The sequence below is a fragment of the Cornus florida genome, unplaced genomic scaffold (assembly GCF_030987335.1).
Source record: "Cornus florida cultivar Cherokee Brave unplaced genomic scaffold, ASM3098733v1 CherokeeBrave_3.0.0_Hap2_Chr08, whole genome shotgun sequence".
In the NCBI taxonomy this organism is placed as follows: domain Eukaryota; kingdom Viridiplantae; phylum Streptophyta; class Magnoliopsida; order Cornales; family Cornaceae; genus Cornus; species Cornus florida.
Genome location: NW_026775578.1, coordinates 36,732,465 through 36,798,589, shown reverse-complemented (window position 1 = coordinate 36,798,589; position 66,125 = coordinate 36,732,465). Strand labels below are relative to the sequence as shown.

Below are 66,125 nucleotides of genomic sequence, written 5' to 3'. Positions count from 1 at the left end.
TTGAAATGTAAGGGTGATCATTTTAGCATTTTTCAGTTTTTCGGGTCTGACGGTCCCGTGTGGGACCCGCTACCGGAATTGTTACTTGCGGGAATTTTAGTTGGGTCCATTTGCATACATGTATTTAATTTAATGTGGTACATGTGACTATTTTATAGTTAGTGCAATTATATGTATTTTTGGTAAGGAATTAAGAGAAAAGAAAAAGGAAAAAGAAAAATGAATTGGCGGGACCCACCCTTTGACCATTTAAGGTCATGAGACCATAATTTGGTCACATTCTCTCATTTCTCTCTCACTATTCTGCAGGTTCTCTCTCTCTCATTTGCTTTTCTTTTTCTTTTTCTTTTTCCTTCAAATCTTTGAAGTTAGATATCTCTCTCATTTCTTAGAGTTTTTAGATGCCGTTTGCAGTAAATTGAAGCCCATGATGAGGTCTACGAATTGATCAGAGCCAATCTTCATTTGGCCACCATTTGAAGGATCTCTAATTCTAAGGTTTGTGAGAAAATTTGGGGTTTTTCATCCAATTAGAGGTAGGAGTCTCTAATACTCAATTTTCTTGCTCCCTTGTGAGTTTTCCTACTTTAATTACTGTTAAGCATGATTAATTTGAATTAAATGTTTCTTAAATGACTTATTTATATATATGAATCATGCAATATGTGTATTTTGTTAAATTGTATGAAGAGCATGCTTTATTTAAATTGATTGCCTTGTATATGATATAATTGTTGTAATTGGAATCCTTGCCATAGTGTTTGTTATTTTCCTAGAAACAACTATGAAGAAAAATGTTGAGCTGTGATATGTAAATTTTCCTCATTTTTATACCATTGGAATAATACGTGGCATTCATCCATGGCATTGGGCTTAAAAGAAAAGGGAAAGTGTTTTGAAATGAAATTGAAAAGGGGATTTTGGGGAGAAATTTTGAGAAAATGGTTTGAGAAAAACCCGGTCGCCGCGGGGTCACCAAAGGGCCGGAGTGTTAATATAGCCTAGAGGGAACTAGGGAGATTGCCCTAGTGTGATTGAGTTAGCTGGGCCCAAAATGACGCCGCAGGGGTACCAAGGGTCAGGGACACTAGCCAATCCTTCTCTCGTGTCGCTGCGGGGTCACCAAATGGTGGATTATATTAACAGTTGTGAAAGCGATGGATTTTCCTGAAAATGGGGAGCGACATGCATTATATTGCATTCATGGCACAACATTAATGTGTTTTGAACTGGAAATGTATATTGTATTTTCCCCGGCTTAGAATGACCCCGTTCCCTGTTGATCTATTCATTGTTTGGATTCACGGGGTAACAAAAGGTGCGTTTTAAGTACCACCTACTGAGCTTTATGCTTACCCTATCTTATTTAATATTTTTCAGGACCTGGAAATGGAATAGGAGACGCAGACGCTTCAGAAGCATGACAAAGACTATGATTATACTTTGTTTTCTTTTGTGTATCCACTAACCTTTTGTAAAGTCTCAGAACTGTAATAAAGTACATTCATTTTGCAAACCTTGACTATGTATTGTAATTATAATTTTCAATGAAATTTTGATGTAACTTGAGACTATGTAACATTTCCTTACGAATGGGTTAAGAAATTATATTTTTGATCTATAGTGGATGCCATCCAATTGTGTAATGTCATGAGTGGTTGCCATGAATTCGGGAGTTTCTGTAAACAGGTCTAGTGTGGGTTTGGATTTCATTAAACACAAGCAGTGGCCATTCCAATGGGTTTTCAGAGTTAGGGCCTTGTCTCGGCCGGCTAATCCTCCTTATAAGCCGACCGAAACCCCAAGTTCGGCGGACCGAACCCCCTCCATCGCTGACCGAAACGCCTATAGTGAAAGTCCCGAGAGCCTTTTTTCTTCACCACCGTTTCGGCCGACCGACCCTGCCTTGTCAGTCGATCAATCCTGCCTTGTGAACCGGCCGACCGTGGGCCATTAGCCGGCTAACAGCCCCTCTTTGACCTGTATTATTTGGACCTCATTGTAAGCTTGACTTGGGACATTTTTGGACCTTGGATTACCTTGTATAGAGGACTCAAGAAAATTGATGGTGTGACCTAGTTGACCTCGGGTTCAGGTAAGGACCCGGGTAACGATCCGGATCCACAGATTCGGGTCGTTACAATAAGAGTTGATGAAATATGGAATTAGATTGTAACTACATGTTTGGATATATATGACTCCGAATCCTTATTTGGTTGTTCATCCTCTACGTGTATGTGTGTGAAAACATATGATACTTCATTGTTGAAATTTTGAAATAAAAAATGAAAAAAAATAAAGGTTCTGGTGAGTTGGGTTGTGTAATAAGGGTCATTTGTCCTACATCGGATCTGGATGGGAAAGTGATTGGGTATAAATGGGTGGCTATGCAGCACTACCCAACAATTTGAGTTTTTGGATAAATAGGTAAGTGCTCACCTGTTATAGTTGGTATCAGAGGCAGACCCAATCCTTGATCGGGTGTCATGCAAAACGCCCCGCCTGGAAGGCGTCTGGGTGAGCCACCCCGGATAGACAGGGTAGGCCGACCGCAACGAGGGCGTTGTGAGTTTGGGTGGCGGAGAATGTTACAAGGGCCATTTATCCAACATCGGATCCAAATGGAAAAGTGATTGGGTATAAATGGGTGGACATGCAGCACTACCTAACAGCTTGAGCTTTTGGGTAAATGGGTAAGCTCCCACCCGTTACAGGTTGTTTCCCTTATGAGGTGTTGGTTCAGATAATATGTATGCAAATTATGAGATTTATATACGGCTTGCTTGGTTTTTAACTATAAAAACAGTTTTATATTATCATAAAACAGAAGACAGTACAAACAATATTATTGGCCAAAAGACATACAACCTCGATTTGGCATGAAATTTTGGAGTCAATGGATGAATAAAAAACTGATAGTTGTTTTGTCCTTCGAAAGGATAAATTTTTTATTGCGCCCCCATTTATGGTGAAATGTAGGCCTGATCGCGGTTCGGATCGGTTCGATTTAGGGATAAAGATTAAGCCGAACCGGTCCCCACGGATTGGTGAAAAATGAAACCGAACCGATCTGTGGGGGCCTTCAATCCGAACCAAACCGATCCGTGAAGTAACGGATCGGATCGGATCGGATCATTTTTCACGGATTATGGCCCATTAACAGCCTGATACAACTACATTTGGCTTCTTTTAAGTCAGCATTCTGAAATATAGATTTCTGAATTTAAATAATGCAATACATAAGAATGTAATTGGTATTGTTTTTTTTAGGTAAAATGTAATTGGTATTGTTCATCTTTCCTTCTCTTCAATTTTCGCAGCAACCAAACAGAAAGTTGAGGAAATTCAAGCATACAGGCAATATAGTTGCAGATCTACACCAAATTCACCAATAGCAAATAAAATTCAACATATGTAACATACACACATATTTATATCTGTAACATATATATATGTATCTACAGATATAAATAAATGTATAAATATTACTTGATATATGAACGGCCATCATGATTTGATGATGGGATCGAATTGTCGGTGAGAGGAACAGCGGTGAGAGAAACAACGATGCCTTCAATGCCGCCGGAGAGAAAGAAAGCATTGCCGACTTCTGTAAAAGAATCTTGGTCGTAGATGTGGACAAAGGCATGAGCTAATCCATTGGCTGATATTAAGAGGGCAGCACTGATAGTGAAGAGAGTTGGAATAGCTGTGAAACCCATGTCCTAGATCTAGAGAGAGAAAGTAGAAAGAGAGGGGATCGACGAATTTGATGGAGTTTTTACAGGAGTGGGAAAGCGAGCTCCGAGGTAAATGCCAGTGAGAGAGGTCATGGACTTGAAGTATGTAACGCCAGGAAGAGAGAAGAGGCTAAGGGAGGTGCGGCTGTAATGGAATGAGATGGGAGCTAGGGTTATTTGGGAGATAAGTAAGTAATAAGTATATTTAATATTATATATATATATATATATATATATATATATATTACTAACGGTTCGGATCGATTCGGTTAATGGTTCGGATCAATTTTTTCAGAGTCCAATCCGTTAACCGAATCGCGAATACCGGATTGTAAATTTTTCAAACGATCACCGAACCATGAGATCTAAAAACCGAACCAAACCACACGGATCGGATTGGTTCGGACCGGATTGACGGATTATTTGCTCACCCCTAGTGAAACGAGTACATATAACTATTCATGTATTCATCACAAGTGGGCATATATAGGGCTGCAAATGAGCCGAGCCGAGTCGAGCTTTAGGCTGTTCGGGCTCGGCTCATTTGTTTATGGGATCAGCTCGGGCTCGGGCTCGGCTTGGCTCGTGACGAGCTCAAAAATTTGAGCTCGGGCTCGGGCTCGTCTTAATTTTAAAAGCTCAGGCTCGGCTCGGGCTCGGCTCGTTTAACAAAAAAAATTAATTAAAATTCAAAATTAATTAGTATTCTACAGGCCACATACACACTATCATGCAGAAAAAACACAACAATAACAACAAATTGCTATATTTGTGTCATTACAATATTCATTGTGTTTGCCATAGAGGTCTCAAGAAACCTACAGAGTACAAACTAGAAACAAGCTAGTAAAGTAAAATTTCATCCAAATTGAGAACCCAACCACTAGAAACATCATAAAGAAAACTGAAAACTAATATTCTAGGCATACATAAAAACTCATAGCCACCCAATTGTCTATCAGAAAGGAAACATCAACTTCTCTTAAGCCTTCTTCTTGTCTTTTAATTGCCCTCTTGGAATCTTATCACAACTTTGGCATCAAAAACTGCATACTATTACTTGATTTCAATATTTGCCTTTTCTGCAAAGTGATCAACTTGGTCCTCAATACTCTGTATGCACCGTATGAAGCAATACGAAAGCTGTTTCATTGAAAATTATGATCATCAAAAAATAATACAACATTTATAATAAATATTTATGTATTCAATGTAAGAAAAAAAAATTTGCAAAGCAGTTGCACCAATTCCCCCGATTGACAGAACCCACAAAATGAAAAATATGTACATCATAACTCATAAGTCAATCCAGCACCCCCTAAAGAACATTCTCCTTGATAATGCCAAGTTAGCCATACAAGGCAATACAAAGAAACCTCCTACAGGAAATCCAATACAAAGGCAATACAAGGAAATATAGTACAGCTTTAGTTTGCAACATTGACTGGTAATCACTAGACACAGATTCAAGGATTACATTAAAGTTACATTCTCCTTGGTCTTTCATTTGGAAGGAGAACGACATGCCACTTGACTAAGCCCATGGTGGTCACAGGTCACTAGACACAAATTCAAGGATTACATTCAAGCAAATGATCAATAGTATGTAATGCTAGTTACATAAATTAGTTTGCAACATTGAATGGTGAACACTCATGTTTGTATGTATAGTTTGCAGCTTGCAGAAGTCAGCGAAATAAATGCTTTTCAACTTTCAGAAAGAGAATTCAGTGGGTCGCAATTTTGCTGATTGCACTTATCAAAAATAAAATAAAATAAATTTTCTAATTGCATGAATGAAATCATGTCACAGAATTATTAAAGGACCTGTGTGGTTCCATGTGGCAAACAACAAAACACAGCATACACATTAGAAAAATCTGCATCCTTGATAGCAACCATATAGGAAGTCAAACATTGAACTTTCATCTCAAAGCTATAAAAATAGTACTAACTGTTCTAAGAATAAGCACAATTGAAACATTTCAAAAAGGCAAAAATAAATAAATAAATAAATAAATGTTTACAGAACTGCAATGCCAGAAAAAGAAAAAGAATATATAAAACAAAAATGACTCCATGGTTTTCCACATATGCAAAACCATATAAAATCCCCATTAAGTTATAGTATTTTGACCAGTACTGCACACTAACAAGATCTTCATTGGAAGAAATTTGTTAATATTTCTTCATCTACAAAAGTTCAGCTCCTTCTCATATCCAAGACACCATCAAGAATATATATATACTTGATTTTCTTTCTGATTTTCCTAAACAAAGCACCATCCTTGCAAATAGCAATGCCCTTTTGCAAACACTCCTTAGTTACCTGCCATAAAAGGAAACAAAGACATAAAATGTACGTTTAACAGATAGCCATAATATAAACAATTTCTAAATTTATCTGTGGAAGAAGTTAATATTTCACAACTCAAGAAGAATATTACAACATTCATAATCTTTTTTTTCAAAGATTTATTACTATCATGAATTACTTTTTTAGGTATATTTTTTTGCGGAAGAATCATTGCAGATTAACTGAAGAAGAATAACCACTGCAACAATTATGTAGCCTACCAATGCACGATGACTAGTAAAGGGGAAAAAAGATATTAAAAATAAAAAAGTAAATACCAGCAACATACAGATAGAAACTTCTTCAAATTTCTTTCAGATGCAATGTCAAGCAACACAGAAAAAGCTCAGCTAATTTCAATTCTCAAGGAAAAGGCAACCTGGAGGAATGGGTTCTTTAGAAGATAAACTTTAGGAATATGTGGAAGAGACATATAAAGAATTTAGAAAGCCTATGAATTCAGAATAACAATAAATGAAACATACAACTCAGCAGCACTAGAAAAGTAATAGAAACTTACTTCTTATAACAATATTATGTAGGTTTTCTCTTTTCCAAAATCAAAATCACCAAATCACCAAAAAGCTCCAACCTATACATAAATGAAATAAAATAAGATTAAGAATTAGAATATAATTAAGTATGTTAGTAATCTACACAAATAGAAAAAAAATTAATTACCAAAAGAAATAGTTTCCAGCGAAGGGACTGCCCAAAGTGGATCATATAACAACAGGTTTTCTCTTTTCCAAAATCAAAGCACCAAAAAGCTCCAAACTACACATAAATGAAATAAAATAAAATAAGATAAGAATTAGAATTTAGTTAAGTATGTTAGTAGTCTACACAAATGAAAAAAAAAAAATTACTTACCAAAAGAAATAGTTTCCAGACTGCCCAAAATGGATCATGTAACTATATTATGCAGGTTTTTTCTTTTCCAAAATCAAAATCACCAAAAAGCTCCAACTTATCCATAAATGAAATAAAATAAGATTAAGAATTAGAATATAATTAAGTATGTTAGTAATCTATACAAATAGAAAAAAAAAATTACTTACCAAAAGAAATAGTTTCCAGCGAAGGGACTGCCCAAAATGGATCATACAACAACAGGTTTTCTCTTTTCCAAAATCAAAGCACCAAAAAGCTCCAAACTACACATAAATGAAATAAAATAAAATAAGATAAGAATTAGAATTTAGTTAAGTATGTTAGTATTCTACACAAATGAAAAAAAAAAATTACTTACCAAAAGAAATAGCTTCCAGACTGCCCAAAATGGATCATGTAACTATATTATGCAGGTTTTCTCTTTTCCAAAATCAAAATCACCAAAAAGCTCCAACTTATCCATAAATGAAATAAAATAAGATTAAGAATTAGAATATAATTAAGTATGTTAGTAATCTACACAAATAGAAAAAAAAATTAATTACCAAAAGAAATAGTTTCCAGCGAAGGGACTGCCCAAAATGGATCATACAATAACAGGTTTTCTCTTTTCCAAAATCAAAGCACCAAAAAGCTCCAACCTACACATAAATGAAATAAAATAAAATAAGATAAGAATTCGAATTTAGTTAAGTATGTTAGTAGTCTACACAAATGAAAAAAAAAAAAATTTACTTACCAAAAGAAATAGTTTCCAGACTGCCCAAATTGGATCATGTAACTATATTATGCAGGTTTTCTCTTTTCCAAAATCAAAATCACCAAAAAACTCCAACTTATCCGTAAATGAAATAAAATAAGATTAAGAATTAGAATTTAGTTAAGTATGTCAGGAATCTATACAAATGAGAAAAAAACCTACTTGCCAAAAGAAATAGTTTCTAGTCAAGGGACTGCCCAAAATGGATCATGTAACAATATTATGCAGGTTTTCTCTTTTCCAAAATTAAAATCACCAAAAAGCTCCAACTTACCCATAAATGAAATAAAATAAGATTAATAATTAGAATTTAGTTAAGTATGTTAGTAATCTATACTAATGGAAAAAAAAAAAAAAAAAAAAATTACTTACCAAAAGAAATAGTTTCTAGTCAAGGGACTGCCCAAAATGGATCATATAACAATATTATGCAGGTTTTTTGTTTTCCAAAATCAAAATCACCAAAAAGTTCCAACCTACACATAAATGAAATAAAATAAGATCAAGAATTATAATTTAGTTAAGTATGTTAGTAATCTATACAAATGGGAAAAAAATTACTTACCATTCGTGGGATGATTAAGGTAGTTTTATCTCCTTCATATCTTCCGTTGTTCTCTACAAAAATTGAAAAATAAAAAATAAAAATAAAAATCATTTCAATTTAATTTCAAATATAAGAGAATGGAAGTTATATTAGAAAGTTCAAAAATACTTACATTTAATACTTTTTTTACTCCATGAATAGAACGTACCCAGTCGCCAGCACAAATAAAAGCTTCCACCGTTTTTGTAGATAATGATGCACGATATGGATCTATAGTTTTGCCTCCAGTGCTAAAAGCAGCCTCAGAAGCAACAGTAGTGATAGGAATTGACAAAATATCAACTGCCATTTTGGATAGAATGCGAAATTTGAGATTATTGACTTTCCACCATTCTATTGTATCAAAAGAGTGATTCATCTCACCATGACAAATAAAAACACCTTCTTCTAAATATATGTCTAATTCAGATTTTGAAGGCTGAACACATTCATTTTTTCTAACAAAAAGATCAAATTCAAGCCTTCCTTTACTTTTGAACTTAGAAGTGTGACTAGACTCACAATCAATAGCTGAAATTGTTAAATTCACTTCTTGCTCCAAGTTGGTGGAAGTATAAGTTTCTACATACTCTTTAAATAAATCATATAATGCCTTACGCACTATGTCAATGTTTTTTGATGCTTCTAGCTCGGAATATATTTTGGGAAAACAAAACTTAATAAGCACCATTTTGTACCTTGGATCCAAAATTGCACCTATAGCCATCAAAAGATTGCATTCACCCCAATACTTGTCAAACTTTTCTTTCATTTTGTTGGCCATTGATCGCATATAAATATTTTCATCCAATGAATTTTCACTTAAGGCTTCTTTTATCTTCCACACTTCAGGCAAAAACATGTTTAAAGTTGGGTACACACTTCCAGATATAGTGTTTGTCACTTCCTGAAAAACTTTTAAAAATTGACACACCTCCTCTACTCTACTCCAATCCTCTAAACTAAGCAACAATCTATAATTGGGATCTCTATCTTGATATATTGGAAACACCTCCTTGAATTTTATTGCCGCTTCCAACATAGCATATGTTGCGTTCCAACGTGTGGGAATATCTAAAATTAACTTCCTTGAAGGTAATTGCAACTGTTTCACAATCTCACTGAATTTGAGAAGCCGTGCCTCTGATGCCTTTAAGTACTTAACACTCTCACGAACATTTTCAATCACATTCTGGATTTTACTAAGCCCATCTTGCACCATGAGGTTTAAAATATGTGCACAACATCGTACATGAAAGATCTTCCCACTAAAAAACAGTTTACTTTTAATGGTGAAGTTATCTCTCAAAATCCTGATAGCTGCATCATTATTACTTGCATTGTCAAAAGTAACAGTTGATACTTTATTTTCAATGCCCCCATCAATTAGACATTGAAAAATAGTATCAGCTATGACAACGCCAGTATGAGGAGGTGGCACATCACAGAAATTCAAGATCCTCTTCTGTAATTTCCATTCAGAATCGATAAAATGTCCTGTAAGGCACATATAACCGATCTGCTGACCAGACTTCTAGAAATCTGATGTGATACTAACTTTGTTAACACTTTTAAATGTTGTTTTCAACCTTTTCTTCTCCATCTCATAAACTGCCACACAATCATTCTTCGCCGTAGTACGCGATATCTTTTGATAATGCGGGGTGGCCGTATTCATGAACCGATTGAAAAATTCATGCTCCATCATGTTAAATGAATATTCATGTACGAGTATCATGTGAGCAGCAACTTCTCTGACCTTTGCATGATCATACTTGAAATTTGCAATATTTGGTTCACTTCCCAGCCCTCCTTTTCCTACACTTAGAACATTTTGTTTTTTATCAACTAGGAGACGACGTGGACACGAGTTCAAGTGCCTAATAAGATGAGTTGTAAGACCCCCTACCTTAGTAGCAAGCTTTGTCTTGCAAAATTTGCATTTTGCTTTTTTACTGCCATCCGGCTCTGTAACTATCTCAAAGTCATTCCAGACATGAGATGTTTTTTTTTCTTTTCTTTGTTTGAAATGGGCTTTCTTTACTGACCTCAACATCAATCACTTCATTAACCTCATCAATTGGCCTTTTGGCATTTTCATTTTTACTATCCATTACTATCCATTTCTAAACTCTCTGAATCTGATGTTGAAGAATTCAAAGAGAAATCTGGATTTTCATTTGACATAGCTATATATAAAAAATTAAAAAAAAAAACTACTACAGTATCAAAAAAAAGAAAATGATAGAGTAAAACTTAAATCCAAAGAGTTGCTAAATAAGATATATTGGCAAAATCTGTAAAAGGGTTGGAAGAAGATATTTAACAGGAGAGAGAACATCCAAACATATAATATAATTAAAGGTCCGTACTGTGACTGCAAACTTTAGTTATAATTTAGTCTTTGCAAGTGTGAAGAGTGAAGACCTACAAGTGTTTGTGCTGGGACCTGTTGAATGTCTCCAGCTCAATTGACATGGCAACAAGAAACATCACTAAAACACAGCCCACGTATACCTTGTGCGATGACATGACATTGCAAACACATGGAATCAAATTCATCAATTACTAAACACCTACCACTGTATCAAATTAATGTCCAGTTTGAGTTCAATTTTTTTTTACATAATTTAGCACATCATAATATCTAAAAAAAAATGTCGGATCTAATTGTTCAGATATAATATAATAAATGTAAAATGTTATGTGTAATTATCCATATATAATATAATAACAAGAAATCATTGCGAATTCGGGAAGTAAAAAATTGAATCAATAAATTAGGAAAAAATTCTCTCTCACAGTTCGCAGTTGGAGGGTGAAAAATTGAAATAGATATTTCCCCACTAATCTGTAAAGAACTAATTCACGAGACAAAACAGAATGGTTGAATTTCCAAATAAAGAATAATAAAACAAATAAATTAGGATTTCTTACCAAAGGCAAAGATTCAGCCTCAATTTCCTCTGATGTCTGAAACACCAAGAGATTAGCTTCTTTGATCTGTTCCAAAATTCCCTGTAACTTATCTTGCGGCAGTCTAGATCAAGACGAGATTGTCAACCTTCAGGCAAGGTAACTGGTTAGCCCCAAAGAACTTTCGAAGAAGAGGCCTCACAATTCGCTCACTCCAAAGTCTAGAAGACGGAACTGGGGAACTGAAGATCAAGCCTCACAAGTCACAATAATTCAATAAATCGTCTTCGTTGGAGAATGAATAAGGGAAGATGCCAGATGGAGATAAAATTAACCTGGTCAAGAGATTCGTGAGATTTCTCAACAGTAACAGATAAGATTTGAGATTTCAAAGAGATAAGGTAAGTTTTAATCAATTGACAGGTGTGCAATAGTTTATAATTTAATCTATTTTCTTTTGGGTACTTATGTTATAAATTATAATAAAATCATATATATATATAATACATATTACGTATATAAATATAACGAGCCTTATACGAGCTTTATTCACGAACATTAACGAGCCTAAACTAGCTCATGTTTACGAGCCTAAGCGAGCCGAGCCCAGCGTTGCTCAAACTCGGCTCGTTTACTAAACGAGCCTAAATATTGGGCTCGAACTCGGCTCGTTTGCTTAATGAACGAGCCCGAGCCGAGCCCTTAACGAGCCGAGCCCGAGCTGTTCATGAACAGCTCGGCTCATTTGCAGCCCTAGGCATATATTACACGAACGGTTCGTAAGCTTACACGGGCACAATAAAAATTTTTCCTTGGAGGGTAAAAATGACAAACAAAATATAATTTTGTTGTGTGCTAAATTATGCTTGAAGCGGTTTATGAAAAAAAAAAAAATCATAAATGTGTAATTTTTAAAATTTTTTTGGGAAGTAAAAACAGAAGTGGTGGGCCCATCAAGTGCTTTGTTCGGAACTCCAAAACTAGTTTGATATGCGAACACGACACAACCAGCTAAAGCCCGTTTCCAACTCCGAACTCTCTCTCTCTCTCTCAGCGACCATGAGACCCCAAAACAAAGTACTTTCTCTCTCTAACTTCTTCGTCTTCTCGTGCTTATGCTTCCTTCTCCTGGTTTCGCCGCCGTTGTTGGCTTTCCAATCCGACGAGCTTCTCGTAGACGACGAAGAGTTTGGCCTCGAAGGGGGTCGTTCCCCTGATCTCGATCTCACAATCACCCGATCTTCTCCTAACCCTCCACAGCCCACAATTCGGACCCAATCGACCCGGAAGAGGTCGTCGGATACGGACTCGGACTCGAAGATCCAGTTCTCGCTCGAGCACGCCTTCGGAGACTCCGATTTCTCCTCCGCCGGCACATTCTCCGCTCGCCTCAAGACATGGTCTCATGGTGGCCAGGTTTGCCCTCTGTGTTCTCTCTCCTGTTTGGTTGAAATTTCTTTTCATTAAATAAAAGTTGAATTTTTTAAAATACTCTTGTTTTAACCTTTTCTTTTTATTTGTTTTTCAATTTATTTTGGTGTAATATATATGATTTTGGTGTTGATGTTAGTTTGGTTAATGAGAGAGAACAAAGGAGATGAAGAGAAATTGAATCATGAATTTTGTGCCGTCTAAAAAGTGGGAAAAAAACCCATATACATGTAATTGTAACATATATATGTAAGTTTTGGAACCTGTTTAATACTTTAGATAACTTGTAATTTCATATAGTAATGAAAATACGTATTTTATGGTCTCATAATTGTTTTAGTATTTTTCTGTTAGTGTGATAAAAATGATTGAAATTGTTGTGATATTTTGATTATTTGGAATTTGAAATGTTTTAGTTTATAAGAAGACTTCTTGAATCTTATTGTAATTGTTTTTTATTTTTTATTTTATTTTATTTATTTACTTTTTGATTATTGTTCTGGATTTTGCCTTTGGTTATTTTTGAATTCATCAATCTTTGATTGATTGTTGCCTTTTCTGCTGGGTTGACACGACAATTTAACTGTAACAGACTCTCACGAAACTTAGGTTTTCAAGGAATGGTCTTACAGAAACAGAGAAGGAAAAGTTCAAGGTAATTCAGCATCAACAGTCCACCTTTCCGTCTTCTTTTTATTTTGATTTTATTTTAAGAACTAAGCTAAACATTCTGCAATATTAATGCAACAATCATGCAGAATCTATTGGAAGATGATGACTTCTATAGGATAAGAGTAGCATCCAACGTGGTGAGCTCTCCTGAGAGGGAGTACATAATTTCATCAGTGAAAGCAGTAAGTTTCCAATTAACCTTGTTATATACTGGATTGTATTAATTTTTGACAAAAAATATAAGCTTGAAAAAAAAAATGTGCACAGACTCACTTTTGCTTGTTATTCAGACACACACATAGAGTTATGGTTTTAACTCATGAAATAATCAAAGAAATTGTACAAGTCAGTTGACTGCCAGAGACAGGTTTTTGAACCCATGAGCATTAAAATATAGCTTCCTATGAAGGCACATTGAATGCAAGATTTCCTGTATAATTTGCTCCAAGACAAGTTGAATAACAATGTATAACCTTTATAATTTTATAAGGCTTTCCGCATATTTTCTTTTTAAAAGACAGGTTGATTTATGATAAATCTATCTTTAAAACTTTATTACACATGAATTGAAATGACATCACAGTATTATCTTTCCTGCTTCTTACTTTCTCTGTATGTAAGAATTGTGCCAATGTATCCTTAAAGGCTTATTTTTAATTGCCTAAATAGTAATTTTTCTGGTGATATGGAACCTTGAACCCATGACCGTAAAGTGCTGAGGTGACATATCTCCATCACAAAGGGTATGAGCAGAATTTGGTTCTATACGTTAGATTCAAGACCTATTGCCAAAGTTTTGTTTCTGTGCCATGAAGTTGTCTGGCATTTCTAAAAAGGCTACTTATTCAAAGATAATCTGAAAATTTGCATATCTATATTTATTAAAGAGATTGCTTAATGATAAGCAGAAAAATAACTTTTCGGTAGTTCCAGATAAATTTCAGACAATTTTGTGAGGAAGTGGTGGCTAAATAGTAGTTTTTGTGACTTATTCCTTCTGTCCTTTTCTCTCTCTCTATCTCTCTATATTTGGTATTTCTATGAGTATGAGTCCCCATTCTTATTGGATTTCCATTAAAAAATTTAGTGAAATTTATTTATTTTGTCTCAGGAGTGTACAAGAAACTCCTTTACCACCAATTTATATACTTGCATGTTGTGTCATTTTTGTATATCTGTATATTACCAAATTAATTGGTTGAAAATCAATTTATATTCCATTTACTTATAATTATGTGGATCCTAGCTGCAGCCTGCAGTAAAAAGTTTTTTTCTTTCCTTCTCTTGGGCTTCGCTCCCCTTTTGAGTGCTTTTATGCAATTGTACTTATAAAAAAAAAATGTTTTTTCTTTCCTACCTTTGTATGTTAGGTATGAAATTGAGTTTTTCTGATATTCTGACGGCCTTTTTTGTTTACCTCCAGAGATGTCTTCCACGGGATGGTTTGGACGAGCATTTTGTTATACATATGGTAATATTTGACTCTGCAAATAAGCAATTTTATGCATAGGAAATACTGTCTGTCTTACACTCTAGTGGGTATATTTGTTTTACAATCTGCTACTTTACTTAAATTGGTTAAACCACCATTCACTTAAGTTGGGGGTTAGGCTGTTAGGGCTGTCTTTACTTTCCTCACAGGCATGCATACTATGACCTGCAGGACTCTTCTTTGCATATTAGGCATTTTGACATGATATTGCATTAATTATTTTGTGAGACTTGTTTGAGGCCTAAAGTTTTAAAGGAGCCATTTTACTTAAAAGCAATGTTTAAAAGTCTGGTCTGTATCCGGCCCTTTCAAATGAATAAGGCGACTGTCCAAATGGATTTGGATCAATGTTGATTGCGTGCTGATGTCACATACTTCTATTGACTAGTATACAAATAATTTACTTTCAAATGAATAAGGTGACTGTCCAAATGGATTTGGATCAATGATGATTGCGTGCTGATGTCACATACTTATATTTATTAGTATGCAAATAATTTACCTTTTCTTACAGGTGCATCCATGGGTCCTTGTTATATATGACCATGCCACCTAAGTTTACTATCTCTTAGTTTATCACTAATGGGTGCTATTAATATTTTTCCCTCACATATTGATTATTAATCCTATTTTTCCTAATTACTCCTGCTATCTATCTTAACACACTCATTTGAGTTACATGAATGCATTGTTCTTGTTTCTTATTTAATGCCCAAAATTTTGCACCCTATAATATAGCTAGCTCAATAACCATCGATAGAAATTTTCTTTTAACTTGTTTGGTGTTTGTTTGTCACATAGAATACCAGTAGCTTATCTCTATTTTGTCCACCTTGTTCCAATCCCTACTCACTACACCATCATCTATCTCTTCGTATTGTTGTATATGGACCCGAATGATAAAAAAACGTCTATTTTGAATAATCATCTGGTCTTGAGTTGTGACGGATATACTGTCTTCCTCTAATATTTTATTAAAATTACACGACCATGTATTCTATTTTAGTCATACTAACTTTTAGGCCTTTTTCTTCAAGGCATTTCTCCATGTTTTATCCAATAAGGTTATGTCAGCAAAAAACATGCACCATGAAATGTCGTCTTGGAAATCTTTCGTTATTTCATCTAAAATTATTGTAGATATATATGGACTTAACACTAAACTTTGGTGTAATCCTACTATTATAGAAAAATAAGTAGTCTCTCTGCATGTAGTATACTAGTACGGACTTTAGTCCTTGTCTCTCACTTATATATATTCTTATTCTGAATAAGATTTGTAAGTTTTATAAGGAATTGTTTTCTTCGTAGAGCCCACTAAATTACATCTCTTGGCGCTCTATCATATGTCTTCTCTAAGTCTATGAAAGCAGCGTAGATATTTTGATATTTTGTTTACTTCTACACTCTTCTGTTAATTGTCTTATTAAATAGATGGTCTCTATAGTGGATACACATCACATAAATTCAAAATGATTATCGGATATTGAAGTTTCTTTTCTTAAATCTTTGTTCGATTATTCTTTTTCATAATTTCATTGTACCACTCTTTAATTCCATACCTTTATAAGTATATGTTATCAGGTCTTACTGTTTTATTTTTACCCATCTTCTTAAGTCCTTCCTCTACTTTCTTTGTAGTAATTTCATTTATCATTCTTAGGTAATATTCCTTGCTTATAAGGTTTTCACTTGTATATTCCTTATTTAGTAATTGTTGAAACTATTTTTTTTCATCTTTATAATATGCCATTCTCTTTACTACTATTGTTGTATCTATATCTTTAATACACCTAACTTTGTCCATATCTCTTGGTTATCATTTTTCTACTTTTTGCTAACTTCTAAATATCCTATTCACCCTCTTTTGTACCTAATTCTTTTTTTTTTTTTTTTCCTAATTGGTACTCACACACTCATGCCTCCACTGAGGCTCGAACCTCTGACCTCCCGTTGGGAAGTAGGAGTTTGGTACCCGCTAGGCCACTGGCCTGTTGGTTCTTTTGTACCTAATTCTCATGTAACTCATTTATCCATTTTGTTTAGCTTTAGTTACCATCTTTTTAACTTTGAGATTAAGTTTTTTGTATTCTCTTAGATCTTTCTTTTCTTTTCTTCTTCTTCTTTTTTTTTTTTAATTTTTAATTTTTATTTTTTTATATATAAAAAATTAAAATAAAAACTATCATTCTTTAAAAGTAAAACTCATTCTGTTGTTTTACACAGCCTGTTGTATTTTAAAAAATAAAAAATAATAAAAACTATCATTCCTAAAAAGTTAAAACTCATTCTTTTGTTTTACATAGCCTGTTGTATTTCTACAGTCCATCACCATGTTGTTTTCTTTATAAATTTCTTACCTTTGGTTTCTCCCAAAGTTGCCTTAGCCACTGGCTTTATACAATTTACTGTTTTTATGAGAATATTCCGTGGATCTGCTATCTATGAAAATGAATTTGGGAATCTCTGGTTGACAGAAAATGGAAGTATCAGGCAAATAATTATTTTTAGGAGGTGATGAAATTAACCATTTGAGTTCTATAATATGTTCTGCTATTCCTCCCAGACTCCACAGTGGTGAGAGCCTCGTGCACTGGGCTAGGTGGATCTGCTATCTAAATTATTCTTGTCATTATGTACTTTTAGGATATATATATATATTCTATATTTTTTACGATGCGAAAAACTCCTTCTCTCGTGTATTTACTTTTCTAATATATTCTTATTTCAGGAAGGTGTTAACATCTTGGCCATTAATTATGGCTCTCCTGGAGCATGCCCATATCCTCGGCAATTGAAACTTGTAAGTCTTAGCCGGTCTCTTATTGTTACCCTCTATTTGTTTATAATTTTTACGATGTTTTTTTGTTAATTGAGAACGCTGTCTTCTTCCTCTTATCTCTTGTTAATATTACTGAAATTATAACATTGCAAAAGAGAAGAGGCTAAGCTAATGGCTATTCTTCTCTTGATTGTTAAGATTTTTATAACATGGGTTGTTTTAATATATTTCCTGTTTGCCGTGTAACAAAGCCCTAAGAACATTCTTCAGGAGGAGGAATTATCTGAAAATGCCTTTTTTTTTTTTTGGTGTTGGTGTTGGTGTTTTTTTTTTTTTTTTGGGGGGGGGGGGGTGGTTGGGGTGGGGGTTGGGTTCAATGTGATTAATATTAGACATCCAAGGCAAGGAGAGACTACAATCATTATAGTTGATGTCAATGGCAATGATATGAGAAAATATATTAGGATTAAGATTTATATCTGTCCCCAGATAGAGCTATATGTAAAAAAGATGGTTTCAGGCTTTATTTTACATGGTTACTTAAGGGCATAAATCAGCAAGGCTGGGTAACACATGCTCTTCCCCACTGGTCACCCTGGCACAGACATGGGTCTATTCTCCAGGAGTCACCCTACTAACAACGGCTAGTCCTAAGGTTTAATCATAACTTACGTGGTATTTCCTAATGGGCGATCACACAATGACTAGGTCACTTCCCATGGGTTAGCTTTGCTGGATACTTCCTTAATGGAGTTGCAAACACCTGGCTATATTCCCTCTAAGATCACAGTGGCACCAAGTTCATGAGATCTTCACAAACACACACATAATCTCCACAAGTCTATTCTATTTCTCACAAATTATTCCTGACAACTAGTGTATGAGATCTTCTCAGAGGTCAGTCCTGACACAGTCTGCATGCAAGGTTGGCTTTAGTTCAAGTTAAGACACTTTTAGGGTCCCGACTAAATTTTCATTAAATTTCTAAGATCCGATGAGATTTCTAGCAAAACAACCTGAATATTAAGAACTTGTGACAAACAATGTATTTTCCATGCTTTTAAAGTTTTCAGTTAAAAAACTCTCTTTGTCAGGGATGAAGTCATAGCATTGTTATTGGCCAATTATTTTTCATTCATAGGTAAATTTTAATTTTTTTGGTTGGGCTTTCATAATTTTGAGAAAATTTCAAATGCAAAACTTCACATGATGTATAATTTGAGGAATGAGAGATTAGGGTTCCGATAACAATCACACGAATGAGAAATTTAGAAGAAAAAGGAAAGTTCATAACTAGTCATGAAAGTTTGAGAAAAGAGATGCAACGGAAGTTGATGATTAGTCAATTCAATTAAAGAATTGGAAAAAGTTATTCTTCAAATTCAAGATTTTATGGTCCATGTTGGGGATCGGTATATAATAAATTACAAATAAAACCTACAACAGGAGCAATAAAAAATCTGATTGGCTTTTTCCACTGGGTGCCCTAGGCAATGCCTAGAGATTGAGCCACCCTGTGTGCATGAGTTCTTCCCGAATGTCATTCACCCGACTCACATTTAGGTTCTGTTTTTTCTAACTGGTCACCCTGGCACAGACATGGGTCTATTCTCCAGGAGTCACCCTACAAACAACGGCTATTCCTAAGGTTTAAGCATAACTTTTGAGATATTTCCTAATGAGTGACCGCACAATGACTAGGTTACTTCCCATGGGGTAGCTTTTGCAGGATACTTCCTTAATGGAGTCGCAAACACCGGGCAATATTCCCTCTAAGATCACAGTGGGACCAAGTTTATGAGATCTTCACAAACACACACGGTCTCCACAAGTCCATCCTGTTTATGAGATATTTCTCACAAATCACTCCTCACAGCTAGTGTACGATATTTTCTCAGAGGTCAGCCCTGACACAGTCTGTGTGCATGGTTGGGTCCTTTTATGAGGTGAACTTGTCTGCATTCCCCCCTCTCCTCCCAAACAGTGGCCTATAGTCTTAGCTGCTGAATTTACTGCTAGATCCCTCTTCCTCTCAGACCACAAACAGAAACTTGAGTTTGGTTGGTGAGGACAGAAAGAAAGGATGATGTAGTGTCAAACAAGATGTATTAGTTGCGTTACTTGACCACTGATGCAATTTGTTGTCCTTTTATTTCAGCCTGCAAAGTGGTTCTTTAACTCACACACAGTCTTGAAGAACAGCGAGGTGGCACCAAGGTACCAACTTATCCTTTTTCTGTTTTCCATCCTGTAACTTTGTTCATGAAGGGTTTAATTATATCAACTATAAACTTTGACAAGACGTAGCGTAATTTGAAAATTATCGAACTTAATTTTCCTGTCCTGAGAAGTATGTGTAGCTGGTTAAGTGGTGTGATGAATTTGGTGCCGCCATGCCCCTTCACCCCATAATTGCCATGTCTGATGATTTAATACACCTGAAGCTCCCCAAATCCGACAAGTCTTAACTTCTTTCGGTTGATTTTATATCGTTTCGTACCAGTCAAGAAGAAATGTTAAAGATAAGATATTCATCGACTGAAAGGCCCATCTGTTGTCAATCAGATATATCTATATTTCTCGCTTGACCATTTAAATAACTATGATATTTATTTTGCATTGTTGGTTACTATATTGAGATTATTGTAAATAGGACTCCATCATTTGCTGAAGAAATCCTCGTTGGTGAGGATGGAGAGGGTGAAGGTGTAAAGCCACTAGAAAGGTCCTTTTGGGCTAAATATGTGAGTACTTGTTCTTTTTTTATTTTTTCCTTTCCTCGACTTTTACAAAAGTACAAGTTTCTAAAGCTGCCTTTTTTTTTGTTTGTGGCCCAGTGGATGTATTTAATCCCTCTTGGACTAATTATCATGAATGCTATCACGCAAGCCATGAACATGCCAGAGGAACAGGCTACTGGCCAACCAGCAACCCAAGCACCACAGCCGGCTGCAGCAATACGGGGGCAAAGCTCTACTGTGCGAAGAAGATGACTGGTTAGTTCATTATTTTGAAATTCTTGACAATACATCTTGGGTGGTTTGGGTTTGATTTTCATAAATTGATACATGTTTGCATTTATAACTATCTGTATATATATAGTTTTTTATGAGAGTAATCACATGAAGATATTGTTTGTAATTTTTGGAATGTTCGGTTATCTGTTTCTGATTGCAACGAGGCATCATTTTGGAGAGAGCATATACTATGCATGCCACCGCATGAATGAGCCAATGGCCCAAAATTTACTAAACCTACACAATTGTCAATGGATTACTTTCAGCGTACAATTACATTATACTGTGTGACACGCAAAATTAATCTGTTTGTGTACGGTCAGGATTATCCAGTCTCTAGATATTGAGGACTATGTTTAGTATGAAGATGTGGTCTAGTTACAAGGCTTTTGCTGCGCTTGCCGTTTAGAAACACTAGTTACCGAGTTAAGCACATCCTGCACGATAATTTTAATTAGTAAAGATTTTCTAAACAATACCAATTGTCCAACATGGTGATGAATTGACTAGTGCATGTTTTGTCACAATGTCAGGTTTCTGCATATAGAGCTGCACCAGCAGCACGCACGCAGATGGTGCTCGGGATACATTGAAACGGCAACAAGCTGCTCTGTGGCCTTTTCATGGAAACCAGAAATTGCTCATCGTTCCTGAAAAGGCTTTACGTAAGCGTATGGAACTTTGTTTATGAAGCATTCGAATTGTAATTCTTTGCCCCGACAAGGTTCCACACTTTCTGGTTAGGATTGATTCTTGGGGTCCAAATCTTTCCTCTTTTTAAGACGAATTTCATTCGACATTCCAAGATGCATAAGTTGTTGTTTGTGAATTTTATCCTTTTACCACATTTGATTTCTGGAGAGAATTTCAAGTAATTTATAAAAAGGTCAATTAGAGTTTTGCAATAACTAAATAATAGTAATTTTTTTTAATCTTCTCGTTGACAATTATCTCTTCAAGGAAGGAGTCACGGAGTGCAAGACCTAATATGTTAAGAAAAGTTGTTTTCATTAATTTATAGTTGAGAGGAAAAAGGGAAATGGGGCTCCATCAGATGTACACAGCTTCGTCTCTTTTGGACAATTGTAAATGTATGAACGGAAATATTTATCAATTATAATTAAGCTAAATATTATTTTAGTTGAAAGTTTTTTCTTCATTATTGTTCAAAATCTCCCTCGCATAAATAAAATTTTCTTCATTAGTTTTTTCTTCATTATTGTTCAATTGATCGTAGATGAGGGTCATGTACCATTCAGGTTCCTATTTATCAAAAAAAAAAAAAATAATAATAATAATAAAATGGGGGTTGTTAAGGTTAATAGTTCATCTTTTAAGCGTCTAGCTCAAATTGCTGAAATTCATACAAATTTAGGAATTTGTGTCCCAAAAAAAGAATCCAAAGGAGTCAAATTTTGCACATGTCTTAGACAAGAAAGAGAGCGGTATAACATGTGCCCCAAGAGAGGGCACAATTGACCATTCACAAAAATATATTCAGTGGGCCCATTTGGCATAATAGTGTTTTTGCTGCAGGAATATTTTTTAAAAAAATTGAAAGCACATTTAAGTATGATGTTTTAAGCGTTTTGTTTTTGGCCCATCTTACGCTACAATTATGGTTTTAGGTCATGAACAGTTGTCAAAATAAGAAAAAATAACTTTTTGATTTTGAGCTGTTCACGTAGTGTTTTAACAAAGTGTAAAATAAAACAAAGCCGCATTAAACATACTTTTGTTGTCAAAATCGACATTGTAACAGTCCAAAAACAAAAACAGCATGCCAAATGAGGCCCAAGTGTTCCAGATCCGCTCCCATGCCAATTTGTCGTCCCACGCTCATGCAACAGTTGTACTACACTGCTTATGTTATAAAAAATTTTATTTTTTCTTTTATTTTGTAAATGTTGCATTAACAACAGTGCAGTAATACATAGAATGAGGAGGATCCGGATTCATATTGGAAGATTTTCAATTACAATTTTTTTTTTTTTTTGGCTTTACCATCCGAGAAAAGAAAAAAAAAGGAAATAAAATGTATAACTTTCTTTGATGCAAGGAGAAAACATTTCCATGACTACACACCTTAAGCCTGGAGATCAAAACTTCCAAACAGGCCACCATTACACACTACAAAAGCAAAAGCTAAGTAGAGAAGGTCACGTTTGGTAACAATAGCTCCTCCATAAACTACTTGTGAAGATCATAGCGAAGAAGCCCAGACCTTACAAAAGAAGGAAAACCTGAAGAGTCACGACAGACCGGGATGGGAAACGAGACGGTACCACCAGATTTTTAGCCGACAACATCATCAAACCAGAGACCAAAGCTAACAGTTATTATTAAATGATGGTCAACACTACTAAGGATATGACACTAAAAGTTACTAGAAGTTGGTCCAGGATGTTAAGAGGATGTGTATAAAGTTAGATACTCTAGGTTGAATGAGAAACTTTGTTTAATATTTTGAAGAAAAATACGCAAATTAAGCAGATAATAAAACCAACACAATTACACCAATCTAATTAACTTCACATATCCCAATTATAGGAACCATCTAAAACTGGACCCTGCAGAAGCATGACAATTTGCAATTTTCAGCTTTTCTGATTTTCTTTAAAGAGGCCAAGAAAAATTTCTAAAGTTCCACAAGCAGTTGAGGTATGTTTGAAAAACCAAAAACTACCCGCGGGCTGAATGTGCAATAACGGAAGGGGAAAATGAAAATAGACACGACAGAGTAGGAGATCTTTTATATATATATATATATATATATCTTATTATACGCCAACCATCACAACTGCTCCACTCTTTACTCACTTTTAGGGGGATTTTTGACATCCTGCTCATCCTCGCGGCTTGGAGAAGGCATGTCATAGCTGATTTCAGGGTCCACAGTCTCACCGGCCAGAAGTTTAAGCAGCTTGATCTCCTCTTTCAGTGCATTTCTCATCTCTAGCATTGAAACGAAATACAAGAGCATGTTTAATAGGGCAAAAAATTTCAAATACAAAAACAAAAGCAAATCCTTGAATGAATTTGGTATTAAACAAAGTCTATATTTATCAACTAGCTGGGTAATCCCAATCATCTCATATAACTAATGCTAACAATGGTAAAGCACTCACTCGCCTGTGTTTGACTCAAGCACTTCTCCATTTTTTGACAGAGACATTCAAGCTTGTTGTTTGTAGCCTATTAATAGTTCATTCTTCTCAATCTGCAATTAGAGTTTCGTATAAGAACTTGCACTTTCCTTTCCAAATTTTCCATATAGCTTGTACTCATTCTGCTCCTTGAACTTGAGCCTTGCTTGTTCCCATCCTATCACACGATACTGGAAGAGTAAGAACAGTGTAATCATAACTCAGTGATAGTACTCTGTGAAGGTGACTATGCATATTTAGTAACATAAACTCCACAATGGACGTGCTCGAGGCTTGTAGGTGATGTACAGAGGAAAGACAAGTTCAAGATGCTTGGATGGCAGCTCCACTTTGTATGTGATGGGGTGTGTGTGCAGGAGGAATAAGAGGGCCTTTGACGGTGAGGAAGCTCCAGTTTGGGTGTTAAAGCATTTAATTTTGCATTCTCTATTTTTTTAAGTTAAAGGGCAGACTTCTAAATCTGTGGAGGAATTCATAGATTTGATAGCTCGCAAGCATAGAGAGTACAAAGAGTTTACTGTTGACTTCTTTTGTGTAGTTGTTCTTTGGTTGAGCTTCTTGAGCATTCATTAATGGAATCTCATTTAGCGGGAAAAAAAAAAAATTGTAACATAAACCTATATATTTTTACACAGATTTAGATTAACATTAGCAGCTACATAAGTAGAAAACAAATAGTGAGCCAATATCTTATTATGAATAATTCCGACAACTTCAGGAGAAAACGAGGCATTTACATATTACAGAGATGGTGCGATTTGATTCTTTACAACCTTGTAAAATTTCTAATTTTCGTTAAATGCAAATCAACATACATTTCCCTAACTACTTCGGGTCAGGTCCAGTTACATGAACCGTATGTTGACCTCCCACTGTAAGGCCATAGCCTCAATCGATCATATCTTTTCTTACTATCTCAACCAATATTAGTGTTGATTTTTCACTTCTCCAAACTAACATTACTTTCAATCTGCACCATATTACTCTTACTCATAGGTGTAGCAATTTGTTAGCCTATGATTCACATGGCTAAACAATCTTAATCGATTTTTATACATTTTCTCTTCATTAAGTATTTCCTTATGAGGATAAATAGATTTTAGGCATTCATACTTAATAATCACTATATGATTTAGATTATTATTATTACACAAATCAAAAAGGGATATGTTTTGTAAGAAAATTAGTTTAAAGTAACCATAATGCCCTTCAACTAAGTGAAAAAGACCATATTACCCTTATTATGTCATCAAATAAAAAAAAATTATTTGTTCAAAGGGACAAAATTGCCCCTCTCTCTCTCCTTTTCTCTCTCCACTCACCCACCACCAACTCCACCACCTCTACTGCCTCCTCCTTCACCACTACCACTACCACCAAACATCATCTCCCTTTATCTTTTCCAAATCATATATGTATATATATACATATATGAATTTGTTTATATACCCAACATTTAGTCTCCATATCTATCTTAAATTACTATTATTGGTGAATTAATTAAAATCGTTTGTTTTCTTCCCAAAAACTGTAGTCAGTAACCAATTTATGACTTATTTGTGACTTTGCGAGTACTCACATCCCTAATGTAAAATTTCTATTATGATTGTAATAAAAAATCAAACAATCATCATACATTTTATTCAATGGGTTTTCACACACACACACATATTACCTAAAATTCATCACCGTTAGAGAAGGAAGGGTTCGCAACAATAGTTTTGTTCTTACCTTGCTGGGGGTGAAGTTGTCGAATTCATCCTCGAGCTTCTATTGTGACTCCTCGGAGTCGGTGTCGAAGGAGAGGTGGATGGCGCCCCAGTTAGCGCCGTAGAGGACGGAGGTGGGGCGGACATGGACAAGGATCACGCCGTCCCTGGGGCGGAAGTAGTTCTTTACCACCCACTTGACGGCAAAGGCACTCTCGTCATTGAGGTCGACGACGGTGGGCTCTAGCGGCGGAAAGGGGGAATCTGGGGGAAGATGGCTGGATGTGGGCTGCCAGTAGCGGCTGAACCGGATGGTGTGATTCCGGCGGGGATTGTTGTTGTGGATTCAAAAAATTGTGTTAGTTAGTGTGAAAGAGTGTAGAGAGATAAAGCGGGGAGAGATGGTGGTGGCAGCCATGGCCGTAGGCGGAGAGAGAGAACCAGAAGGTAGGAATGAAGAAAGTGGGAATTATGGTTTTAAGGGGTAAAATTCTCATTTGACATACCAAAATATTTTGATATTTTTAACAATATAATAAATAGAGTAGTTACGTAAATTTCAGCAAAAACTGACTAAAAATTTGACAAACCTCAGGGGACATCATTGTAGTTTACCCTTCTCATTGTTATTGAACCCTAAACAGAAAAAGAGATTATATACGAACATAAGCCACAATTTGACACAACTCAAATATATATATACACACACACACACACACATATAAATGTTCTAACACTCCCCTTCAAGTTGAAGAATATATATCATATAATTCCAGTTTGGAACAAATTGCCTTCAACCGATTATAACCAAGAGCCTTAGTAAACATATTAGCTAATTGATCTTCAAACTTCACAAATGGAGTAGAAATGTTCCCGCTCAATATTTTCTCTCGAATGAAGTGACAATCAACTTCAATATGCTTGGTTCTCTCATGAAACACAGGATTAGATGCAATGTAAATAGCCGCTTGGTTATCACAAAACAATAGAATAGGAGTTTTGACTATTAACCCAAGTTCCTCAAGAAAATGTTGTAGCCATGTCAACTCACAGAAGTATGGGCAATCGCCCTGTACTCAGCTTCATTACTAGACCGTGCTACCACAGTTTGCTTTTTTACTTCTCCATGTAACAATATTCCTACCTACAAATGTGCAATAGCCTGTAGTAGATCTCTTATCTGAGGGAGAACTAACCCAGTTCAGCATTGGTGATCCACCCTAAGATGTCCATTCAGTTTATAACAACCCAAAACCTGGAGCTTGGTAAAGGTATCGGATAATCCAAAGAACCGCATTCCATTGTGGCATCCTACGAGCTCCCATGAACTGACTTACGACACTAACTGCATACGAGATATCAGGCCGAGTGATAGTAAGATAAATTAATTTCCCAACAAGATGTTGATATCTACCAGGATCATCAAATAAATCACCCACATCTAACAAAAGTTTTGTATTTGGACGACCACCTAACATATTCGTTTCTTTCATTGACACATATTTTCGTTGAGATAAGCTTATACCTTCCATGGATCTAGCAACTTCAATACCCAAGAAATACCTAAGTTTACTCGGGTCTTTAGTGTGGAACCGATTTTGCAAAAACAACTTCAACTTAAAAATGCCTTCAAGATCATCACATGTGATCACAATATCATCTACATACACCACAAGAAAAATGAAGCCAACTTTAGTGCGCTGGTGAAATACCGAATGGTCCGTCTGGCATATACTAAGACCAAATTCCAATGCTGCCACAAAAAACTTTTTAAACCAAGCCCGTGGAGATTGTTTCAATCCATATAAGGCTTTCTTAAGGCGACAAATAGTGTGACAATACTCCACCTGAGCAACAAACCCAGGTGGTTTCTACATATAAACTTCTTCAACCAAGTCACCATGTAAGAAGGCATTTTTCACTTATAATTGAAACATCGGCCAGTTGCAATTGGCAGCAATGGAAATAAGGACCCGAATAAAAGAAATCTTAGCAACAGGGGAAAACGTCACATCATAATCAACACCATAAGTCCGGGTGTACTCTTTTGCAACAAGTCGAGCCTTCAACCTCTCAATAGAACCATCATGGAGGTATTTCACAGTGTAGACCCATTTACAACCAACCAGTTTGCAACCAGGAGTTGAACGAACAAGATCCCAAGTTCCATTATGATGAAGGGCATCCATTTCATCTATCATGGCTTTTCGCCAACTTGGATGAGAAAAAGCATCCTGCAAAGTCTTGGGAACAAGAGTAGCAGACAATTTGGATAAAAAACAAGAGAGAGGGTGAAACATGATTATATGAGACAAAGTTAGAAATGTGCTGTGCAGTAACACAAGAGCGAATACCTTTATGTAAGGCAATAGGAAGATCATCAGCTGAAGGAGGAACCTCAATAGAAGTAGACAATTGGGAGGATGCTTCCTACGTTCGTCGACTATGCACTTGAAGTGGTTGTGGTTTGACAGACTCAGACGAAGTAGACACAACAGGCAACGAAAGCAACAAATCAATATTTAAAGACGAACCATGTGCAGAGAAGCTGTAATACCCCCTAATTTCGGAACACGGGTTGATCAAGTCCGCGCACAAAATCAGGGGATATCAAACCAATTAAAGTATTTAAACAAGCACGGATTACAAAATGAAATAAAGAATAAAATAAAACGCTGAAGAAATCCAATTAATAGTAAATCCATTAATAACTTCCAAATGGTTACAACTCGGGAATCCCGTAACTCAAGGACCCCTTAACCAAAAGTTACTATTTAGAATTTCAACCAATTAAGTACTAAGATCAACTGAAACAAAACTAATATCCTACTTTTAAGTAAATATAAGGAATGGATAAGTCCTCCAGCTGCGGATCCTCAACCTTGAGACTTGACCTTCTACAACCTGAAAAATAAATCGCGGGTTAAACCCTACGAGCAAGTTCTCTCTACCAAGCCTCTGAAAACCAATAAACAGATCATCTTTACCAAAACCATCCCTAATTAAGCTTTAACTTTAATATACGATGCTACAAATATATATAAATACTTATATATATAGTGCAAGAATCCTACCAGTTAATAGGGCATTAAATTGTCAAAACCACTCACCAATAATTAATTATTAGTCATACCTAGACCAAGCCCCCCCTTTTATAATTTTCTCATAAAGTAAACCCCACTCACCTTAACTCCATCCTAAACAGTAATTTAGTCATCTACACATATAGCAATTTAAATATGCACCGGCAAATCAACCATACCATTTATAAATATATTTATTTATATACTAGCAATTCAACCATGCTTCCTTCAATATATTTACTTTTACAATTAATTAGCAATTCAACCATGCTTCCCATATATGAAATTTATTCATAACCAATAAGGCAGTATATCAAAGCCTTTGGCAACTCATCCATGCCTACAATTCAACCATGTATTAATTTTAAACTTAACTCTAGGTATAATTATACATAGACTTCACATGCATATAATAAGCATGTCCTTAATTTAATAACCGTGTATCTATTACGATTTTAAACCAACCATACCATACACGAATCAAGTCATACCAAACAAGATTTATAATATTTAATAATCTTAAATAATATATATATACACATATATTTTGTAATGTATATATATGTGTGTATCATACATTCCATACCAATCGTTGACTATTTAAAATCATATCTACATATATATACACATATGTACACCTCCTTTCATTGCAAAAATATTTAATTAATTATATTTATACCACTAAATGCTACTAGGTATCTTAGTAACACTCTGAGGCTCTCAAAATATCAAGAACACACCCTCTAATGATTAATTTTAACCCTAACAAGCTTAAGATAAATACTGGAACTTCACCGGAGTCTCAAGCAACTTTCCAGGACCTCACACGCATCCCCACGCGCCTTCACGCGCCACCACATACCCCTAGACTACTCCCACGCGCCTTCACGCGCTTCCCCTTACCGGCAGGCGCGTCCACGCGCCTGCACGCGCCCTCAAGCGCCGGTTACACTCTCAGCACGTGTGTGGCTTGTCCCTATTGGTTGCCCTTCTGCGTTCTGGTGCACTCGCTCGCACCAGATCATTTTTAGTTGGCTGGACCATATCTATGGTCCAGATGCTAACGTGTACCAGCCCATCATGTGCCGCGAAGCACTGAATCAACCGCCCTTCCATCAACTCCTCTCAGCCACTGGATTAGTTTTCACACAACCTTATAATATGCCGTACACACTGGATTCACCTCCCTTAGATCGAGCAGCATCCATGGTGCTGATCTGCGGCTCACCATACTACCATGGACCGCGACACACTGAATTTTACGCCTTTGATGATGCACCGATTTGCAAATCCAACCCCAGTATGTTGTTTATACTACAAATATTTATATATATATAACAGTATATAATAAAACAATTTCTAAAATAACATTCAAAATATAAATTAATTCTAGAAAATTTCCAGAAAATCCTAGAAAAATCCCAAAAGCTTTATTTATTATTTTGGGCATAATTAAACATATATAATTAAATTAAGATCTATTTAATTTAATTCATCATACCACACAAGGTTAAAGCAAACTATAAAAAATTTCAGAAATAAAATTTAATTAACCTAACCCCATATACAATATTTAAATATTCAGAACAATTCATACATATATTCACATGCTTAAATTTCTAATTTTGTAAAGAATAAACATGCTGATCTACACTGATTAACAATTTGATTTAATAAGTTAAAATTAAAATTTCGATAATTAAGGTGATAAGCTTATGAGTTCTAAGAGGAGAAGTAGAGAAGAACTCGCCTTTTCTTTTCCAAATCCGGTCTCCTCTTACGTTCTTTGATCCGGCCTCGTCTTCGTTAGCCCTTCTTCTTCTCTCCCTAATTCTCTTATTTTTCTAACGTGGAAAAACTCCTAACCCTAGAGTCTTATGTGTCTATTTATATACATACAAAAACTAAATCCTTTTCCCATTAGGATTATCATATAAAATAAATAATATTTATCTTTTAAATAATATATATACATACATATATTTTACTATAAACATATATATATTACCTTCCATATATAACCATTAGTTAAATAAATTATATATACCTATATATATCAATATATAATTATATTGACATATATACCCCTCCACATGATTTAATAATGAATTAATATACACATGTAATTATATAGGTATAATTATGCAAAGATAATTATTAAATATCCTCACAACCACGGGCCTTTACCAATTAACCCAACAAGGCTTCCTTCAAGCCCAATACCACATCCGTTGATTCAAATTCCTTTAATCCCAATACAAATAACTTAAATACCTAAAATAATGAAATTAAATTTAATAGCTACCAATAATTAACAATAAAGGTACACCAACACAAAATCACGCAAATCAAATAAACACTTCACTAACTAGCATTCCACAAATCAAACACCGTATAAATTTAACAAATAAAATTACAAAATATATAATTTAATTAAAACAATACAATTTACCTACGCACTTAATTAAATAAAACAAATCACAACTATCAAGCACCTAATTAAATAAAACAAATCACTTAAAAATAATAATAATAATATAAAATAAATTAATTTAATTAAGAAATCCTTTTTACAATATCGGGGTATTACATTCTTCCCCCCTAATAAAAGGAATTTCGTCCTCGGAATTCACGAATCCATGAAATGAAATTTTGATTATTTGTCCCAAACTTTCATTTTCCCTTATTCCACTGTTTGCCATGTAAGATATTTAATACGTAAATATCTATAATAAAATGCTCACAATTGTGTAAATTACTTAAACACTTAGTGGTGTAATATACTAACAGTCAATGATTTGTATATATATGTATAAATATATATCACCATCATAAGCCAAAACCATCCAGATACTAATGAACATGATGCACTTATATCTACTAAGTCATTTCTACATCTACCTTGAAATAAAAAAAAACATACCTCAATTCTTCTGAGGTACCCATGCATTGCAAGGTGTGGCATTGTACACCATACCCTGATGCAACTGCTGTATAGGCTGTCCCTGCGGTGGCGGTGGTGCTGGTAAGGCCGGAAATGTCTGAGCCTGCACACGTGGAATCTGTGGAGTAGGTAATGGTTGCCACTGTCCCTGTTGCCCATGCTGGTTCTGAGCCAACCCAGGACACCGTTTGGCTGAATGCCCATAATCTCCACACTTATAGCAATGACCCCTAAATATACTTGACTGCCCCTCCTGGTGATTACCCTGTAGCTGTCCCTGTCCAGTCTGAGGTGCTCCAGTCTGCGGAGTGGGAACTCCCTCTCTCTGAACTTCTGAATTACCCTTGTGCCTCTTCCAAGGCTGCTGGCCCTGGAACCTGCCCTTATCATTCTGTCGGTTCCCATTATCATTCACTTTCTCAGCTGGCTGATTAGCAAAGTCTTTGCCACCCCGCTTCTCAGCCCTAGTCTGTCTGAAATCCTCATTCAGCTGATAAAGCTGCAAAGCTGCGTCCACCACTTGAGCATAAGTAGTGTAGGCTGGACTACCAGTAATAGCTCTCTTGATAGACCACATCAGTCCATTGACAAAACTGTTGCGCTTCTTCTCCTCTGTATCCACCTCCTCCGGTGCAAAGAGAGATAAGCGTGTGAACTGCTGTTCATACTCCGCCACTGTCATGTTCCCTTGCTGCAAATTAAGAAACTCAGTCTTCATGGCTGCCCTAACTGCATAAGGGAAATACTTTTCTTCAAAGCGTGCACTGAACTCATCATAAGTCAATGCCATCCTCTCCTCTATGGTGGTAACTGACTCCCACCACTGCAGTGCATCCCCAACTAGCTTGAAGGTAGCAAGCATCTGCTTCTGAACCTCCGTGCACTGAACCAAGCGAAGATGTCGCTCAATGTCCTGTTTCCACTGGTGAGCTGCTCTCGCATCCGTGGAGCCCGTGAACTCAGGTGGACTCCCTTTTGTGAAGGAACTCCTGGCCTTCTCCCAAGTATCAGTCTGAACAACCGGTGCTGGTAACGGTGCCGGCTGTACCTGAGGCTGATTCCGAAGTACAGCTGCTACCCCAGCTTCTATAGCCCGAGCAATGAGGTCATTGATGTGAGGAGGATACTCTGGATCCCTGCCCTGAGCCGGAGCCTGAACTTCCTCTTGCTCCTCCTGAAGCTGACCCTCATCCTGAAACTCAAGTCGTTGCTGCTCTTCCTCCATTTGCTGACGTTGCAGGTGTTCTTGCTGCCTACGTGCAGCTCTCCTCTGTCGACGGTTCAGATTCTGTCCTCTTCCAGTGTTAACCATGCTGTTAACATAGAACGACAGACATCAGTACGATTTTAACGGACCGTAAAGGAATACAATGTATCCTAAACTTAAGCTCTAATGAAACGAGTACACAAAGCGGAATTCACATAACGAAAGACACCCTAGGGACACTTGAACCTGGAGTGCTCTGATACCAACTGTAATACCCCCTAATTTCGGAACACGGGTTGATCAAGTCCGCGCACAAAATCAGGGGATATCAAACCAATTAAAGTATTTAAACAAGCACGGATTACAAAATGAAATAAAGAATAAAATAAAACGCTGAAGAAATCCAATTAATAGTAAATCCATTAATAACTTCCAAATGGTTACAACTCGGGAATCCCGTAACTCAAGGACCCCTTAACCAAAAGTTACTATTTAGAATTTCAACCAATTAAGTACTAAGATCAACTGAAACAAAACTAATATCCTACTTTTAAGTAAATATAAGGAATGGATAAGTCCTCCAGCTGCGGATCCTCAACCTTGAGACTTGACCTTCTACAACCTGAAAAATAAATCGCGGGTTAAACCCTACGAGCAAGTTCTCTCTACCAAGCCTCTGAAAACCAATAAACAGATCATCTTTACCAAAACCATCCCTAATTAAGCTTTAACTTTAATATACGATGCTACAAATATATATAAATACTTATATATATAGTGCAAGAATCCTACCAGTTAATAGGGCATTAAATTGTCAAAACCACTCACCAATAATTAATTATTAGTCATACCTAGACCAAGCCCCCCCTTTTATAATTTTCTCATAAAGTAAACCCCACTCACCTTAACTCCATCCTAAACAGTAATTTAGTCATCTACACATATAGCAATTTAAATATGCACCGGCAAATCAACCATACCATTTATAAATATATTTATTTATATACTAGCAATTCAACCATGCTTCCTTCAATATATTTACTTTTACAATTAATTAGCAATTCAACCATGCTTCCCATATATGAAATTTATTCATAACCAATAAGGCAGTATATCAAAGCCTTTGGCAACTCATCCATGCCTACAATTCAACCATGTATTAATTTTAAACTTAACTCTAGGTATAATTATACATAGACTTCACATGCATATAATAAGCATGTCCTTAATTTAATAACCGTGTATCTATTACGATTTTAAACCAACCATACCATACACGAATCAAGTCATACCAAACAAGATTTATAATATTTAATAATCTTAAATAATATATATATACACATATATTTTGTAATGTATATATATGTTTGTATCATACATTCCATACCAATCGTTGACTATTTAAAATCATATCTACATATATATACACATATGTACACCTCCTTTCATTGCAAAAATATTTAATTAATTATATTTATACCACTAAATGCTACTAGGTATCTTAGTAACACTCTGAGGCTCTCAAAATATCAAGAACACACCCTCTAATGATTAATTTTAACCCTAACAAGCTTAAGATAAATACTGGAACTTCACCGGAGTCTCAAGCAACTTTCCAGGACCTCACACGCATCCCCACGCGCCTTCACGCGCCACCACATACCCCTAGACTACTCCCACGCGCCTTCACGCGCTTCCCCTTACCGGCAGGCGCGTCCACGCGCCTGCACGCGCCCTCACGCGCCGGTTACCCTCTCAGCACGTGTGTGGCTTGTCCCTATTGGTTGCCCTTCTGCGTTCTAGTGCACTCGCTCGCACCAGATCATTTTTAGTTGGCTGGACCATATCTATGGTCCAGATGCTAACGTGTACCAGCCCATCATGTGCCGCGAAACACTGAATCAACCGCCCTTCCATCAACTCCTCTCAGCCACTGGATTAGTTTTCACACAACCTTATAATATGCCGTACACACTGGATTCACCTCCCTTAGATCGAGCAGCATCCATGGTGCTGATCTGCGGCTCACCATACTACCATGGACCGCGACACACTGGATTTTACGCCTTTGATGATGCACCGATTTGCAAATCCAACCCCAGTATGTTGTTTATACTACAAATATTTATATATATATAACAGTATATAATAAAACAATTTCTAAAATAACATTCAAAATATAAATTAATTCTAGAAAATTTCCAGAAAATCCTAGAAAAATCCCAAAAGCTTTATTTGTTATTTTGGGCATAATTAAACATATATAATTAAATTAAGATCTATTTAATTTAATTCATCATACCACACAAGGTTAAAGCAAACTATAAAAAATTTCAGAAATAAAATTTAATTAACCTAACCCCACATACAATATTTAAATATTCAGAACAATTCATACATATATTCACATGCTTAAATTTCTAATTTTGTAAAGAATAAACATGCTGATCTACACTGATTAACAATTTGATTTAATAAGTTAAAATTAAAATTTCGATAATTAAGGTGATAAGCTTATGAGTTCTAAGAGGAGAAGTAGAGAAGAACTCGCCTTTTCTTTTCCAAATCCGGTCTCCTCTTACGTTCTTTGATCCGGCCTCCTCTTCGTTAGCCCTTCTTCTTCTCTCTCTAATTCTCTTATTTTTCTAACGTGGAAAAACTCCTAACCCTAGAGTCTTATGTGTCTATTTATATACATACAAAAACTAAATCCTTTTCCCATTAGGATTATCATATAAAATAAATAATATTTATCTTTTAAATAATATATATACATACATATATTTTACTATAAACATATATATATTACCTTCCATATATAACCATTAGTTAAATAAATTATATATACCTATATATATCAATATATAATTATATTGACATATATACCCCTCCACATGATTTAATAATGAATTAATATACACATGTAATTATATAGGTATAATTATGCAAAGATAATTATTAAATATCCTCACAACCACGGGCCTTTACCAATTAACCCAACAAGGCTTCCTTCAAGCCCAATACCACATCCGTTGGTTCAACTTCCTTTAATCCCAATACAAATAACTTAAATACCTAAATTAATGAAATTAAATTTAATAGCTACCAATAATTAACAATAAAGGTACACCAACACAAAATCACGCAAATCAAATAAACACTTCACTAACTAGCATTCCACAAATCAAACACCGTATAAATTTAACAAATAAAATTACAAAATATATAATTTAATTAAAACAATACAATTTACCTACGCACTTAATTAAATAAAACAAATCACAACTATCAAGCACCTAATTAAATAAAACAAATCACTTAAAAATAATAATAATAATATAAAATAAATTAATTTAATTAAGAAATCCTTTTTACAATATCGGGGTATTACAGAAGCAAGAAGTGTCCTAAAAAAAGGTAACATCCATACACACAAAAGCACTACGAGTGCTGGGATCCTAACATTTATAACCCTTTCGAGTTCAAGAAATAAAGACACATTTAATGGCATGAGGAGACAATTTATCGGTGCCAGGACGTAATATATGAGCAAAGCACACACAACCAAAAACACAAGGAGTCAATGCAAATAACGGACGAGTAGGAAAAACAATAGAATAAAGACATTTCCAGTTAAGAACGGAAGATGACATACGATTAATTAAGTAGCAAGCAGTTAAATCAGCATCTCCCCAAACGGCACTGGGAAGATGCATATGTATCATTAAAGTTCGAGTTATTTCAATTAAAAGTCTATTTTTTCGTTTTGCAACGCCATTTTGTTGAGGAGTTAAAGAACAAGAAGTTTGGTACAAAATACCACGAGAGTTACAAAATTCAGAGATAGCACCTTTGACATATTCCATTGCATTATTAGATTGTAAGGTTTGTATAGCATAACAAAACTGGACTTCAATATCTTTAAAAAATGATTAAAATATAGAAAAAAAAGTTCAGAATGATCTTTCATTAAAAACATCCAAGTCATCCTAGAATAGCATCAACAAAGATAACAAAATATGAAAAACCTAAGAGGAAATTGAGATAACTTCAATTTCCTGTACTAAATCTTTTGTTTATTATAAAATATTTTCAAATATTTGCATTGCACGTGTTGTACTTATTAGTATATATATATATTACATAATTTTATATTTCATAACCATCCTGCGTTTTGGGCGTCAAGCCTAATTTACTATTTAACTGAAATGAAAATTTTGTACTTAAATTAGGTGATTAATTATAATTAATAAATCAATTTTGGTAACAAAAACATATTTCATAACTGTTCAATTAAATGATACCTACCAAAAATAGCTTATTTTAAATCATTTGACAAAATAATTGCAGTCAACTATATTGTTTTAAATCACTTGCCAAAAAATTGAAATGAGATATAGATGTGCCTGATATTTAAATAAGTTTTAAAGTCAAATTCTATGAATTACCAAAATTATGAGACAAAATTTGACATTTTATTTAATTTAGATATAATTATATATTCCGTGACCTAAAAATTAAGGCAATAGTAACAAATATAAGTAAACAGATTTCCAAATGCTAAGCCCTCAAAGAAGGTGCAAATTAAATGGGTGACTAAGATCAAATCTGATAGGCTTACTCGATTTACGTGTCTTTATTTGATTGGTTTGTTATCAATATATTGATAACGAAGTGTTTTTTAATACAGATCAGAAAATATATTACTGAAAATGAAAAAAGTCATTTATAAACATAGAAAATACACATAATGGCTTGGCTAGTGTGAATGCATGCAAATCAAACTCTAAATCATAAAGAACTTTCCCCCAAAAAGGGTAACTTCGAAAACTTGACTTTCCTTCTCAAAATAAAAAGTTCCTCATAAAGATTTCATACCTACATTTATAAGGGTGTGTCTGTATAAATTATATATATTCACATACAAATTCCCTCACTCCTAGTCCTAGCTGGGTGCCCCTGTATTCACCTTCCAATCTTTGTTTCACAAACTCTTACCTCTCTGTGGAAGTTGCTCTCTTTCTTGTGCCTTTTCTTAGCGACAAAATTTGTACCAATGTCAAGCCCAATAGAGAAGAGCAATGGAAAAGTGGAAAAGGTCGAAGAGAAGGAGGTGAGTGAGAAGATTGAAGATGCAGGAGACTCTGTTTGTTTATTGTACAAGAACTGGCAGGAGAGTGGCGGTACTCTGAGTTGGGAAGAGTGGTTGTGGCTTTGTTCTTGGGGTTTCAATGAGAAGCAAATAATGGGGTATCCTTACTTGGTTGGAGAGCTCTGGAGTGGTGGAAGTTATGATGATGATGAAGAGATTGTTTGGGTAGATGATGTATGGAATTTGAAGGACATTAAAGAAATCCCAAATTAACCCCTCAGAAAACTAAATGCCTTATTTTGTAAGGTTCTGAGTCCATCGATAGATAAATCTTTCAAAAAAAAATTTATTTATTATGAGTTCTATATTTGATTCAAGCTTAAAAGTAAGCATTTTGTATACCTTATTCAGTCTCCTGTTGTTTTATCATCAGCCATTTTGCTAGCCGCATATGTGAAACTGAACTAAGTTCAAGAGTACAATTCAAATGAAAAGTTAGAGTTGAATTCAAATGAAAAGTTTCCTCGTTATTATCATTTAGGGGCAATACTGTAGAGACGGAACAGAAGATAATGGAAGGGGAAAATGAAAATAGACACATTAGTGTAAGAGATCTTTGTCAGAGAGGTTGAGAAGAACTGGAGGTCCATTTGTCAATGGTGGTTTCCCTTGGGTAAGTTAAAACTCATTTCCAACTTAATTGCAGCAGTGAGAAAGTAAATTTTTTTTTATTTTAATGATGTCTTAAAGCCATATATATATATTTCATTTATGCAAATAAGTCATTGTAATGCATCTATCAACTAGTTGGGTAATCCCAATAATCTCATGATAAATAATACAACTGAATCTAACAATTGTAATGCACTCACCCGTTGTTCGACTCAAACTCTTCTTCCATTTCTTGAGTCTTGACAAAGACATTTAAGCTCATTGTTTGTATGCATTAGTTCATTTTTCTCAATCTGCAATTAGCGTTTCACATAAGAAAAAGATTATCACAATCTAGCTTGAAATTCATTTACAAAAATCACTAACAATGGTTGGTAATTTACCATAATAGTAGCAAATTCTACATTAAGTTTGTTTGCTTCCTCCTGGAGAGCTTGCATTGTCCTTTCCAACTTTTCCATATAGCTTGCACTCATTCTGCCCCTTGAACTTGAGCCCTTGCTCGTTCCCATCCTATCACATGATACTGGGAGAGTAAGTGCAGTGAAATTATAAAATCATAACCTATAGATGGTACTCTATGAAGGTGACTATGCATATTTAGTAATATAAAGTATAAACTCCACAATGGGTATGCTTGAGGCTTGGAGGGATATAAAACGGGAAGACAAGTTTGACAAGCTTGGAGGGTCAGCTCCTCTTTGTATGTGATGGGGGGTGTGGAGCCGGAGGAAAAAGAGGGCCTACAATGGTGTGGAAGCTCTAGTTTGGGTGTTAAAGCATTTAATTTTGTGTTCCTTATTTTTTCGGATTAAGGGCAGACTTCTAAATCTGTGGAGGAATTGGTAGATTTTCTGGATAGCTTGCGAGTGTAAAGAGTTTACAGTTGACTTCTTTTGTGTAGTTGTTCTTTGGTTGAGCTTCCCTTCAAGAGCTCTTTAATGAAATCTTATTTAGCAAAAAAAGAAAAAAAAAAAAAAAAAATTGTAAAATAAACCTATATATTTTTATACGGATTTAGATTAACATTAGAAGCTGCATAAGTAGAAAACAAATAGCCACATATTTGAATTTAAAAAATAAATAAATTAATTAAGGGACATGTCCACATGCATACAAATTTAAGGACTGCTACATTGTAATTGTCAAGAACATAAAAAGTCTTCTTTTACAACCTTGTCCACAGGGGCGGAGCCAAGGGGGGCGGGCGGGGGCCATGGCCCCCTAGATTTTTGAAATTTTTTATTAGTATAGGCTAATATATATATATATATATATATATATATATACATATGTATATGTATATATATATATATGTATATCTATATATATATAAGTCTATACTTTTAACTATGTAGGTCTATACTGGCCCCCCAAAAAAGGAAAAAAAAAAAATTAATTGGCCTCTAACCAAACACGTTTTCGTTTCTTTTGGTCGATTGGTCCCAACGCTTTTTAACTTTTTATTTTCCTTTTTCGTAACTTCCATTTCTTTTGGTCCACTTTTTGAGTTTTTATTTTCTTGTTTTTGGTGATTTTCTCTCTCCTTGGCTCTCACACTTTTTTGGCCATTCTCTATTCTCTCTGTTATCTTTCATTTTTGTTCTTCTGATCTAGAATTGTGAGCGCAGTTCGGTATGAGATTATATATATCAATTTTTACTCTTTCATTTATTTTTCGTTTCCAGATCTATCGATTTTGTGATTATTTTGCCTTTTATTCTCCTATCAATAAACACGAGCATTGCATCGCACCGGATTGAGGTATGATGTTTATCTCCATTTCTCAGTATATCAATTTTCGATATTAATTTCTTAAAAATATATATATCAATTTTACTCTTTCATTTTGTTTTCTGTGTTCCGATATATAGATATTGAGTTTTTTTTTTCAGTGAATCTCAAGAATCACACCGGACTGAGATACTCGGAATGATGTTTCTTTTCGTTTTTCAGTCTATCAAACTTCAATATTAATTTCCTAAAAAATAGATTAATTTTCACTCTTTTAATTTCTTTTTCATTTTTACATCTATCAATTTCCAGCTTGTGTTTGCATAAAATGGTGAAAGTTAATGATAAAATAAAAAATTATAAAAGTAAAGTCACCTATAATGGAATGAATCAAATGCTGGAGAATTAAAAAATGGTGAGGGTGGACTCCATGAAAGGAAAGTACACCACTGAATGTATTAAAATATATATATATACCGCTACATTGAAAGAAAAGAAACGAAAGGGTTCACCACTAAAGTGAGTTCTTATCACACATGCAATTGCGATTGTTAGGAAAGTTTAATAAATATTGTTAGGAAAAAAAATATGAATAGTAAATTATTTTTGGCGCAAATTAGTCTTATAGGATTCTTCTTATAAGTTTGGCCCCCCCCTCCCATGGAATCTTGGCTCCACCCCTGCTTGTCCAGAACTTCACTATCAGAATTTCTAAAAGCTATGGGGAATTTATCTATATTTATAAGTATTTGAACCTACCTTGATATTCATAAGATTATGCATGACTATCAATCTCAATACTAGCAATCACCAATCTTTTTATCCCAATTATTGTACTTGTAGTTGTGACCTTTATATCACTAGAATCAATCAAATGAGCTTAAGGACTATGCAATGGTAGTAACGTGCCTTTATATCACTAGAATCAATCAAATGAGCATAGACTATGCAATGGTAGTAACGTGCCCACCAACAAGTCAGCCACTAGTCATACCATGTTCAAGATTCATGTTGCCCTTGATTCTCAATCTAGAAATTATAATTTTTTTTATAAATAAAAATATTCTCAGTCCAGAAATTATCATATGTGCTCTCTTGCAACATGCTTACTAGTTGATGTTATCGCTGTTCTTGATCATCAATTGTTGTTCGAAGACCTTAAATTACATTGGCTTTTTTGGTGAAGCAAACTTTTCATGATATTATGGAGTAATGGCCGCAACCATTAGTCATCATATGGAGTAGCTACAAAAACAAGAAAAACATATTGAAAAATAAGATAAAAAGAAAGTATTTCTTTTTCTGAAAAACAAAATGGAATTTGAAAATTGAGTTTTGAAGCAGTAAAGCGTGTTTTTAGTCACTTTGTGGCACCATTAGAACATTGAGATGGAGAACATTAAAAAAAAAAAATTGTTGCCAGCTTGGAACAAAAGTATTTATTTATGTACAGGTGCACTTATCGCCTAAAAGAAATAGCTCAAATAAGCATGCACTAAAAAGCTGCGCCAAAAATTCACAGGAACAAATTTGACTACAAACTAATTGCCATCCAATCTCTTATTCGATATACCTTATGCGAAGTAGTTAAATTTCAACATATATCAAACATTAATAAAATCTCTAACAAGCAACAGAAACATTGGCAAGCTAACCTTTCTCGACTTCACCACGCTCCTCAGCCATGACAAGGAATTCCTTTCCGTTCTTTCTCATATCATGGGACACATCCTGAAGCGATATAGCATTAAAATTATTAGTTTCAGCTTGATTCCTTTAAAAAAAAAAAAAACTCAAGATTGTGCACAATGTCATAACAGAAGAGGATGGCACCGCGAGTTAATGTAATTACATCGTGCTCTGCAGCTTCAATCTAGTTGCCCAGTCCACATTCGGATTCCCAACAAAAAAGAAGTTAAAGAACTTATCCTCCACATGATTGCAGAATGCAATAAATGAAGATTTAAAAATAACATCTGAACAGAAGGCAAATTACAAATAACATTTTTCCCCCTAAAAACGAAGACATCAAAGTTAACTAAAAAAACAATTACAAGGGAAAAAAATATTCAATAAAAGGTTTGTCAAAAAAAAAAAATCTGTAAATGCATGAAAAATAATCGAGGCATCCGAATCAGGGGGAAAAAACCCTAGCTCGTATGAATCAAGGAAATTAATGAAGTTCAACACAAGAAATCACAATAAAAATGTATGAAAATATAAAAAGTGAACAGATTCAATAAGACAAACATGTTACCGGAAGATTACGGATGAAAAATCCCGCTAAAAGACAGGAAACCATCAAAACTCTAATATTATATTTGGGAGCATCAAATGGTGCCTTAGATTTGAAATTGGAGAAAATTTAATTTCCAATCCCAAATCCACGAAGCCGGTTCGTTGCCCCAAGCATAGCATAAGCTTAATTGATGAGAATTCATCAATTTGACAATTTTTTTCAAGTAGAACAAACACAACGCAAAACATTGAAGAGTATGCATGACATGAGAGAAGTACCTGAGAGAACTCAGACATATATATATATATATATATATATATATATATATATCCCGCAATAGCTTTAGGATCTCATCTCTTTCATCTCCACAAGCACAACTCTCTCTCCCAGTAGCTGCGTCTATGCACTCTTTCCCGCAGAAAGGGAATAAATTCCTTTGGGATGGATACAGTTCTCGGTACTTCTCTCACTTTTCGGAGTTAATTATTACCCTAATTTATATTATAAATAAATAAATAATAAAAATACATAATTTAATTAATAAGAGGTATGTTGTTAATTAATTGATTAATTTCTCACCTCATTATGACCAGTAAATGAATAAAACTATCTTTGTCCTTTCATTCGTAGAAAGAGATTAAAAAAACTGTTAGAATAATTAAGTCATTTTACATATGAATTAAAATCAAAAGAATAATATTATCCGACACAATTAAAAAGTGACTTTTAAAATGTAAGTAAAATGCATTTCAAAATCTGAGTTAAAATTAAAATCAAAATATTTATTTATATGAGATTTGCCCTAATTTAAAAGAGTGTTAGTGTAATTTTTCTTAATTAATTTTTTTTTGATAAGTGTAATTTTTCTTAATTAATAAATAAAAAAACTTTTTCTCTTTTTATTAACAAATTTATCTTTTTACTACTTATAATATATCTCTACATATACTATTATTAAAAATACAAGAAATAAAATTAAAATTTTTTAAAATAACAACTAAAATAAAATATCAATTACTAATTTAATTGAATTTCTTTAAATTCTTATTTGTTTGGAATTCCTATATTAAAATTCTTAAATTAATAGAATTTTATATATATCAACTATATTCCTATATGAAAATTATATTAAAATTCCTAAATTAATAGCCTCTTATATCATCTATACTCCTAATAATTCTATATGAATTATAATTCTAAACTCTTTCAACTACTAATTAAATAATTAACTTACAAGTCTGGCGTATAATTTGCTTCAGACTCTTTCTCTGCTTGTCGCCTGGCTCGGCCACCTCCTCCCAGGTATGTTCACCTCTTCTTTTTTTCTCTTGTTTTTAATACTCTCTCTCCTCTCTTTTCTTGATTTTTGGTGTCCGCCTTGGTAACTCTTTTTCAAGGGTTGGAATCGCAAATATATTGTAAAAATTACTAATATTCTTTTAACTTATACTTCAAGAATATATTCGGTGTAAGGATGACAATGGGACGAGTTTGGTTAAACCCAACTTTGTCCCATTAGAAAATCTGTCATACCAACTCCGTTTTTACTTCGGAACGATTTTGTAATTGTTATATCATTCCTCCTCCTACTTCAATAAACAGGATGCCTAAAAAAATTAGTTCAATGCATTCAAATTGAGCTGATGAATAAGTTAACTCAACTTTTAAATTACTAAATAATAAATATTAATATATTAATGAACATTTCCAGCAAAGTAACAATATACATATATAATCGGGGCGGGTTCATCACTAAATCCGCCCCCGTCCCAAACCAACCTCGAATTTTCAATTATTTTACCATATCCGTCTTAAATATATTGTGGGGAACACCAAATCCACCCCATTAGGAACGAGGTGGGGCGAAAACTTCGAATTGAAAGAAAATGCCATCCCTAAATTTCATTGTGCCCGGGTCACATCTTATCCAAAAACTAATTACTAATTTTTTTTGAAAGGTAAGATATATATATATATATATATATATATATATATATATATATATATATATATCTTTACATATTTGGTTAGTGAATTGTTGGTGGGTGTTTTTTCCTTTCTTAACCCTTATTTTTAGTGATGATAATGGGGCGGGGATCTCATTCCCCATCCCTGATCAAATTTTTTATCCCTATTCCTGCCCCATACCCGTTTAATTTTCAACCCCCATCCCTGCCCCGCATAACATTTTTTAAATTTCAATTCATCTTTAACAAAATCAGCACAACCATAATATTTTTTAACCTAATAATTAAATAAAGTTTCAGCACAATTATAATAATTTAAAACATGATCAGATGTTTGATGCACAACGACTATATTTTTTCTCTATGCTACAAGGGAATAGATCTAGGATATATTATATATATAGTTATGTAATTTAGTAATATTTTATAACATGTAAGGGCAATTTTGTAAAAATACACTATAAACAGCGCGGGGTTACCCTCCTCCCACCTTTACCCCATCCCCCACCGGGGTTTCAAATACAATCTCCATCCATTCCCATTTACATAAATGAGTCTCCAAACTTGCCATAAAACAGGGCGGGGTGGGGCAAGGACTTGCAGGTATGGGGATTTTGCCATCCCTACTTATTTCACGTGAATAATAATTGAAAACAATTTGAACACAGTTTTTCTCAAATTAGTCCATTAATAGTTTTAAATAAAAAAATAATAATAAAAATACAAGGTTTCAACAAAAAAAGTAGTGTTTATTTTGAAACCATTTTAAAAGTTTGAAAATACACATATCAATAATTAAATTCCTATTAAAAAAGCTCAATATTAAGTTATTTTTTTATTATATTATGTCAATTTTATGTTCATTGATCATCCTTGATAATTTTAGAATTTTGCTAATTATGCTTTATAAAATATTTTTAAAATTTATTATCGTAAGGATTTTGTAATTGTAATTATTATTTGGAGATACTAGTAATTATTTGATTGCTTTGCTGAATATTATTCATTTCTCAAAGTGGTATGAGAAAGTATTTTTTTCTATATTTTTATGTTATTTATTTATGTACTTATTGTAGTGTTGGAATATTTTTGCTTGCTGTTTTATAACTTAATTAATGTCAGATTATTAATATAAGAATTTCAACTGAGATGTTAAGTTTAATGCAAAATTATTTACATAACAATTTTAATTAAATTATAAGTTCACTTTTCAACACATTCATCCCAGTCTTACTAATTTCTATTTATCCATAATATTATTAAAAGTACAAAGAGTTTGTCATTCCATTTTGAATTTCTATCCTATTTTGAATTTCTATTAAATATATAGAATTTTTATTATATATTTTTTGAGTTTCTATCATATATTTATTTATTTAAAATGTTTCTATCACATGTTAACTTTTCTTAATTTATCTCTTTCTCATCATGTACCTTTTTAAAAGCGTATCAATCAAAAAATAATTCTCTATGATAATAATTATAAGAATTTACATTTCTTCCCTAAATAGCAATTTACTAATTATTATTCTATATCGTTATTATATTGTTTTGGATCATATTTTATATTTCGCTCTGATTGTTACACTTAAATTTTGCATAAATTTTGATTCGTATTCTTTAAAAATTATTATTTTTTCTTTCAATTATTATTTTTTTTGCTTTTAGATTAACAGAAACTCTCTTTATTATATTTTTTTTATAAGTTCATTTCTTACATTTTAATTTATCCCAAAATAAATACATCAATAGCTTTTATATTTTAAATACTTATTAAATTCAACATTCAATAGTACAAAATGGAATATATACCTATATTAGATTTGTTATTTATTATAAAAAATTAAATATATACCTATATTATATTTTGTATTTATTATAAAAGATTTTCAATCACGCGCACTCTTACATAAATTTTTAACTATATATATTACAGAAATTTCTAACCCTATCCTCAGCCCTAATTTACTACCTTCGGACTTAAAATAGGTGATTAATTATAATGAATAAATCATTTTTGGTAGCAAAATTGTATTTTGTAACTGTTCAATTAAATTCTACATACCAAAAATAGTTTATTTTAAATTACTTACTAAAATACAGTGAACTATACCAACCAAAAGAAAATTGTTTTAAATCACTTACCAAAAAACTGGGCTTAGATATAGATGTGCGTAATATATATAAATCAGTATTAAAGTCAAATTGTGTGAATTCACCTTAAATTATGGAGGGAAAATTTGACAAATCAAATTGGTGATCAACTACACGTCTTTACTTGATTGGTTTGTATCAAAATATTTAGTATTAAATGGCCCACACCCCCTCAAGTTTGTACTTATTATTTTCATATTAAATTTTAGTCATTTTTGCTTTCACACACCGTATATAAAAAGTATGAAAAAAGTGTTTTTTACCATTACACCCTTGACTTTATTAACCCTTATGTTTATGTCATTGCTGACATGTGCAGGTGAAACATGAAATAACAATATTACCCTTTATTAATTTAATTGCCTACTGCCAAAACCAAAAAATAAAATTGTAAAAATAAAATCCCGTCATTGAATCAATCTCCGACGATGGCAGAGTTTGTGTTGCAGAGAGGTTAGAGAGAGAAACAGACTTAAAATTTAAAAAATAATACAAATGAGTAATAATAATAAGATGAAATAAAAAAAATAAGGTCAGCAACCAATAGGAGGTAGACACGCGAGTGAATTGAAATAATATGTGATGGTTAAATGTCTAACAAATTATGGGTAAAACTGTACATGAAATAATGGAGGGTAATTTAAGCATTATATTTTATTAATTTGAAAAAAGAGGTATCACGGTAAGATAAACCAAATCTAAAGGGATGTGATAGCAAAAATGACTAAGGTTTAGTATGAGAGCAATAAGTCCATACCTGAGGTGTGTGAGAGCAATTAACCCAAATATTTAACAAAGATCAGAAAATATATATATACACACCTATACTCCTAAGTAGGAGCCTGGTATTCATCATCCAATTTTTGTTTCACAAACTCTCTCTTACAGTGTGTTTCATACACCATATTTCTTATAGTGTGTTTTTTTGGCGTAGACAGAAAAAATTGACATGGTGAAGAAGAGGAAGGTGGCGGTGGCGGTGGCGGTAAACTCGACATCGGAGAGTAATGGAAAAGTGGCGAAGGTTGAAGAGAAGATTGTCGAAGCAGAAGATGGTGCTCGTTTATCGTACAAGAAGTGGCGGGAGAGTGGTGGTAATCTGAGTTGGGAAGAGTGGTCGTGGCGGGAGAGTGGTGGTATTCTGAGTAGGAAAGAGTGGTCGTGGCTTTCTTCTTGGAGTTTCAACGAGGAGCAGATTGAGTGGTATCCTTACTTATGTGGAGATCTATGGAGTAGTGGACGTTATGCTGATGACGAAGAGATTGTTTGGGGAGACGATGTATGGAATTTGAAGGACATTAAATAAATCCCAAAGCAACCCCACCTAGAAAATTAAAATGTTTACGAAAGATAAATCTTCCCCTATTTTTTGGTTCATGTACTTTATTCTGTCTCCGGCTGCTGGTTTTATCTTTGGCCATTATGCTAGCCTTTCATATGTAAAAACTGAACAAAGTGATTTGTTTGAAATATTGGGAAATAAAAAAACAAGAAAAAAAAATTATTTGTTATTCACCCTCCCTCTTATAAGGATGAGATGTTCTTCATTCTATCTGTTTGGCATGAGTGAAAAAAGAGTAGGTGACACCTTTGACATTTTTGTAACATATATGTGCGATTTGGATTTCGGGACAAGAAATTTGATATAATTGAGCTTTAAATGTTACAATATATGGTTGATGGAATTTTTTGTCAACAAAAGAAAAGCTCACGGAATGCCTATTTTTTCTCTAAAAGACAAATACATTTTGTATAACTTTAATAGGATGAATAAATTCTTTAATATAAATTTTAAAATAATAAATATTTGATTTATTTTTTACGGCACCATTTTTTTTCTTTCTTTTCTTCTCATTTATAGGTTGGGAAAAATGATTATTCGTGAACAAACAGAACTATAAACAAATAAAACCTAAACTCATTAGACAACTTCATAAGTAATTTGAATAAAGTAGTCAACTAAACTCATTTGACAACTGTTTTAGTTTTACATTTTTTATTCTTTTGAAGCATAAAAATGTTTACATTATACTAGCACTACTTGCTCTTGCTACCATATACGCTTAGTTTAAATGGTATAAATTCCCCCATTTTAAAAGGGAGTTTGAGCATTCAAGTAGGCAAAATATGAGCGCCGTGCATTTGCTTTATCATTCAAAACAGATAATAATAATAATTAATTAATTAAAAACTTGCTTACTCTGTCATATGAAATAAAAAATGTAAAATTATAACAATGTAGTTTCTTTCTCTCTTTCAAAATAGAAGGTCGAGATTTAAATCTCAAAGTTCTATTCCTTGATAAAATTTAGTATGAACAATTTTTTAAATCATGTTAAACACAAACTCCTACAATTCTCTCGAAAATGTCACCTTAATGATTTTCTCTTGCAAATCTCACAAAAGGAAGGAACATTTGATTTTTTGATTGATCACCAAAAACGTGCATATCATCCTACACCACTGGTGTCTTTGATGAGTTCTGAATTGATTAAACAAAGGAGAAAACAATTTTGATGTGTAGGATTTCTGGTTTGATTAAATAAAGGAAAAAACAACATTGATAATGGAACTATTAGATGGATACGAATCCCTTTGCAATCTCTTGTTTGATTTGATTTCTAATTTGATTAGTTTTTATTTTTATTTTTAAAATTGTGTTATTTTTAAGGGTATATTTGGGTTTTAAAATTTTTTACTAAAACATCATTTTGGCTTCTGTGTAAGATCTAAAAACTCTTTACAAAAATTAGTCAAACTCAAAAAGCCAAAAACAATGTTTGAAAAACCAATCCAAATAGAGCCGAAATGAGTTGGATTATACTTTCAAACATAAAATCACAATATTTGGTGAAAATTTAGATTTGGTGTGCTATGTACAAGCAAATGATACTTATCTTTTCAGTTTTGTTACTATATGCTTTGCCATTTTTCACAATTTGTACATTCAAATTTCAATCTTCGTTTTGTTAATTGCATCAAATTAGTATTGTTGATATTTTTAACCCCAAGAAGTTGGTCTTCCAGTACTGGTAAGGTCACATGGCCTTGGTGACTATGTTAAAATTTTTGAATGAAAATTGTTTCATCAGTTATCAACAGATCCCTTTGACTGAATAAGTGTGATTACTTGTTAGTTGTGAAATGAAAAGATGTGATCACTGATTGGTAGTGGAATGAAAAGATGGAACTCAAAACTAATAGATATAACATATTCAATGTGAATCATCATTGCAACGTATTGCAGTGGGTGTGTCCAGTGATGAATAAACACATAATAGCAAAATTGTATTTTGTAATTGTTGAATTAAATTCTACCTACCAAAAATAGCTTATTTTAAATTGCTTGCTAAAATACAGTGAACTATACCAACCAAAAGAAAATTGTTTTAGATCACTTACCAAAAAACTGGACTTAGATATAGATGTGCGTGATATATATATATATATATATATATATATATATATATATATATCGGTATTAAAGTCAAATTGTGTGAATTCATCTAAATTATGGAAAGAATTAAATATTGAAAATTCAAATTGGTGATCAACTACGTGTCTTTACTTGATTGGTTTGTTATCAAAGTATAAATACTCCCACATTCTCTTAGGTTGACTTATTGCTCTCATATTAAATCTCAGTCATTTTTGCTCTCATACTCTTATAAAAAAGTATGAAAAAAGTGTTTTTACTATTATACCCATGACTTTATTAACTCTTATACTTATGTCGTTGCTGACATGTGCAGGTGAAACATGAAATAACAATATTATCCTTTATTAATTTGATTGCCTACTGCCACCCCCACATCTCCCAAAAAAAAAAAAAAAAAAAGTAAAATTAAAATCCAGGTTGCTACGCCATGGATTTTTTCTAGACATCACGGCTTCTTCTCCGCCATTGAATCCATCGCCGACAATGGTGACGGTTGTGTTAGGGAGAGTTTGTGTTGCAGAGAGGTTAGGGAGAGAAACATACTTAAAATCAAAAAAATAATACTAATAAGTAATAATAATAATAATAAGGTGAAATTAAAAAAAATAAGGTTAGCAACCAATAGGATGTAAACACGTGAGTGAATTGAAATAATATGTGAGGGTATAAATGTCTAACAATTTAAGGGTAAAATTGTACATGAAATAATGGAGGGTAATTTAGGCACTATATTTTATCAATTTGAAAAAAAAAATGATGTCACAGCAAGATAAACCAAACCTGAAGGGGGTGTGATAGCAAAAATGGCTAAGTTTTAATATAAGAGTAATAAGTCCAAACCTGAAGGGGTGTGATAGCAAAAATGACTGAGTTGTAATATGAGAACAATAAGTCCAAACCAAAGGGATGTGGGAGCACTTAACCCAATTATGTTAAATGAAGTTATTTATACTACAACATGGGTACAACATGACCCATTTACAGCAGAAGATTGTAGATCTAGTCCTTATTTAACAAATATCATAATATATATACACACACACACACACACTAAGAAAAGACACGTGCTTCGTGAATGTTTTGTAACTTATACAATTTTTGTTTGTATACTTTTTTTTTCTTCTAATCGTTGATTTGAAGGTTGTAACAATAAATCTTACAAAACATTTCAATTTTTTGTAATTCTTTTTATATTAATTAATAAACACTTTTTTATATTAATAAATAAATACTGAAATATTTTGAAATTGGTGGTAGAGTTTAAGTTTTGTAAAGTAATAAATTCTTTTACATTTTTATATTAATACTGAAATATTTATAGTGTGATAAAGTTTTATTGAAAAAAAATAAGTAATTTGTGATAGAGTTTTATAGAAATTATCTTATTTTCTTTAAATATATCATTTTCTAATTAGATTTCCTTTTAATAATAAACTCATAATAAATAGATAAATACAGGTTACATGTGATGGAGTTTTAAATGCGATAAAATAGTTAATTTGTAGTAAATATATCCTTGTCTAATGTGATAGAGTTTCATTGAAAATAGAATAGATAATTTGTGGTAGAATTTCATATAAATAATTTATTTTCTTTAAATAAATATATATATATATATCCTTCTCTAATTAGATTTTCTTTTATTAAAAAACTCATAATAAAAGGTAATTTGGGGTAGAATTTTAGAAAAATTATCTTATTTTTTATATCAATTATTAAATATTTTTTATATTAATAATTTTTGTGTAGTTATATTTTATTTTAATAAAAAAAACTCATAATAAATAGATAAATAGGTAATTTATGTCAGAGTTTTATAGAAACTCTTTAAATATATCTTTATCTAATGTGATAGAGTTTTATTGAAAATAAAATAAATAATTAGTGATAGAGTTTTTATAAATTATTTTATTTTCTTTAAATATATCCTTGTCTAATTAGATTTAATTTTATTAAGAAACTCATAATAAAATTTGTGTTAGAGTTTTAGAAAAATTATTTTATTTTATATATCAATTAATAAATATTTTATATTAATAATTTTTGTCTAATTATATTTTTTTTATTAAAAAATTCAAAATAATAAATAGATAAATAGTTTAATTTAAATTTTTTCAGGTAGATTTTAAAGTTTTATATATATTTTTTATTTTATAAAAACTCTTTTCATATCAATTAATAAATATTTTTTATATAAATAAATAAATGTTGAAATACTGAAATTCTTTGCACATTTAATAATAGTATAGATAAAAAGTCTTATTTTATCAATTAATAAATATTTTTTTGTATAAATAAATAAATATTCAAACTCTTTAACAAAGCTTCTGTATTTTACAGATAAAAACTCTATTTATATCAACTAATAAATATTTTTTTATTTATAAAAAATATATAAATACTACTGTATTTTACTCTGCAATTATGAATTTCAAAAATTCTCAATTTTGTACCCCTTCTCATTCCTCCATACCTCTATTTATAGGATTATTGGATTAATAGAATGATGACATTTGTCCTCTTCTGATACTGACATAATTATAACTATGCCAGATCGGTTATATTGTGATAATTATCCATAAAAAATAACTATTCTTTTTATATCAATTAATAAATATTTTATTATGATTGATTTTATTAGGTAATATTTAGAGTTTTATAGAAACTATTTTTTATAAAAAAAATTTGTATCAATTAATAAATATTTTATAATAAATAAATAAATAAATAGATAATTTGTGTTAGAGTTTAATAAAAACACTTTTAAAAACACTTTTTATAACAATTAATAAATCTTTTTTAAATTATTAATTCTTGTCTAATTACATTTTATTTTATTAAAAAACCCATAATAAATAGATAAATAGGTAATTTATGTTAAATTTTTATAAAAATTATTTGAAAACTTCTTTTTATATTAATTAATAAATAATTTTTTATATTAATAATACCTGTCTAATTCGATTTTCATTTATTTAAGACTCCTAATAAAATTAATTTGTGGTGGGGTTTTAAAAAAAATAGGTAATTTGTGATAAAGTTTTATATAAATTATTTTATTTTCTTCAAATCTGTCATTGTCTAATTAGATTTCATTTTATTAAGAAGCTCATAATATAAAGCTAGTTTTTGGTAGAGTTTTAGAAAAATTATTTTATTTTATATATCAATTAATAAATATTTTTTATTTTAATAATTTTTGTTTAATTAGATTTCCTTTTATTAAAAAATTCAAAATAATAAAATAAATAAATAGGTTGCTTTGAATTTTATTAGATAGATTTTAGAGTTAGCTAATTTGTGGTAAATTTTATAGAATTTTTTTATTTTATTTAAATGTATTTTTGTTTAATTATATATTTTTTATTAAAAAAATTCATAATAAATTAATACTTGTGTTAGAGTTTTAAAGAAATTTTTTTAAAAACTATTTTTGTATGATTTAATAAATATTTTTATATATTAAAAATTCTTGTCTATTTAGATTGTCTTTTATTAAAAAAAAAAAAACTCATAATAAAATGTAATTTGTGGTAGAGTATTAGAAAAATTATTTATATTTTATATCAATGAAAAAATAATTTTTTTATTAATAATTCTTGTCTAATTAGATTTTCTTTATTAAAAAATAAATAATAAATAAATAAATAGGTAATTTGTGTTAAAGTTTAATAGAAACTCTTTTAAGAACTCTTTTTATGTCAATTAATAAATATTTTTTATATTAATAATTCTTGCCTAATTAGATTTCTTTTTATTAAAAATTGATAATAAATAAAAAAAAATAGGTAATTTGTGTTAGAGTTTTATAAAAAATATTTTAAAATATCTTTTTATATCAATTAATAAATAATTTTTTATATTAATAATACTTATCTAATTATATTTTATGTTATTAAAAAACTCATAATAAATAGATAAATATATAATTCGTGTTAGAGTTTTATAGAAACTCTTTAAATATATCTTTAACTACTGTGATGGAGTTTTATTTAAAATAAAATAGGTAATTTGTGATAGAGTTTTATATAAATTATTTTATTTTTTATAAATATATCTTTGTTTAATTAGGTTTAATTTTATTAAGAAACTCATAATAAAATCTAATTTGTGGTAGAGTTTTAGAAAAATTATTTTATTTTATATATAAATTAATAAATATTTTTTATATTAATAATTCTTGTCTAATTATATTTTCTTTTATTAAAAAATTCATATAATAATAAATAGATAAATAGGTTAATTTAAATTTTATTAGTTCGATTTTCGAGTTTTATAGAGTAAAACTCTTTTCATATCAATTAATAAATAATTTTTTATATAAATAAATAAATACTAATACTCTTTCCATATTTAATAATTGTATATATATATATAAACTATTTTTATAAATAAATAAATGCTGAAACTCTTTGGCAATTTTTGTATTTTATTCTGGAATTCTGGAATTCTAGAATTCTCAATTTTTGCACTCCTTCTTCCTTCCTCCATGCCTTTATTTATAAACTTTTTGGATTAATAGAACGATGACATGTGTTCTCTTCGGATAATGATATAATCGTAACTGGGCCGGGCCGATTCTATTGTGATAATTGTCCATAAAAAGTAACTACCTTTTTATATCAATTAATAAAGATTTTACTGTGATTGATTTTATTAGATAATTTTTAAAGTTTTAAAGAAACTATTTTTATAAAAAATTTTAATATGACAAAATTTATTTCATTATCATTTTCCTAATCCCTTTTCATTGATAAAATGAGAAATGATATACATTCATATTTAGTGCCGAATTTTTAACAAAAATAACATATCATATCCTAATGCATCCATATTTGTATTTTTCTTTTTCATTTTTTTTTTCCAAATTTTTCTACAATTTATTAAATAAAGCATCAAATTATATGTGTATCAATTAATAAATATTTTTTTAAAAAATTCATAATAAATAGATAAATAGATTTTCTTTTATTAAAAAACTCATAATAAATAGGTAAATAAAAAATTTGTGTTAGAGTTTTATAGAAATATTTTTAAAAATCTCTTTTTATATCAATTAATAAATAATTTTTATATTAATAATACTTGTCTAATTAAATTTTCTTTTATTAAAAAACTCATAATAAATAGACAAATAGGTAATTTGTGTTAAATTTTATAAAAACTCTTTAAATATATCTTTGTCTAGTGTAATAGAGTTTTATTGAAAAATAAAATAGATAATTTGTGACAGAATTTTATAGATATTATTTTATTTTCTTTAAATATATCCTTGTCTAATTAGATTTAATTTTACTAAGAAACTCATAATAAAAGCTAATTTGTGGTAGAGTTTTAGAAAAATAATTTTATTTTATATATCAATTAATAAATACTTTTTATATTAATAATTTTGGTATAATTAGATTTTATTTTATTAAAAAATTCATAAAATAAATAGATAAATAGGTAAATTTAAAATTTATTAGTTAGATTTTTGATTTTTTTTAAAACTCTTTTCATATCAATTAAAATACAAAAACTCTTTGCACATTTCGGGATGGCAACGAGGGCGGGTGTACCCTCCCCCGCCCCGCAACTGTTTAAAAACCCCGTTCCCGTCCCTACCCAAAATCGTAAAAACGGGAGAACTTTTCACCTTATCCCCGTAACCATTTAACATTTTTACCCCGCGAATACCCGCCCTTCTCCGTTTAAGACCACAATTTATTTATTGTTAAAATAGATTTGTTCTTTTTTTTTTTCCCCTCATCTTCAATTTTTTACCATTACAACTTTCCTTTTAATGAAATTCATTTGTTACTTTAATATTATTATATAGTGTACTTAATATATAGTGGGAAATATATATATTAATGAAATAAGCGTACTTTAAGTAATTTGCTATCTAAACATGGCAGGGCGGTGCAGGGCAACCTCCCCCGCGCCTGCACCAAACCCGCGCAAGTTTTTATTACATTAAATCATCCCCGCCCAAATAAGCAAAACGGTCCCCCAAAACCGCCAAAAACAGAGTGGGGAGAGGCGGGTAACTACGGGAACGAGTCAAATTGCCATCCCTACACATTTAATAATTGTATAGATAAAAACTCTTTTATATTAATTAATAAATATTTTTTTATATAAATAAATAAATACAGAAACGCTTTGACAGAGCTTGTGTATTTTTCTCTGAAATTATGGGTTTCTAAATGTAATACCCCTAATTTTAAAAAGGATATTTCTGGTATTTAATGGTATTTAATTTATTATTTAAGTGCATTTTATTTGATTATGTGTCATTATTTTTTTTATTAGGTGCTTAATTGTTTTCTTTTGTGGTGATTTAATTTATTTCTTTTGTGGTGATTTAATGTATTTAAATGATATTTATTTTTAGTTATTTGATTGAAATTACTTGTTAGTGTTTTAATTATTTAAGTGGCATTAATGGTTTAAATGTAATTGGTTTAGTTATTCGATTGGAATTACTTGTTAGTGTTTTAATTATTTAATTGGCATTAATGGTTTAAGTGTAATTGGTTTAATTATTCTATATGTGTCTTATTTTATGTGTATCTTATTTGGGTTTAATTGAATTTACTAATTATTATTTTGTTCAATTAGATTATTTGTTAAGTATTTAATGGTGAATAGGGTAATTAGGTAAATACATCTAACTAGGGTTTTAATTACAGTATAAATTAGGGTTTTATATTATAGCCGTCGTAGGTTTCTACGTTAATTGGATGGGCCGGTTAGGATTGTGAGTTGGATTTAAATAAACTTAGGGTTTAGGAAAACTCTATAAGTATAAGGTAGACGTCTGTCTAGGGTTTTTTTAAACAAAGCACACGTTTTGTGGAAGTGGAGAAGGAAAAACGTAGTTTTTTACATCCTGCTAAGGTTTGATCAAAACTCCGATCCCCTTCGTCCGTGGTCCGATCGAGCTGAATTTTGGAGGAGAGGTTCACGACTCAGTGACGCACAATCTGAACGGTGGAGATCAGAGTTTGACCTCGGGAACAGTGATTCGTACTCGTGAACACTAACTGGGTCGCACAGGTTTTTTTCCATTCTGCCCAGATTTCATCAAACATCCGATCCTGCTTCGTCCGTGGTCCGATCGAGCTGAATTTTGGAGGAGAGGTTCATGACTCAGTGATGCACAATCTGAACGGTGAAGATCAGAGTTTGACCTCGGGAACAGTGATTCATACTCGTGAACAGTAACTGGGTCGCATAGGTTTTTTCCATTCTACCCAGATTTCATCAAACATCCGATGCCGCTTCGTCCGTGGTCCGATCGAGATGAATTTTGGAGGAGAGGTTTACGACTCAGTGATGCACAATCTGAACGGTGAAGATCAGATTTTGAGTTCAGGAATAGTGTTTCGTACTCGTGAATAGTAACGGGGTTTTGGAACTCGCCGGGATTTTTTAAGAAGACGACGTTGAAACTTTGAACAAAAGTTTCTGAGGCAAGATTCTATCCTTACTCTTTCCCTTAGGCTTCATACTCTTTGCACTCTTAAATGATTTCAGGATTAATGAAGATTAAACCAAACTAAACTGATATCTGTTTTGCTATGAAATTGGTAGTTACAGTAGTGTTGTATGCTTGTTCAACCTAAACTAAGCATGTTTGTGGATGCATTGTGGTTCTGTGGTTCACGTTTTTCCTTACCACTGCTAGTATAAATTATTGGAAGGATGGGTCTAGATGATAACTATCTTAACTTCTGTAATAGCAACTGTTGGAACTTAGATACTAAGAGGATTTGAGTTTAACACTAGATCGGTTTTGTGGAACACTATAATTTGAGTATGTCTACATACATACTATGAATATTGTTTTGATGCTTACATTATCACAGTTAGTATCAACTGTGGAGGTTAGGATTTTGTGATACATACCCTACATATCTGTATGTCATTTGTAAGGTGTTAAATGGAAGTTTTAATTAATTCTGTCTTTATATCAGACTAAAGGGAACAACTTAAATTGGGCATGTATATGTTGTTGTTGTGACCCTGTTTATCAATGCTTATTTTATCACTGCTAACATTGAATGTTGGATGTTGGAATTTAGTTGATATATACTTGATTTATTGGTATTATTGACTACTAGAGGATTGGAAAGTAGGCACCGGTATGGGACGGTGGCATACTAAGGATGAGTTTGGTTTTTAAAACAATACCATTACCCACCTACTTGGAATAAGGATGGGATTAACTAAAAGTTAAGTCCCGTGGATTTGTATTGTCATGGTAACTACTTGTTGAGCGGCAATACCAGGGATTTTGGATGGATTTTATATATGTACTGTTATGGTGCCTCGGTATGAGCTTGAGCCTCAGGACCGATGGCTAGGGAGCGTATATGCATCGGGATGTGTAGCTGGCTACGATGGTTGGAGGTATACCCTATTTAAGTATAGGTACATATGCCCACTTCGTGTGCGTTTTAGCATGTTACCTCTATTCAGGTTGAGACCGGCCTGAAGTCCAGTGAGAGTCCTTTAGTGTGACTATATATATATATTTACGGATTATTAGCTATTGTTGAATTGTTTAGGATGTACATGCGTATCGGGCCTCAGTTTGGATTGTAGTAGTATAGAACTTGCGCGTGGGCCTGACCCACTTCTATTTTTCAAGTACACGACAGTTCCAGGCTTAGACGTGTTCGTGCTGAGCAGAGGTCTCTATTCACTCTTCCGACGTTGTAGGGCTCTCTCTATAGTTTTATTTCTGGACATTTATTACAGTTGTTATATCTTCCGTTTGGATGTTTAATAGGGCCACTAGAGATGGATTCCCAAATTGTAAACTGATGGAGTTTTGGAGTTTGGGTTTGATGGATTTTAATAATTATAATATTTTGCGGATTCTATTTTTAGTTCCGTCCAGCTTTAATTTCATTTCTTAATTTATTTTGTATTCCGTGTTCATTATAAAATATTAATTGTTTGATATTCCCTCGGGTTTGGGCCTGGGCCTGATCAACTCGTGTCTTAGATCTGAGGGGTATCTCACTAAAATTTCTCAATTTTTGTACTTATTCCTTCATGCCCCTATTTATAGGTTTCTTGGATTAGTAAGATAATGACATGTGTCCTCTCCTGATAATGACATAATCATAACTGGGCGGTTCGGTTATATTGTGATAATTATCCATAAAAAATAATTATTTTTTTATATTACTCCATTCGTCCCAATATAAGTGTCACTTATGGGGACTGATAATTTTTAAGGGGACATGTGGGACCATATATTGTTTGTCTGAAAAATTACTAAGTTGCCCTTTTAAGTTTTGAATATTGAAGTTTGAAATTTAAACTCAAAGGACATTTTTGGAATGATGTGAAATATATTGTTTGAAAAAGGAAAGTGGACACTTATTTTGGGACAGACAAAAAAGGAAAGCATGATACTTATTTTGGGACTGAGGGAGTAGTTAATAAATATTTTATTGTGATTGATTTTATTAGGTAATTTTTAGAATTTTATAGAAACTATTTTTATAAAAACTATTAATATAACAAAATTTATTTCATCATCTTCCTAATCTCTTTTCATTGATAGAATGAGAAATGATACATATATAATCATATTTAGTGCTGGATTTTTAACAAAAATAATGTATCATATTCTAATGTTTATATATTTGAAATGTAGATAAATAGATTTCTTTTTATTAATAAACTCATAATAAATAGATAAATAGGTAATTTGTGTTAGAGTTTTATAAAAACTCTTTAAATATATCTTTGTCAAGTGTGTGATAGAGTTTTATTGAAAATAAAATAGGTAATTTGTGATAGAGTTTTATAGAAATTATTTTATTTTTTATAAATATATCCTTGACTAATTAGATTTAATTTTATTAAGAAGCTCAATTAAAGCTAATTTGTTTATGATAGAGTTTTATAAAAATTATTTTATTTTCTTTAAATATATCATTGTCTAATTAGATTTAATTTTATTAAGAAACTCATAATAAAAACTAATTTATGGTAGAGTTTTAGAAAAATTATTTTATTTTATATATCAATTAATAAATATTTTTTATATTAATAATTCTTGTATAATTAGATTTTCTTTTATAAAAAAAATTCATAGAATAAATAGATAAATAGGTTAATTTAAAATTTATTAGTTATATTTTAGTTTTTTTTTTTAATTTAAAAAAAACACTTTTCATGCCAATTAAAAAAGTAAAACTCTTTGCACATTTAATAATTGTATAGTTAAAAACTCTTTTATATCAATTAATAAATATTTTTTATATAAATAAATACAAAAACTATTTGGCAGAACTTCTGTATTTTTTTCTGGAATTCTGAGTTTAAAAAATTTATCAATTTCTGTACTCCTTCCTCCATGCCTCTATTTATCGGTTTATTGGATTAGTAAGATAATGACATGTGTCCTCTCCTGATAATGACAGAATCAGGACTGGGTTGGGCAGGTTATATTGTGTTAATTATCTATAAAAAATAACTATTTTTCTAGTCCCTTTTCATTGATAAAATGAGAAATGATACATATACAATCATATTTAGTGCCGAATTTTTAACAAAAATAACATATCATATCAATGTATCTATATTTGTAATGTAGATAAATAGATTTATTTTTATTAAAAAACTCATAATAAATAAATAAATAAGTAATTTGTGTTAGAGTTTTATAAAAACTCCTTAAATATATCTTTGTCTAGTGTGATAGAGTTTTATTGAAAATAAAATATGAAATTTGTGATAGAGTTTTATAGTAATTATTTTATTTTTATAAATATATCCTTATCTAACTAGATTTAATTTTATTAAGAAACTCATAATAAAAGCTACTTTGTGATGGAGTTTTAAAAAAATTATTTTATTTTATATATCAATTAATAAATATTTGTTATATTAATAATTATTGTTTAATTAGATTTTTCTTTTATTAAAAATTCATAATAAAAAATAGATAAATAGGTTAATTTTAATTTTATTAGTTAGATTTTTATAGAGTTTTTTTTTTAATTTTATAAAAATTATTTTTTTATTAAAAAACTCATAATAAATAGATAAATAGATTTCCTTTTATTAAAAAACTCATAATAAATAGATAAATAAGGAATTTGTGTTAGAATTTTATAGAAATTATTTAAATATATCTTTGTCTACTATAATAGAGCTTTATTGGAAAATAAAATAGGTAATTTGTAATACAATTTTATAGAAATTATTTTATTTTTTATAAATATATCCTTGTCTTATTAGATTTAATTTTATTAAGAAACTTATAATAAAAGCCAATTTGTTGTAGAGTTTTAGAATAATATAAAACAATATTTATTTATTTATTTTATTTTATATTTAAACTTTTTTCATATCAATTAATAAATATTATTTTATATAAATAAATAAATACTAAAACTATTTGCACATTTAATAATTGTATAGATAAAAACTGTTTTCATATCAATTAATAAATATTTTTTTATATAAATAAATAAATATTGAAAATAAATACTTAAATAAATAAATACTGAAACTCTTTTTTTGTACCCCTTCCTCCATAGGCTTCTTGAATTAATAGGATGATGATATGCCCTCCCCTGACATAATCATAATTGGGCTTGGCTAGTTATAATGTGATAATTATTTATAAAAAATAACTATTATGAAACATCTAAAGTTTTTGCACATTTAATAATAGAATAGATTATATTATATAAAGAACTTTTCCCTTAAAAAATATACTCAGTACATGGTAGTTACCAAATTATGGTTTTCCTTTGAGAATAGAAGTTCCTCAAAAAGATTTTATAGCTGCACTAATATATATTACACCTATACTCCTGAGTCCTAACTAGTCGCCTGGTATTCGTCATCCAATTTTTGTTTCACAACTCTTACAGTGTATTTCACACACAATATTTCTTAGTGTGTTTTTGGCGTAGACAGAAAAAATTGAGATGGTGAAGAAGAGGAAGAAGACGGCGGCGGCGGCAAACTCGACATCGGAGAGTAATGGAGAAGAAATTGAGATGGTGAAGAAGAGGAAGACGGTGGCGGTGGCGGCAAACTCGACATCGGAGAGTAATGGAGAAGTGGCGAAGGTTGAAGAGAAGATTAACGAAGCAGAAGATCGTGCTCGTTTATCGTACAAGAAGCGGCGGGAGAGTGGTGGTATTCTGAGTAGGAAAGAGTGGTCGTGGCTTTCTTCTTGGAGTTTCAACGAGGAGCAGATTGAGTGGTATCCGTACTTACGTGGAGATCTCTGGAGTAATGGACGTTATGCTGATGACGAAGAGATTGTTTGGGGAGACGATGTATGGAATTTGAAGGACATCAAAGAAATCCCAAAGTAACCCACTTAGAAAATTAAATGTTTTACGAAATTAATTTTCTTTTGGGTCCATAGATACATAAATCTTCCCATATTTTTATGTAGTAGTGATTTTATATACTTTATTCCGTCTCCTACTGTTTTATCCTTGGCCATTATGCTAGCCTAAAACTGAACAAAGTTCAACACTCAAATTCAAATGAAAAGTTTCGATTTGTTTGAAATATTGGGAAATAAAAAACACAAGAAAAAAATTTCTTTGTTATTCACCCTCTAATAAGGATGAGATTTACTTCATTCTATTTGTTCGGCATGAGTGAAAAAAGTGTAGGTGACACTTTTGACATTTCTCCAAAAAAGATGAGAATTGGGTTTGGCTTTGACATCATTGTAACATCATCCGACAAAAAATTTAATATAATTGAGCTTTAAATGTTACAATATATACTTTTATAAAATTACTCTCTACTCTCAAGTGTACGTCAGCGAAAAGAAATCACTATAATCCAAATGTACAAGTGAAGGGACATATACCTTGCTATATGAGAAGATAGATACAGCAGCAGACATATGCAATTAGCAAAGACCACTCTTTGAGAATAAGCTTGATCATAGCAATTAAGGGCGGATGTAGGGTGGGCTATTGTGGGTTTGAGCCCACTCCACAATTAAGCCCAAGACAAGTCAGCCATCATACTAAAATAAAGGGCCCAAGTCAAATAAGCCCAAGATCGGCCCTGACCCAAAGCGACAAAAGCGGTCGCCTAGGACCTCAAAATTTATAGGCCAATGATGATGGGTCACCAAAAAAACAAACTATTTTTAGGGTAAATCATTTCAGCCTCCCCAATCGCTTCCATCTCTATTCTCGTTCTCGACTCTGAGCTTCCCCCCCCTCTCTGTGCAAAAACTACAAAATCTACAAGTATCAGAAGTTCAAAACCCATATATTTCTGTTTATCTATCTGTCTGCAAGAATCAAAAGTTCAATACCTATTACCTATATCAAAACCCATATCGGCATATCATTTTAGATTGTTCCAAAAATCAAAACCCATATCTTTCAGTTTCCATCGCCCGCTGTTCCAGTTCGGCGGGTTCGCCGTTCGCAAGCTTCAGCCACTGTCTCAACTCTCAAGCTTGCCCCCCCCTCTCTTTGCAACTGCTAACTTAAGGTCTGTAATTCTAGTTTTGCAAACTACATCCTATTTGGTGAATTTTTTTATAATCTTATATATATATATATATATATATATATATATATATATATATATATATCACAATAAAAAGTAACAAAATTTGCATTGCATTGCATTTTGAGGTAATCACTGTAATCTACATTTTATTTCAGCAAAACAAATATATATATATATTTCTATATATTTCTATAACTTCTATATTTTTTTTTTGTCAATTCCGTCTACAAGAAAATTTGAATTTGGGCATGAAAGAAGGAAAAAAAAGGGAATCTGAATTGGTTTATAAATCTGCATAGATTGAATCTGAAACAATTTTTATCAACATGCCAAGCTTTTTGAAAATGGAAATCTTTTCAGAACAAAAAAAAAAAAAAAAAAAAAATAACAACAAGAACTTTGAGAAGCAAAACTACTCAATATAGGGTAAAGCTCTAAAGTTACTTCTTGAAAATAAAAATACTTACAAAAAGCATGCTTTTGAGTGAATTCCATAGTGTTGAAAGGGGCTTGCCATTAACTACCTCACACTCTGCTTCCACTAGTAGATTCTCAAATACGATTAGTAAATTGGTCAAAAGAAGAGTGGTGAATTGTTCAGAAATAAATTGGTAATTTTTTTTATTAATTACCCAAATAGGATTTTCTATGCCTTAATCAGTCAATTGTCTAAAGAAACATTGTTAGTTAACTAAAATAGAATTAAACAACAGTTGATTTTGGTTGATATATTTTGATTTAGCCCACCCCATTGAGAAATCCTGGATGTTTTGTTTCACATAGAAATACAATCTGTGTAATGCACGAAAGATATATTCAATCTTTCTGCCATATTTTTATTTTCAAATTTTGGTTTTTGATTTTCTTTTGTTATTAAAATGCAGAATATCAGGATATTGATTTGTTAATTTTGAAGATTATTCCTAAATTGATGCATTGTACTTTTTTATTGGATTAATTTAACATAAGAGCTGAGTATAATATATGCTAATCACACCTATCCGTAATAACACCTCTTTCTACGGATAGGTGTCCAACATTTTGACCGAAAGCATAGTTGAGTTGGGTTGATACATGATACAGATAGTACTTAGATGGTGGTGTTTTAATTGTTATGAGTGAGATTGTGAACCTCTTCCTCACAACTTGAGTGTTTTCTTATTTTTAGGGTTAGCATCGGGCCTTAACATTTAGTAAGAACAAGGTTCAAGAAACATGTCTCCTCAGTCATCAGGTAACAAACTCTTACTTTTTCTAAAATTTTAATCGGCATTTTTAGCTATTGGTTACGTTTATTTATTCATGTTTTACATACTGGTTTTTTGTTTTTGTTTTCGTTTCTACATACATATATATAATATTGTTATGATGTGATGCTCGAACAATTTATTAATAGGAATTAAAGACTTGGAAGTTTAGTTTTCAATTTCAGAATATATGTTTTACAAGTTTATTAAAGCCTTTAAAACTTTTCCTCTTTTGTCCTAATAATATAGGTCTCTTTTCTGAAAGAACAGAGTTGATGGGAATGGGTGGAGTTGGCAAAAAAGAAAATTGGTATGTTTTTTTTGCCTAACTAATTGAATTATATAAATCTCCGATAGAATTACAAATACTGTAACAACAAAATATCTCTTGTCCAATAAAATCTCTTGTCCATTAAAGGCGTTGATGTGGTCCGGGATCGAATCATTGATTGTCACGATGATTTTGAGTCATTTCTTCAACCCTGGCTGTCCTTGAACCCACACAAAAAAAGAGCCTTCCGATAGGGATGGAATATTGACTGAATTTTGGTGAGTCCGCTAGAATTACAAATACTGTAAGAACAAAATATCTTTGGTCCATAAAGTATGTAGTTTTTTATTTTATTTTATTTTGCAGTGTTCATTAAACTGTAGATATCATTATTGTGTATTTTTCTTTTAGAAATATTTTGCAAGCCCTGGAAATGCTTCACGAGAACAACATGGCGCATGGGAATCTTGACTACTTTGAGTCATTTGCAATAAGAAAAGAGGAGATTTATTTGTTTCTCCCATCTAAGGATGGGAGCAAGAGCAACATTGGTGAAGATGATTTGGATGAAGTAAATGTAAAAGATCTTCAGTGTGTGAAGAAACTTTTACTTGCGATGGGTCACGTCAATGTAACAGTCACGAAATAGTAGGAAAAGTTGTTGGGACAACTTCCTTGCCATGTTCGACTTGCTGGGCATTACATAAGTAAATCTTCGTTTGTATATCTTTCATTGCCATGGTTTTTGTTATGTAATAATTGGGTGTTTCATAATTTGATTTTTGTTCTGTAGAGCTGAGAAGTTGAAGGGGCATCCGGTGTTAATGAACCTCTCTGAAAGGGCTGGATTCATGTTTGCTATTTGTGATCACCTAGGATTTGCTAATAAAGTCTTATATTCGGTTATGAAGATGGAGTTCAACAAGGTCGCAGCGTCATATTGTTGTAATGGTGGTTGGGACAAGGATGTTCATGGTCGTAAAATTCCTAAGTTGGTGTTTGATTATAAGTCTCGTGAGGTCCCTCAATATAT

General features: G+C 32.2%; 2 protein-coding genes across 9 annotated transcripts; one reads left to right on the top strand and one right to left on the bottom strand.

Moving 5' to 3' along the window:
• The first annotated feature begins 12,251 nt into the window (after nucleotides 1-12,251).
• Nucleotides 12,252-21,562, top strand: LOC132271311 (uncharacterized). Of its 2 annotated transcripts, none has more exons than XM_059772654.1 (9): nucleotides 12,252-12,668; nucleotides 13,276-13,338; nucleotides 13,442-13,537; nucleotides 14,779-14,826; nucleotides 17,579-17,650; nucleotides 19,788-19,846; nucleotides 20,283-20,373; nucleotides 20,467-20,625; nucleotides 20,970-21,138. In XM_059772654.1, exons 1-8 carry the CDS (start codon nucleotides 12,312-12,314, stop codon nucleotides 20,620-20,622), a joined length of 942 nt encoding a protein of 313 aa, XP_059628637.1. In that variant the 5' UTR covers nucleotides 12,252-12,311; the 3' UTR covers nucleotides 20,623-20,625; nucleotides 20,970-21,138. The 2 variants fall into 2 exon arrangements, with proteins under 2 accessions (XP_059628637.1, XP_059628636.1); XM_059772653.1 differs by lacking the exon at nucleotides 20,970-21,138 and adding an exon at nucleotides 21,180-21,562 and having other exon boundaries at nucleotides 12,253-12,668.
• Nucleotides 21,563-23,171: 1,609 nt separating this feature from the next.
• Nucleotides 23,172-42,951, bottom strand: LOC132271309 (uncharacterized). Of its 7 annotated transcripts, none has more exons than XM_059772646.1 (7): nucleotides 42,772-42,951; nucleotides 42,107-42,127; nucleotides 41,910-41,985; nucleotides 38,904-39,033; nucleotides 38,721-38,813; nucleotides 31,529-32,862; nucleotides 28,207-28,426 (listed from the first exon to the last, which is right to left on the bottom strand). In XM_059772646.1, exons 5-6 carry the CDS (start codon nucleotides 38,780-38,782, stop codon nucleotides 31,530-31,532), a joined length of 1,395 nt encoding a protein of 464 aa, XP_059628629.1. In that variant the 5' UTR covers nucleotides 38,783-38,813; nucleotides 38,904-39,033; nucleotides 41,910-41,985; nucleotides 42,107-42,127; nucleotides 42,772-42,951; the 3' UTR covers nucleotides 28,207-28,426; nucleotide 31,529. The 7 variants fall into 7 exon arrangements, 6 of the variants coding, with proteins under 6 accessions (XP_059628629.1, XP_059628632.1, XP_059628633.1 ...); XM_059772649.1 differs by lacking the exon at nucleotides 42,107-42,127 and adding an exon at nucleotides 41,365-41,499; XM_059772650.1 differs by lacking the exon at nucleotides 42,772-42,951 and adding an exon at nucleotides 41,365-41,499 and having other exon boundaries at nucleotides 42,088-42,765.
• Nucleotides 42,952-66,125: the final 23,174 nt, after the last annotated feature.

What these genes read in the sequence shown, in the direction of transcription:
- LOC132271311 (XM_059772653.1), top strand. Translation starts at nt 12,312, where the DNA reads ATGAGACCCCAAAACAAAGTACTTTCTCTCTCTAACTTCTTCGTCTTC. An exon ending in CATGGTCTCATGGTGGCCAG is followed by an intron (nt 12,669 to 13,275) that starts GTTTGCCCTCTG and finishes TAACTGTAACAG; the next exon opens with ACTCTCACGAAACTTAGGTT. An exon ending in CAGAGAAGGAAAAGTTCAAG is followed by an intron (nt 13,339 to 13,441) that starts GTAATTCAGCAT and finishes ACAATCATGCAG; the next exon opens with AATCTATTGGAAGATGATGA.
- LOC132271309 (XM_059772646.1), bottom strand. Translation starts at nt 38,782, where the DNA reads ATGAGCTTAAATGTCTTTGTCAAGACTCAAGAAATGGAAGAAGAGTTT. An exon ending in GAGTTTGAGTCGAACAACGG is followed by an intron (nt 32,863 to 38,720) that starts GTGAGTGCATTA and finishes CTATGTTAACAG; the next exon opens with CATGGTTAACACTGGAAGAG.